Here is a 64,166-nt window from a genome sequence, read left to right as displayed (position 1 = left end):
TTTTGTGGGCACAACCCACTTCTTCAGGTGAATTGAGTTATTAATGATCCCCCCCAACACCTGTTTATTTACTAACTGGATCTTTAATAACTCCGGTCATCTGAAGAAGTGGGTAGTACCCACGAAAGCTCATGAGACCATCTACATGTTTTGGTGTTCTCTAAGATGCTGCAAGACAATAATGATTGAGTTGGGGTTGGTCCTGCTTTAAGCAGCGGGCTGGACTAGATGATCTCCTGAGGTCTCCTCCAACACTGGTCTTCTATGATGAATACCCTGTGGGACTGTATGTGCTGTCATGGTGTGTGACCTTATGAAGTTTTGCTATGTATTACTGAGGTACATTGTGATGTTGGAAACATCCACCCAGGCTTTCAGACCCAACAATGGAGGAGCCAGGCAGAACTAACAGCCCATCAAACGGAATCCACTCTCCCAAAAAGGCTCCTCGCAGAGGGCACATACACAATGGAGACTACTTAACCAATAGGGGCAGACCGCCCTATCACAAGCTTCAGTCCTTCCAGCAAGTGGGCAGAATCTATTCAAGGGTACGTCTAAACTACATGGCTCCATCGACGGAGCCATGTAGATTTGTTTGTTCGGCAAAGGGAAATGAAGCCGCGATTTAAATAACCGCGGCTTCATTTAAATTTCAATGGCTGACATGCTGAGCCGACAAACAGCTGATCAGCTGTTTGTCGGCTCAGCGCGCTAGTCTGGATGCTTCCCAGTCGACATGAAAGCCCTTTATCGACCTCCCCGGTAAACCACATCCTACGAGGCATAACGGGGAGGTCGATAAAGGGCTTTCAGGTCAGCGCGGGAGCGTCCAGACTAGCATGCTAAGCCGACAAAAAGCTGATCAGCTGTTTGTTGGCTCGGCACGGCAGCCATTTAAATTTAAATGAAGCCGCGATTATTTAAATCGCGGCTTCATTTCCCTTTGCCAATCAGCCTAATCTACATGGCTCCGTCGACAGAGCCATGTAGCTTAGACACACCCCAAGAGAAAAAGTTATTTGGCCTCTTCTGCCCCTCCCTCCCATTCAACATCTGGAAGAAATATCTGGAGATCAAAGGTTTTGAACTGGCAGGTGGCCCTGGACTGGAGAAAGTCCCAGCCTGTGCCTTGAGGAACTTCACTGTCTGTCAGGGAGAGACACTGCTTGAGTCAACTCCTGCTTAGTTTATAGAACTGGAGACCACAGTCTTCTCAGGGATTAGCAATATTTTTACATAAATTCCCAGAGCAGCCGACACCTCTGCCTCAGCCCAGAGCCCAGGAGATCTCCTCTCCCTTTGGGAAGAGCCTTTAATTGCTGTTTACTCCTTAAGCTGGATGAAGAGCGCAGAAGCCCAGCCGTGAAAAGGGTCCCTGGAGAGTCACTGCCTAGAAAGTCTCTGTTCTCCAGCCTGTTTGCTTCCAGAGGCTGCTTCCCGCTGGGACGGCCCAGAGCTGCGTTATAAGCAGTGCACAGCCCTGTGCCGGCTCTCGGCGTGGGATGCTGCAGCAGATGCTGGGCTGAGAGAGGTGCAGGACACAGCTAAGTGAGGGGGGTTCCCAGGGAAGACACGTCCCTCAGAGGACTCACAGGCACCAGCTCTTGGAGAGGAGCAAACCTGCTTCACTAACCCAGTGCACTGTGGGAATGGTGGGATAGAGGGTAAGTCTGGGTCCTTTCTGCTTTGCACAGACACTAAACATCCTCGGGCCCTTGCCCCAAGGGGGATGAGTTTTAATCCAGTGTTATTGGCCAAAGTGTCCCTCTTTGCGGACGGCCTCTCGCTCAAGGCAGCTGCTTTTCAGGTGCAAAGTGGATCCTGTTGGATGAATGATGCTAGTGGATGGACAAGGCAGGGCAATGTTCTCTGGCCATGACTTGTAGTTTACTCGACAACCCTGAGACAAAACTCCCCTGGCAGCAAGAACTGAGTGAAGCCTTCAGCAGACACTGCCCAGACACTGTCACCTCCTCCCCTGGCATCTCTGGCTGGTAGTGGGGGCTGTTGCCTGATTTGTATCTGCTGGGCAGCAGAACGGCTGCTCGGCCAGTCCCTCCCCAGCCGCTAGCAGGGCCTGGCGTTCTTCTGGCCTCAGGGCAGGACTCTGCACCTGGCCTTGTGGGACCGCCTCAGATTTCCTTTGTCTGCAGCCTGCACGTGACTGTATCAAACACTGTGTGTGCACGGGCCCTGCTCAGTCAGCACTCCGGATCCATCGGTGCCTGCCCCGGCCTCTTCCTCGTGACCCCTCTGGAGGCCTTTGGCTCAGGCACGGATTTTATCTCCAAGGATTTTCCATTTGCTTCCTGCTCATTGATGAAACTATCTAATGGTACGAGACGTACAAGTGATCACTGCAGGATCATTCTAGAAACAGTCCCATTGGCTGACAGGGGCCCATGGGCATCAGCTGTCTGGGATCTGGGAGTGATCAGATGTCAGTCCATTTTAGGGGTGCTCTACTGCTATTTCAGTGTGTGCATTTTTGACCTGTCAGTTTTCCCTCTTACATCAAATGCCTCAGAGAAATCGAAGTCTCTTCCATCTGTGCTGTTCCCTTCTCAGCCAGATGTGCACTTGCATTAGTGGATGAGTTTTCCATAAAGCATGTTGGTGACAGGCATTAACTAATCTCAGACCACCCTTTCAACTGTCTCCTAACCCAACCAGTTTTGTAAATGTTCTGTTCATTTTTAATAGTTTCTATTTAACACACTTCTGCCTTTTATTTCCCTTTAAAAACATACTGGGTGAGTCTAGACTGGCAAGATTTTGTGCAAAAGCGATTGCTTTTGCGCAAAAACTTGCCACCTGTCCACACTGGCCGCGAGTATTTGCGCAAGAACACTGACTTTGTACTGTACAAAATCAGTGCTTCATGCGCAAATTCTCCGACGCTGCTGCTCAGGGATAAGATAAGTATTCTTGCACAAGAGGGCCAGTGTAGACAGGCATGTTAATTTCTTGCGCAAGAAAAGCTGATGGCTAAAATGGCCATCGGAGCTTTCTTGCGCAAGAGAGCATCTGTGCCAGTGTAGACGCTCTTTTGCGCAAATACTTTTAACGGAAAAACTTTTCCGTTAAAAGTATTTGCGCAAAAACATGCCTGTCTAGACGCAGCCACTGGCTCTGATGCTACCTGATCACGTACTTCTGGATGCAAACAAGGTGTGTTATTGATCACTCTATTCACACCCCTGGTTTTGTGCTTCCAAGTTTCTATGTTGGATGCAGGTTAACAGCCTTGTTGACTGATAATAGACAGGAATTTATTTCATCATCTCATGTGACATAAGCCCCTCAGAGTGCTAGTATCCTGAAATAACTTTGCTGTGTAGACATAGCTTCAGACTATTTCTTTGTAAATGCAGAACAGAAATATTTCAGGAATATATCGACTTTTCCTGAAACTTCAACGACTTTTCCTTCTCCTTCTGGGAAGTGGCAAATCCTTTTTTAAGGCTTATTTTGTTCTTAATCTTATTTGGTTCTCCTCAGCTCTTCCAGGCAGGGATTTCTCACTGTCTTTGATATCCTTTAACAATTTCCACAATGTCCTATTGGGATTGCTCACTTTCCTTTTCTTCCTTTTTTCTTTTTTTTCTCTATTGCTTCCCTTTTCCAATTGCTACTGTGTTTTGGAACAAAAACTGTTTCTTATCCAAAGTTTTGTACTTCCTGGACTGTGGAATTGTGGCTCTTTAGCTGTCTCATAAATTATTCTTAAAGAACTAACCATTTGTGGTCCCACTTTAATCTATAATTTTTCCCGCCTAATCACTATTGGTGATAATTTTCCTTAGCTTTGGGGTGGCAGCCTTTTGACGCTCTAGGTGTATTTAGATGGTGTTGGTTGGGAATTAAAATTCTCAGGGGGGTATCCGTGTTAGTAACTGAAAAATAACTTTAATAAAACAACAAATGGTCTGGTAGCACTTTATAGACTAACAAAACATGTCGATGGGATCATGAGCTTTCGTGGGCACAGCCCACTTCTTCAGATGACTGGAGTTTTGAGTTTAGGATGTGCAGACCCAAAATAAATAGGAGAGAAGGGGGAAGAGAGGGAAGAAAGGAGGGGAGTGGGAAACAAGGAGTAGATTAAAGTTTTCTCCAACAGGTTCTCCTTTACATATATCTGATTTGTGTCCATTTATTCTTTCTCGTAGGGACTGTTCAGTTTGTCCACTATAGATAGCAGTGGGGCATTGCTGGCAATTGATGGCATAAATCAAATTACTAGATGTGCAGTCAAATGACCTTTTGATCATTTGTGGCTTATGTTGTTGGCTGCAGTGATGAATTCGCTAGTATAAATATGCGGGGCAGTGTTGGCATTGCATTTGGTTGCAGGGCTGGGTTCCTGGATGCTTATGATGTGGTTGTGCGGCATGGTTACCGGAAAGAATTTGTTTCAGGTTGGAGGGTCATCTATAAGCAAGAGTGGGATTTTTATCTACTTAGGTGTTAAACCTAAGCCTATAAAAATCAAAGTCAGTAGATAGATTGCATCGAGATACAGGATGGTGGGGACTCTATCAATGAAGGTGCTAACAGCTTCCTGAATGGTATCCTTCCTGCCTTAGCAATCTATCCACTGACTTTGAATTTTATCTGCTTAGGTTTAACACCCATTCTCCAGATACTTTAAGAAAAAAGGAGGGGGTGAAGGGGGGTGGGAGACAGAGCATCTTTCTCCCCCCCCTTCCTTTCTCCTATTTATCTAGAGTTTTCATATCCCCTACTCATAACTCCAGTCATCTGAAAGCACATGATCACATCAACATGTTTTGTTAATCTATAAAGTGCTACCAGACCATTTGTTGTTTTTTTTCTGATAGAGATCCTGTAGGTGTTTGTCTCTGTCTGTGGGACTGGAGAAAATTTGGTTGCATTTTGGGGCTTGGCTTTAAAGAAATGATTGGAAAACTGCTAGAGGCATGTAGGTGAGTGTAACTGTTGGTAGGTTTCCAGTATACGGTGGTGGAAATGTGGCCATTGTTTAATTGTACTGGAGTGTCAAGGAAGTGGATCTCTCTTGTGAACTGGTCCAGGCTAAGGTTGATGGTGGGGTGAAAGTTGTTGAAATCCCTGTGAAATTCTTCAAAAGCCTCCTACTTCAAGGTCCATATCATGAAGATATTGTCAATGCAGCATAAGTAGAGTAAAGGTGCTAGGGGAGGGAGCTGAGGAAATATTGTTCAAGATCAGCAATAAAAATATTTGCATATCGTGTGGCCATGCGGGTGCCCATAGCTGTGCTGCTGACTGAAAGACATAAATTGTCCCCAAATTGGAAATAGTTTTTGGTGAGGACAAAGTCACAGAGCTCATCGTCATCAAGGGTTGTATTCCTGATGACCAGTAATCCATCATCGTGTGGAGTGTTGGTGTAATGAGCTTCTACATCCATGGAGGCCGGGAAGGTGTTTTCAGGAAGATGACTGATGTTCTGTGGTTTCCTCCGGAAGACAGTGATGTGGTGAAGATAACTAGGAGTTCTGGCATCATAGGGTCTGAGGAGAGAGTCCATATAACCACGCAATTCTGTTGTAATGGTGCCAATCCCTGAGATGATGGAACATCGGGATTTCCAGGTTTGTGGATCTTGGGTAGCAGATAGAAGACTCCTGGTTGGGGATTTAGGGGTGTATTTGTGTAGATTTAATCCTAAGTTGTTGCAGGGAGATTCATGAGCAGGTGGTTTAGGTTTTTTTGGCATTCTTTGGTGGCATCAGAGGAGAGAAGCCTGTAGAATCTGGTGTTGGTGAGGTGTCTGGCAGCCTCCTTGTCATCATCTGTTCTGTTCATGATGGCTGCAGAATTTCCTTTGTCAGTCTCCTTGATTACAATGCTTGACTTGTTTTTGAGGCTGTGTACAGCATTGCACTCTGCATGAGTGAGGTTATGTGTCACATGTTGTTGTTTGCTGATAATGTCGGTCCGTGCGCATTACGGAAGGAATCGGTGTAGAAGTGAAGTCTCTCATTACGGCCATCAAGAGGGGTCCTAATAGAGACCTTCCTCTTCTGTGGTTAGCAGGGGGGATATTGAGGGTCAGTGTACTGTTCATTGGATGTGTTGGAAATACTCCTTTAGACTTAGGCTATGTCTACCCTGCGTGGCTATTTTGGAATGATGACAGTATCCCAAAATAGCTACCAGGCATTTTAAAAAACCACCCGTTGTTTCATTCTTTTTTTTCAAAATAACAGGAGTGCTATTTTGGCATACCTGTAACCCTCATTCCACAACAGTTAAAGGATGTCTCGAAATAGTGATTTATTTCTAAATTTGGCACTGTGCAGATGCACCATATTTCAAACTAAAATATATCAAAATAGAAACAAAATAAGATTCTCAGCTTGCATAGCACAAACAGCATATCTTATTTTGAGGTTAGAGGGCAGTGAACAGACACCTAGAGGCAGCAATTTCTTCTGCAAATGTGCACCGACTGACATTGCCAGCAAACAACATGTAAAAGGGAAACTCAGCTTTTGAGGGATAGCATTGCATTCTGCTACAACCTATCCTGGGAAATGATCCCTCAGTCTTACAGGCCTTGGGGGACAGGCCAGTCCTCACCTACAGACAGCCCCCTAACCTCAAAGACATTTTTTGCATGAACCACACAGCACACCTCCAGTATACTCAGCCAGGAACCCACCCCTGCTATCAATTCCGGTGCCAACTGTATCCACATATCTACATAAGTGATGTTATCACAGGACCTTACGACATCAAAGGATCATACAACTGCACATCCACCAATGTGATCTATGCCATCAAGTCCCAACCATGCTCCCCCTGCCATGCTTATTGGCCAAACTGGAGAGTCTCTACGAGAAAGGATTAATGGACACAAATCAGACATTCAAAATAGAAACACACCAAAACTTATTGAGGAACATTTTAACTTGCCTGGGTGCCCACTCATGGATCTAAAAGTGACTTTATTACAAAGCAATTTCTAAAACCAGCTGGAGAGAGAAGCTGCAGAACTTGGTTTCATTTCCAAGTTTGATACCGGGAATCAAGGTTTGAACAAAGATCTGACCTGGATCGGCTGCTACATGCCACACCCTAATGACGTCAAAAGCTAAGCACCGGGTACTTACAGCTCACTCTCTTAGCCTCATTTAGAACGGACACTGTAAGTCTCTGTCTACACTGTAAAGTTTTTGCGGAAGAGGAAATGCAAATGAAGCACTCATTAGCATTTCCAGTGCTCTCATTTGCATATTATCTTCCGATTCTTTTTGCAGAAGAGGTTTTGCAGAAAAAAATGTAGGGCTGTTGGATATTAATTGGGAAGGGTTTTTTCCCCCTTTTTTTCTTCCTCCTCTTTCTCTCCCCATCCCTTGTCTTTCTCTGCTATTTATTTCTACCCTGCACCCCTTATATACTAATCAGAAGAAGTGGGTTGTGCCCACGACAGCTACATATATACCATCTACATATTTGTTAGCCTCTAAAGTGCTGCAGATAAATTAACTGTTTTTTAAATTTTCTGTTATTTCGATTTAGTTGGGAATTGTCTGTTTCTCCATGGGAATGTAATCAACTCCATTGTTTTATTTTATTCTTCTCTACCATGTGCCTGCTCCTTTGTCTCTTCTCTAACAATTCCCAGACATTTCAATCTGTCTACATATGGACGATCCTGCCCTTTCTCATAGCCCATCTGGAAACCCTATTTCCATCTGCTCTGTCTTTCAGAGTGACTGGAGCTATGTCTAGACTACAGGCTTCTTTTAGAAGTTTTTCCAGAAGAGCTCTTCCAAAAAAACATCTTCGAAAAGACAGCATCCACACTGAAAGGATGCTCTCTCGCATGTAAGCTGTGATTACCAGGGCTCGATAAATTATACATAGCCCATGGCGAGTAGATTGTAACTGGGAAGAGCCGGGTTCAGGTGATCTGCGCATGCGTAGAATGATCTGCAGTTCGGCGAGCCCTGGTGATTACTATGGATGGGGTGGCCACCAGGGTACCTGTGCTTTTTCCTCTTTCCTCCTCTTTCTTTTCCCTGATCACACACGCCTTTTTGCAAAAGAGCTTTCTGAAAAAGGCTGCTTCTTCGTAGAAAGAGGTTAACCAATGTCAGAAAAAACCCTCAGTTATTTCGATTTTTTTTGAAAGACGTGATTGTAGCGTTGACATGAGTGATTTTTTTTACAGAAAAACGGCCCGTTTTTTCTTAAAAACTCTGTAGTATAGATATAGCCAGGGTGAGCAAAACTGAGGGAATGTCCAGGTTAGGTAATTCTCCAGCACGTTCCCTTAGCACCTGAATAGTGTTAGTATTGCACAAGATTTTGCATCACTAGCTGGTTCTATTGAGCTGCCAGCAATGACTCCCAGGCCTACCCTTGAGGGTTTTTCTGGTTAGGACGTTCACCTCGGTATGTGTCTTGGTTTGGTGTTTCCCCGCTCTCTGATTTTTAGAATCTGGAACTTACCAGAGCACGGACGCTGTAGCCTGGGCATTAAGCAACGAGTGTCTACACTTGTGTTTCCTGTTGGAGCCTATTCAGGTTTCCTGCATCACAACACATTAGCACTATTGACACATGGAGAATCTTAAATGTGGAATGGGCATTAGTAGGGTGTTCATACCTCACTTCTCTGAATAGTTAAAATGTCATTGTTCAGTGTGTGGAGAGTGACCAAAGCACACCACCCACGAGAACAGCCACCACCAGTGCATGTCATGTCTCACATGAACATTGTCTCTCCATCCAGGTGTTTCTACTTCAGCCATGACCTGAGACCCCGGGTACATACAAGAGATCAGAGGAATATACATGTGATACTATTCTGCATCTCAGTTGGACACGTTCTCTTTTTCTCCATGTCAGATTCCAGCAGGAACAACTTCACCAACCCCTCCACCTTCATCCTGCTGGGCATTCCTGGCCTGGAGACGGCCCATGTCTGGATCTCCATCCCCTTCTGTGTCATGTACGTCATAACCATCTTGGGGAACATCACCATCCTGTTCATAGTGAAGACAGAGCTGAGCCTCCATGAGCCCATGTACTATTTCTTCTGCATGCTGGCCATCACTGATCTGGTCTTGTCTACTGTCATTGTGCCTAAAATGCTGAGTATTTTCTGGTTCAATTCCAGAGAGATAGACTTCAGTGCCTGCCTCACCCAGCTGTACTTCATTCAGTGGTCTTTACTGATGGAATCTGGGATACTCATGGCCATGGCTTTCGATCGCTACGTCGCCATCTGTGATCCCCTCAGATATTCCACCATCCTGACAAACTCCATTATAGCCAAGATCGGCCTGACCGTTCTGCTGCGTGGTGCCATACTCCCATTACCTAGTCCCCTCCTGGCAAGGCAGGGGCCTTATTGTAGAACCAACGTCATTCCTGAGCCATACTGCTCACACATAGGTGTAGTGAGCCTGGCCTGCGCTGACATTCGTGTGAGCAGTTACTACGGCCTCTTTATGCTACTCTGTGTGATGGGGCTAGATGTGTTTTTTATTGCTCTATCCTATACTCAGATCCTCAGGGCCATCTTCAGACTCCCCGCAAAGGATGCCCGGCTCAAGACTTTTGGGACCTGCGGCTCCCACATCTGTACCATCTCAGCCTTCTACATCCCTGTTCTTTTCATCTCCTTCATGAACCGCTTTGGCCGGAATGTGCCCCAGCATTTCCACGTTCTCATTTCCAACTTGAATAGCTTGATGCCCCCCATGCTAAACCCCATCATCTATGGGATGAGGACCAAACAGATCCGGGACAGGTTGCTCTGGCTCTTTACTCAAAAGGGGACCTAAGGATTTCTCCTGTTGCTCTGAGACTGAGATCAGACAAGAGCTGGTTAGTGACATGATACTGGGCCCTCTTCTCTGAATTTCTGACTATAATGTGAAAGTGACATTTAATACTGGGCTGGCTTTGCCATACTGTGTCCGTGGGACAAACCGAGCAATCGGTCTGTATTTAACTGATTCACTCATGGGGCTTCCCACTTTCAAATTCCTGGTAACTTGAGCACTGAGGCCTCTTTCCCTGCCCATTTATTCCCTCCAGAGTCCCTTCACCTTTACCCCCATCCCTCAAAATGCCAACTCTCTTGCTCACTCTTCACTGCTGACCCCCATCTCTCATTGAACCACCTCCACGTCTGTATCCAGTCATCTTACTTCCGTCTGCTCCATGCCTGGGACAAGAGCTGCTGCAGTCTGACCAGGAGCCTGGCTTAAGGGCAGGGAGGATGCAGCGCTGGAGCCAACAGGCTGGGCTGGAGCAGAGAGGGAAGCCAGGAAGCATGTACAACCCCAGTTGAGGGTTGGGATCAGGGTTGCGTTGCAGAAAGGCAAGACTGTGCTTCATACAGCCTCTGAGTCCAGACACTATTACAAAGCCATGAAGAATGAGGGTTTTTTTCTTTCATTTTTCAGTATCTCCCTCCTGGAATCCATAACACTCTTTGGCCTGAGCCAGCTGTTGAGAGTCAGGACAGGGGATCAGCTTAGAAGCTGGGAGGACAACAGCTGGGAGAGGCAGAAGGAGAAGCAGGGAAGGAGAATGTCACATTGGAGCAACTGGGACACTCCTTTGAGACGGTGTCATGGGATCCTCTCATACTGAGACTACCTCTGCGGGGATGGAACTCCACTTAACATGAAAAAAAACAAAAAATGGGGTATTTGATCATCAGAAACCTGGATAGTTGGGTGTGTGATGATCAGGAGGACTAATGGTGACTTGTGTGCCAGTTGAAAAAATTGTGGATTTCCTGCAACATCTTGATAGACATATGCATTACTGGGGAAGAGCTGGTGGCCACGATACATCCAGAAATCAATGACATAGGGAGCACAGGAGGCCAGATTAAGGCTGCTAAGTAAGAGCTTGAAGTCTAGAACCTCTATAGCAGCATTCTCAGAAATGCTTCCCTCAGACATGAAGAATGAGATAGACAGGTGGAACTGCAATTTATCAATGTGTGTTCATGAGATAATAGTAGGGAGTGGTGCGGTTTAGATTTATTAGGAACATGGGAAGAATTTCGGAAATGAAAATAAAGGTCCCATTCAATATTATTGCATAAATAATCGAATGATCATATTCAATATTATCCCAATTCTACATTATTGCATTATTTCAGGTAAAAAAATGACAATTTTTAAAGTGCTTATACACAAATGCTAGAAGTTTAAACAAGGAGATGGATGAACTAGAGAACCCCCTATTCAGATATTGATAAAATAGGCAACACTGAACTTGGTGGACTGAGCATAATTAGAGGAATAACAGGGTAAAATATCCCTTGGAAGAACAGAAGAGGTTGTGAAGACAGGGAAATGGGACTAAAGGTGAGAGAAAGTTTTCAACTATACCAATATTGATAGAATTAAAAGAAGTAAAAATCTGAAAAGAGATAAACTGTCTAATAGAATCTGTGTGGGTAGTATAATAGACCAAGTGGCCAAGGTGGTGATCGGGATAGTGAAATTCTGTGGGAGATTAGAGAAGGTAGAAGGTAAAATATAAAAAAAAATACCAATGAGGGTTTTCAACGATCCCCACATTGACTGGGTCCATATCACCTCAGGTCGGGATGCAAAGATAGTTTCTTGACTCCTTGCATGACTGATTTCGGATCAGCTAGTCCCTGAACACACAAGAGGAAAGGTAATGCTGGATCGTATCCTAATTATGTGGCACTATTTCTCAAGAGGAAGAACACTTAAATTACATTGTCAATGACATTGCTAGAGAACTCCAAACTTGCCACTGTCACAGATCACCAAAATAAAAGAATCAGAGAGAGACAAAAATGCACCTCGCAAGAGTGGAAGTTAGATCCCAGGGAGGAAAAAGGAAAGACTTGGGAACTTGGGGAAATGAAGGATGAGGGTCACATGAGGGAGGCAAAAAGAGAATGTGAAGAACACTTAATCAGAGACCCAAAATATAACATCAAAAAGTCAGCAGGAGAAGGAACCGTGAGGATGAACCATCCAGGGACCTCTAGGAGGAATGTTGTGCTGAGTAGACCATTGGCTGAAGTGGAGTGACAGAGTCATTTCCTGGCCCTGGGGACAGATTGGAAATGTGAGAGTGGGCAGCAGATATAAGACTGTCCTTCCTCCCTGAAAGGGAAGATCCTTGATGAAGGCTTTAGGAACAGTAAAGCTTTGATACAATCTCCCACAGTATTGTTGCCGTCAAGTTACAGAAGTATGGCCTGGATGAATGGACTGTAAGGTGGATAGAAACCTCGGTCTCAGTGGGGAGCGGTGACCAATTGTTTGATGACTAGTTGGCAGGCAGGATCCAGCAGAGTGCCCGAGTAGTGGTCGGTATCTGGTTTTCATTCAATATCTTCAAACAGGATCCGGATGATGGGTCGGTTTGCACCTTCAGTAAGTTTGTAGATGACACAGATTTGGGGAGAGGTAGATCCGCTGGAGAACAGGGAGACAGTCTGGAGTGCACTACATGAATCTGATGCGATTCTACAAGGACCAGTGCACAGTCTTACACCTAGGACAGAAGAATGCCAGGTCCTGTTAGAGGCTGGGTATGGACAAGCTAAGCAGTAGATCTGTACAAAAGAACTTGAGAATTATAATAGATGAAAAACTGGGTATGAGTCAACACTGCTCTTGTCGCCAAGAAGGCTAATGATACATTGGGCTACATTAGGAGGAGCTTTGTCAGCGTATTGAGGGAAGGCAAAAATATGATGCTGGAAAACATGAATTATGAGGAGAGGGTGAGGGAACTGGACTCGTTTAATCTATGGAAGAGACCAATGAGGTGTATTTGACAGCAGCCTTTGGCGACCTGATGGAGGATGGAGAGCGGTTTTTCTCAGTGCTGGCAGATGACAGAACAAGAAGCAAGGGTCTCAAGTTGGAGTGGGGAAGGTCTAGCTTGGATACAGCCCAGGGAGGTGGTGGACTCTCCACCTTCAGGGGTTTCTAATCCCAAGTTTGAGAGAGCCCTGGCTGGGACGAGTTAGTTGGGGTTGGTTCTGCTTTGAGCAGGGGGTTGGCCTGGATGGCCCCTGAGTTCTCTTCTAACCTTAACTGTCCATGGTTCTACGATTCTATGCGAACTGATGAGTATCAGGAAACCCCTACTCTCTTCTAATCATAACCATCCATTTTTCTATGAATGTGTGTAAACCAACAAATGTCAGGAAACCCCAATGGATTCAAGTGCCTGTGGAGCCTACATCTGGGACAATCTACCATCTCCGAAACCTAGGTGCCAAGGCTGTAGGTTGCATTCTCGGCACAGAGGTACATCAGCCCGAAGGAGTGATTCTTTGGGAGAAGGTCACATTTGACTCAAGTAGATCAGGGGCCGGTGATAAGGAGGGAGAAGGGAGGACAACCTACCCTTCCTCTAGAAAGAGGGAGGCTGGAGACTGCCAGTTCCAGGTCAAGCTGTGTCCAAAAGGCTGGATTTGTTTGTTTGGTTGGTTCAGGTGGGTGATGTAAGGGCCTTTCCAGAGATGTGTCAGGAAGACGTTTCTAAGGAGCAGATGACTGTTTGGATAATTGGCTCATAGCGTGAATGACTGGCCAAGCCAACTGGCAAAGTTGCTCTCAGTACAGCTAATGACACTACCCGAGTTAGGACAAGGCTCATGATCACAGCTCCCGTGGGGCTTTCATCAGAGCTGGAAACCAGGTTCCTCTTCGTACCCAGAGATGCCGATGATGCAATAAAATACAGGACAAAACTGGAGTCAAATACCCATGGTGTTGTCACTCAAGATTCCCAAACTGGTGGTTTACACTGTGCCGAGAGAGGCACACTTAGGGGTCAGGTCCCGTCGTCTAACCAGGGTTTATAGCAGGCCCAGAGCAGCCTATTCTGTCTCATTCAGGATTTGCCCTCCCACTCGACTCCAGCTAGTTCTGGAAAGCTAAGATTGCCCTTGAAAGAAGGCTCAGGTTCCTTGCTCCAGCCACTCCTCGGCTTCCCACCAACACACAGCCCCTGCCAAAGCTGGGGTCAACTTCCCCCTTGGAGCCACAACAAGACTGTGGTTCAGGGAAGTGAGGATGCCTGGATCTGTCTGTCATCCTGCCACTCAATCTCTATGTGCCCCTGAACAAGTTGGTGGATCAGTTTCCCTGTTTTTATAAAGGGGAGAGGCTCATGGTGACTTTCCTTTGCTCCGTGATTTGAAGATCCTGCAGAGAAAGGTGCTGCTCAGTGTCATGCTGGTTACTGAGGAGAATCACTCTTCTCTGGTCACTTCCTGATGGCCCGTGTACCTACAGAATGTGGTTTTCATTCCCCACAGTGATCTGTCTCCAGATCTGTACGTTCACTCTCTACCTAGCCTGGCACTGCATTTACAGGGTACAAGGGCCTGTGGAGACTTATGTATTATCCACAGTTTTATTAGTGGTCAGCAATATTTTTACAAAGTACACAAACACACAGAAGCCAATTCCTCAGACTCAGCCCAGAGCCCAGGAGTTCTCCTCTCCCTTTGGGAAGGGCCCTTAATTGCTGTTTACTCCTTAAGCTGGATAAAGAGCCCAGACACGAAAGAGTCACGGCAGAGTCACTGGCCAGAAAGTCTCTGTTCTCCAGCCTGTTTGCATCCAGATGCCACTTCTCCCTTAGAGGCTGAGTGAACCCCACTGGGACGGCCCAGAGCTGAATTATAAACTGTGCACAGCCCTGTGCCGGCTCTCGGCGTGGGATGCCACTGCAGGTGCTGGGCTGAGAGAGGCATGTGACACGGCTGCCTGAGGGGAATTCCCAGGGAAGACCCTTCACTCTATGAACTCACAGGTACCATCTCTAAGAACATAAGAACGGCCAGACTGGGTCAGGCTAAAGGTCCATCCAGCCCAGCATCCTGTCTGCCGGCAGTGGCCAATACCAGATGCACCAGAGAGAGGGAACCCAACAGGTAATCCTCACGTAATCCCTCCCCTGTCACCGATTTCTAGACAAAGAGGCTAGGGACACCATTCCTACCCATCCTGGCTAACAACCATTGATGGGCCTAACCTCCATGAATCTATCTAGCTCTTTTTCAAACCCTGTTAAAGTCCTAGCCTTCATCACTTCCTCTGGAAAGGAGTTCCACAGGTTGACTGTGCATTGTGTGCCTTTTTCTGTTTTGTTTTAAACCTGCTGCCTATTAATTTCATTTGGTGAACTCTAGTTTTTATATTGTGGAAATAAATAAATAACTTTTCCTTAGTCACTCTTTCCACACCGGTCCTGATTTTATAGACCTCTATCATATCCCCCCTTAGTCTCCTCTTTTCTAATCTGAAAAGTCCGAGTCTTTTTAATCTCCCTTTGTATGGGACCCGTTCAAAACCCCTCCTCATTTCTGTTGCCCTTTTCTGAACCATTTCCAATGCCAATATGACTTTTTTGAGACAAGGCCACCACAACTGTATGCAGTATTCCAAATGTGGACGTACCATGGTTTTATATAGAGGCAATAAAATATTCTCTGTCTTATTCGCTCTCCCTTTTTTAATGATTCCTAACATTCTACTTTTCCGTTAAAAGCATTTGCGGAAAATCATGCCAGTCTAGACGTAGCCTCTAAGTTTTCCCTCCCAATCAGTATTGGTGATAATTTTCCTCAGCTTTGCGGTATCAGCCCTTTGACTCTCTAAATATACATGTTATTGGTTGGGAATTAAAAGTCGCAGACCGGTAAAAATGGTAGTTTGTAAGAGTGTGTCTACACTGCACCATAGGTCAAAATAAGATCTTCAATTTAAGATGCACAAACTGGCTACGTCTACACTGGCCCCTTTTCCGGAAGGGGCATGTAAATTTCATGAGTCATAGTAGGGAAATGCGCGGGGGATTTAAATATCCCCCGCGGCATTTAAATAAAAATGTCCGCCGCTTTTTTCCGGCTTTTAAAAAAGCCGGAAAAGAGCGTCTACACTGGCCCCGATCCTCCGGAAAAAGCGTCCTTTTCCGGAGGCTCTTATTCCTACTTTGAATAACTGGACTTTGAATTCCTACTTTGAATAACTTATTCCTACTTTGACTCACTGGATGCTTTCTTTCAAAAAAGCAAGCCGCTTTTTCGAAATTTCTCCGTGCAGTCTAGACGCTCTCTTTCGAAAGAGGCTCTTTCGAAAGAGGCTTGCAGTCTAGACATAGCCTTAGAGACTAACAGAGTGAGACTAACAGAGTGAAATGTAAGTACCCGGTGCTTAGCTATTGATGTCATGAGGGTGTGGAATGTACTGGCCCATTCAAGTCAGGTCTTTGTTCAAACCTTGATTCCAGGTGTCAGACTTGTAAATGAAACCGAGTTCTGCAGCTTCTCTCTCCACTTGGGTTTTGAAATTGCTTTGAAATAATATAGAGGAATGAGATCCAATAGTGAGTTCCTGGGCAAGTTAAAATGTTCCCCGACAGGTTTCTGTGTGTTTCTATTTCAAATATCGAATTTTTGTCCATTCATCCTTTGTCCTAGAGACTGACAGGGGTGGCGCCAGAGTTGATTGCGGGGGAGGGTTCCTGGGTGAATATGAAGGAGGTGTGCTCTGTGGTTGCTGGAAAGAATTTGTCTCAGGTTAGGGGGCTGTGTGTAGGTGAGGATTGGCCTGTCCCCCAAGGCCTGCAAGAGTGAGGAGTCATTTTCCAGGCTAGGTTGTAGATTGTTAACGATGCGCTGGACGGGTTTAAGTTGGGGGCCGGAGGTGATGATAAGTTGTGTTTGTTTTACAAGCACACGGGATCTTTTTCAGGGGAACGTACTGCATTTATTGACAATATAACAATGTAGCATATGCATTTACACCCACACGCACATACCCTGGTGATGGAATAGTTACCAGTCTGTTGCTCGGCCTCACCTATTAGCCAGATAGGTCAGGTGTGAGGAAGGAGCTGGGTTTGTGTCAGTCCAGACTGATGCTCTTCTTGGTCTTGATCTTAACAGGACAGAACCCGAAAAACGATACAAGACACCCCTTTCTTATAGGATTTTCCTTCCATGCAAGTCTATGCATTTTGCCTTCTCAGGCTGTTATCTGACATCAGTACGCTGATGACCCCTCCTGGGTGTTGTCTTTCCAGCAAAAGTTGTCATTGGTTCCCTATCTAGGGGTGCTTGCCACTAGGTTCAGGTTGCCCTGATAGTCTGTGTTTTCACTTAATTTATCATTATTGGGTGCTTCTGAGTCTCCAGGCCCTCCTGTGACCATTGGAGCATGCAGTAACTTTCACACTTATCTCTCCTCATATATTCTCTCTCTCATTCACACAAACAATACGTGTACAGAATTTCAACATGGAACAAAGGGGTACTTGTAGTCACTTTTACAAAGTTACAAAGTCTTTCAACATTAAACTTCTTCCTATCTAACGCTAACACCACTATGTATTACAATATTCCGTCCCATCTAGCCCAGTAGCCTGTCTGCCGACAGTGGCCAGCACCAGGTGCCCCAGAGAGGGTGGACCGAAGACAATGATCAAGCGATTTGTTTTCTTGACATCCCTCTCCAGCCTCTGACAAACAGAGGCCAAGGACACCATTTTATCCCCTGGCTAATAGCCTTTTATGGACCTAACCTCCATGAATTTATCCAGCTTCTCTTTAAACTCTGTTATAGTCCTAGCCTTCACAGCCTCCTCTGGCAAGGAGTTCCACAGGTTGACTACACGCTGTGTGAAGAAGAACTTTCTTTTATTAGTTTTAAACCTGCTACCCATTAATTTAATTAATTTCTCCTGCTAGCGGCTGGGGAGGACCATACTAGAAACAGCCCCATTGGCTGACAGGGGCCCATGGGCATCAGCTGTCTGGGATCTGGGAGTGATCAGATGTCAGTCCATTTTAGGGGTGCTCTACTGCTATTTCAGTGTGTGCATTTTTGACCTGTCAGTTTTCCCTCTTACATCAAATGCCTCAGAGAAATCGAAGTCTCTTCCATATGTTCTGTTCCCTTCTCAGCCAGATGTGCACTTGCATTAGTGGATGAGTTTTCCATAAAGCATGTCGGTGACAGGCATTAACTAATCTCAGACCATCCTTTCAACTATCTCCTAACCCAACCAGTTTTGTAAATGTTCTGTTCATTTTTAATAGTTTCTATTTAACACACTTCTGCCTTTTATTTCTCTTTAAAAACATACTGGGTGAGTCTAGACTGGCAAGATTTTGTGCAAAAGCGATTGCTTTTGCGCAAAAACTTGCCGCCTGTCCACACTGGCCGCGAGTATTTGCGCAAGAACACTGACTTTGTACTGTACAAAATCAGTGCTTCATGCGCAAATTCTCCGACGCTCCTGCTCAGGGATAAGATAAGTATTCTTGCACAAGAGGGCCAGTGTAGACAGGCATGTTAATTTCTTGCACAAGAAAGCCTGATGGCTAAAATGGCCATCGGAGCTTTCTTGCTCAAGAGAGCATCTGTGCCAGTGTAGACGCTCTTTTGCGCAAATACTTTTAACGGAAAAACTTTTCCGTTAAAAGTATTTGCGCAAAAGCATGCCTGTCTAGACGCAGCCACTGGCTCTGATGCTACCTGATCACGTACTTCCGGATGCAAACAAGGTGTGTTATTGATCACTCTATTCACACCCCTGGTTTTGTGCTTCCAAGTTTCTATGTTGGATGTAGGTTAACAGCCTTGTTGACTGATAATAGACAGGAATTTATTTCATCATCTCATGTGACATAAGCCCCTCAGAGTGCTAGTATCCTGAAATAACTTTGCTGTGTAGACATAGCTTCAGACTATTTCTTTGTGAATGCAGAACAGAAATATTTCAGGAATATATCGACTTTTCCTGAAACTTCAACGACTTTTCCTTCTCCTTCTAGGAAGTGGCAAATCCTTTTTTAAGGCTTATTTTGTTCTTAATCTTATTTGGTTCTCCTCAGCTCTGCCAGGCAGGGATTTCTCACTGTCTTTGATATCCTTTAACAATTTCCACAATGTCCTATTGGGATTGCTCACTTTCCTTTTCTCCCTTTTTTCTTTTTTTTCTCTATTGCTTCCCTTTTCCAATTGCTACTGTGTTTTGGAACAAAAACTGTTTCTTATCCAAAGTTTTGTACTTCCTGGACTGTGGAATTGTGGCTCTTTAGCTGTCTCATAAATTATTCTTAAAGAACTAATGATTTGTGGTCCCACTTTAATCTATAATTTTTCCCGCCTAATCACTATTGGTGATAATTTTCCTTAGCTTTGGGGTGGCAGCCTTTTGACGCTCTAAGTGTATTTAGATGGTGTTGGTTGGGAATTAAAATTCTCAGGGGGGTATCCGTGTTAGTCAGTAACTGAAAAATAACTTTAATAAAACAACAAATAGTCTGGTGGCACTTTATAGACTAACAAAACATGTCAATGGGATCATGAGCTTTCGTGGGCACAGCCCACTTCTTCAGATGACCGGAGTTTTGAGTTTAGGATGTGCAGACCCAAAATAAATAGGAGAGAAGGGGGGAGGGAGGGAAGAAAGGAGAGGAGTGGGAAACAAGGAGTAGATTAAAGTGTTCTCCAACAGGTTCTCCTTTACATATATCTGATTTGTGTCCATTTATTCTTTCTCGTAGGGACTGTCCAGTTTGTCCACTATAGATAGCAGTGGGGCATTGCTGGCAAATGATGGCATAAATCAAATTACTAGATGTGCAGTCAAATGACCTTTTGATCATTTGTGGCTTATGTTGTTGGCTGCAGTGATGAATTCGCTAGTATAAATATGCGGGGCAGTGTTGGCATTGCATTTGGTTGCAGGGCTGGGTTCCTGGATGCTTATGATGTGGTTGTGTGGCATGGTTACCGGAAAGAATTTGTTTCAGGTTGGGGGGTCATCTATAAGTAAGAGTGGACTTTTTATCTGCTTGGGTGTTAAACCTAAGCCTATAAAAATCAAAGTCAGTAGATAGAGTGCATCGAGATACAGGATGGTGGGGACTCGACCAATGAAGGTGCTAACAGCTTCCTGAATGGTATCCTTCCTGCCTTAGCAATCTATCCACTGACTTTGATTTTTATCTGCTTAGGTTTAACACCCATTCTCCAGATACTTTAAGAAAAAAGGAGGGGGTGAAGGAGGGTGGGAGACAGAGCATCTTTCTCCCACCCCCACCCTTCCCTTCTCCTATTTATCTAGAGTTTTCATATCCCCTACTCATAACTCCAGTCATCTGAAAGCACATGATCACATCAATATGTTTTGTTAATCTATAAAGTGCTACCAGACCATTTGTTGTTTTTTTCTGATAGAGATCCTGTAGGTGTTTGTCTCTGTGTGTGAGACTGGAGAAAATCCGGTTGCATTTTAGGGCTTGGCTTTAAAGAAATGATTGGAAAATTGCTAGAGGCATGTAGGTGAGTGTAACTGTTGGTAGGTTTCCAGTATACGGTGGTGGAAATGTGGTCATTGTTTAATTGTTCTGTAGTGTCAGGGAAGTGGATCTCTCTTGTGAACTGGTCCAGGCTAAGGTTGATGGTAGGGTGAAAGTTGTTGAAATCCCTGTGAAATTCTTCAAAAGCCTCCTACCTCAAGGTCCATATCATGAAGATATTGTCAATGTAGCATAAGTAGAGTAAAGGTGCTAGGGGAGGGAGCTGAGGAAATATTGTTCAAGATCAGCCATAAAAATATTTGCATATTGTGTGGCCATGCGGGTGCCCATAGCTGTGCTGCTGACTGAAAGACATAAATTGTCCTCAAATTGGAAATAGTTTTTGGTGAGGACAAAGTCACAGAGCTCATCGTCATCAAGGGTTGTATTCCAGATGACCAGTAATCCATCATCGTGTGGAGTGTTGGTGTAATGAGTTTCTACATCCATGGAGGCCGGGAAGGTGTTTTCTGGAAGATGACTGATGTTCTGTGGTTTCCTCTGGAAGACAGTGATGTGGTGAAGATAACTAGGAGTTCTGGCATCATAGGGTCTGAGGAGAGAGTCCATAAAACCACGCAATTCTGTTGTAATGGTGCCAATCCCTGAGATGATGGTAAGATGGATAGAAAGATGGCTAGAAGGCCGGGCCCAGCGGGTAGTGATCAACGGCTCGATGTCAGGATGGCGGTCGGTTTCTAGCGGAGTGCCCCAAGGTTCGGTTCTAGGACCGGTTTTGTTCAATATCTTTATTAATGACATGAATAAGGGGATGGATTGCACCCTCAGCAAGTTTGCAGATGACACTAAGCTGGGGAGAGAGATAGATACGCTTAAGGGCAGAGATAAGGTCCAGAATGACTTAGACAAATTGGAGGATTGGGCCACAAGAAATCTGATGAATCTCAACAAGGACACGTGTAGAGTCCTGCACTTGGGAGGGAAGAATCCCAAGCATAGTTACAAGCTGGGGACCAACCAGCTAAGTAGTAGTTCTGCAGAAAAGGACCTGGGGGTTACAGTGGATGAGAAGCTAGATATGAGTCAACAATGTGCCCTTGTAGCCAAGAAGGCTAATGGCATTTTAGGTTGCATTAAGAGGAGCACTGCCAGCAGATCCAGAGATGTCATTATTCCCCTTTATTTGGCTTTGGTGAGGCCACATCTGGAGTATTGTGTCCAGTTCTGGGGCCCCCACTACAAAAAGGATGTGGACGCATTGGAGAGGGTCCAGCGGAGGGCAACCAAAATGATTAGGGGGCTGGAGCATATGACTTATGAGGAGAGGCTGAGGGACTTGGGTCTGTTTAGTCTGGAGAAGTGAAGAGTGAGGGGGGATTTGAGAGCATCCTTCAACTTCCTGAAGGGAGGTTCCAAAGAGGATGGAGAGAGGCTGTTCTCAGTAGTGACAGATGGCAGAACAAGGAGCAATGGTCTCAAGTTGTGGTGGGAAAGGTTCAGGTTGGATATTACGAAAAACTATGTTACTAGGAGGGTGGTGAAGCACTGGAATGGGTTACCTAGGGAAGTAGTGGAGTCTCCATCCCTAGAGGTGTTTAAGTCTCGGCTTGACAAAGCCCTGGCTGGGTTGATTTAGTTGGAATTGGTCCTGCCTAGAGCAGGGGGCTGGACTTGATGACCTTCTGAGGTCTCTTCCAGTTCTATGGTTCTATGGTTCTATCATCGTGTGTAGTGTTGGTATAATGAGCTTCCACATCCATGGTGGCCGGGATGGTGTTTTCAAGAAGATGACTGATGTTCTGTGGTTTCCTCAGGAAGTCAGTGATGTGGTGAAGATAGCTAGGAGTGCTGGCATCATAGGGTCTGAGGAGAGAGTCCATATAACCATGCAATTCTGTTGTAATGGTGCCAATCCCTGAGATGATGGAACATTGGGATTTCAAGGTTTGTGGATCTTGGGTAGCAGAAAGAAGACTCCTGGCTAGGGATTTAGGGGTGTGTTTGTGTAGATTTCATCTTAAGTTCTTGCAGGGAGATTCATGAGCAGGTGCTTTAGGGTTTTTTTGGCATTCTTTGGTGGGATCAGAGGAGAGAAGCCTGTAGAATCTGGTGTTGGTGAGGTGTCTGTCAGCCTCCTGGTCATCATCTGTTCTGTTCATGATGGCTGCACAATTTCCTTTGCCAGTCTCCTTGATTACAATGCTTGACTTGTTTTTGAGGCTGTGTACAGCATTGCACTCTGCATGAGTGAGGTTATGTGTCACATGTTGTTGTTTGCTGATAATGTAGGTCCATGCACATTACGGAAGGAATCGGTGTAGAAGTGAAGTCTCTCATTACGGCCATCAAGAGGGGTCCTAATAGAGACCTTCCTCTTCTGTGGTTAGCAGGGGGGATATTGAGGGTCAGTGTACTGTTCATTGGATGTGTTGGCAATACTCCTTTAGACTTAGGCTATGTCTACCCTGCGTGGCTATTTTGGAATGATGACAGTATCCCAAAATAGCTACCAGGCCTTTTAAAAAGCCACCCGTTGTTTCATTCTTTTTTTTTTCAAAATAACAGGAGTGCTATTTTGGCATACCTGTAACCCTCATTCCACAACAGTTAAAGGATGTCTCGAAATAGTGATTTATTTCTAAATTTGGCACTGTGCAGATGCACCATATTTCAAACTAAAATATATCAAAATAGAAACAAAATAAGATTCTCAGCTTGCATAGCGCAAATAGCATATCTTATTTTGAGTTTAGAGGGCAGCGAACAGACACCTAGAGGCAGCAATTTCTTCTGCAAATGTGCACCGACTGACATTGCCAGCAAACAACATGTAAAATGGAAACTCAGCTTTTGAGGTATAGCATTGCATTCTGCTACAACCTATCCTGGGAAATGATCCCTCACTCTTACAGGCCTTGGGGGACAGGTCAGTCCTCACCTACAGACAGCCCCCTCACCTCAAAGACTTTTTTGCAGGAACCACACAGCACACCTCCAGTATACTCAGCCAGGAACCCACCCCTGCTCTCAATTCCGGTGCCAACTGTATCCACATATCTACATAAGTGACGTTATCACAGGACCTTACGACATCAGAGGAGCATACAACTGCACATCCACCAATGTGATCTATGCCATCAAGTCCCAACCATGCTTCCCCTGCCATGCTTATTGGCCAAACTGGAGAGTTTCTACGAGAAAGGATTAATGGACACAAATCAGACATTCAAAATAGAAACACACCAAAACTTATTGAGGAACATTTTAACTTGCCTGGGTACCCACTCATGGATCTAAAAGTGACTTTATTACAAAGCAATTTCTAAAACCAGCTGGAGAGAGAAGCTGCAGAACTTGGTTTCATTTCCAAGTTTGATACCGGGAATCAAGGTTTGAACAAAGATCTGACCTGGATAGTCTGCTACATGCCATACCCTAATGATGTCAAAAGCTAAGCACTGGGTACTTACAGCACACTCTCTTAGCCTCATTTACAACGGACTCTGTAAGACTCTGTCTACACTATCAAGTTTTTGCGGAAGAGGAAATGCAAATGAAGCAGTCATTAGTATTTCCAGTGCTCTCATTTGCATATTGTCTTCCGATTCTTTTTGCAGAAGAGGTTTTGCGGAAAACCATGTAGTGTTGTTGCATATTAATTGGGAAGGTTTTTTTCCCCCCTTTTTTGCTTCCTCCTCTTTCTCTCCCCTTCCCTTGTCTTTCTCTGCTATTTATTTCTACCCTGCACCCCTTATGTACTAATCAGAAGAAGTGGGTTGTGCCCATGACAGCTCATGATACCATCTACATATTTGTTAGCCTCTAAGGTGCTGCAGATAAATTAACTGTTTTTTAAATTTTCTGTTATTTCGATTTAGTTGGGAATTGTCTGTTTCTCCACGGGAATGTAATCAACTCCATTGTTTTATTTTATTCTTCTCTACCATGTGCCTGCTCCTTTGTCTCTTCTCTAACAATTCCCAGACATTTCAATCTGTCTACATATGGACAATCCTGCCCTTTCTCATAGCCCATCTGGAAACCCTATTTCCATCTGCTCTGTCTTTCAGAGTGACTGGAGCTATGTCTAGACTACAGGCTTCTTTTAGAAGTTTTTCCAGAAGAGCTCTTCCAAAAAAACATCTTCAAAAAGACAGCATCCACACTGAAAGGAAGCTCTCTCGCATGTAAGCTGTGATTACCAGGGCTCGATAAATTATACATGGCCCATGGCGAGTAGATTGTAACTGGGAAGAGCCGGGTTCGGGTGATCTGCGCATGCGTAGAATGATCTGCAGTTCGGCGAGCCCTGGTGATTGCTATGGATGGGGTGGCCACCAGGGTACCTGTGCTTTTTCCTCTTTCCTCCTCTTTCTTTTCCCTGATCACACACGCCTTTTTGCAAAAGAGCTTTCTGAAAAAGGCTGCTCCTTCGTAGAAAGAGGTTAACCAATGTCAGAAAAACCCCTTGGTTATTTCGATTTTTTTTTGAAAGACGTGATTGTAGCGTTGACATGAGTGATTTTTTTTACAGAAAAACGGCCCATTTTTTCTTAAAAACTCTGTAGTATAGACATAGCCAGGGTGAGCAAAACTGAGGGAATGTCCAGGTTAGGTAATTCTCCAGCACGTTCCCTTAGCACCTGAATAGTGTTAGTATTGCACAAGATTTTGCATCACTAGCTGGTACTATTGAGCTGCCAGCAATGACTCCCAGGCCTACCCTTGAGGGTTTTTCTGGTTAGGACGTTCACCTCGGTATGTGTCTTGGTTTGGTGTTTCCCCGCTCTCTGATTTTTAGAATTTGGAACTTACCAGACCACGGACGCTGTAGCCTGGGCATTAAGCAACGAGTGTCTACACTTGTGTTTCCTATTGGAGCCTATTCAGGTTTCCTGCATCACAACACATTAGCACTATTGACACATGGAGAATCTTAAATGTGGAATGGGCATTAGTAGGGTGTTCATACCTCACTTCTCTGAATAGTCAAAATGTCATTGTTCAGTGTGTGGAGAGTGACCAAAGCACACCACCCACGAGAACAGCCACCACCAGTACATGTCATGTCTCACATGAACATTGTCTCTCCATCCAGGTGTTTCTACTTCAGCCATGACCTGAGACCCCGGGTACATACAAGAGATCAGAGGAATATATATGTGATACTATTCTGCATCTCAGTTGGACACGTTCTCTTTTTCTCCATGTCAGATTCCAGCAGGAACAACTTCACCAACCCCTCCACCTTCATCCTGCTGGGCATTCCTGGCCTGGATACGGCCCATGTCTGGATCTCCATCCCCTTCTGTGTCATGTACGTCGTAGCCATCTTGGGGAACATCGCCATCCTGTTCATAGTGAAGACAGAGCTGAGCCTCCATGAGCCCATGTACTATTTCTTCTGCATGCTGGCCATCACTGATCTGGTCTTGTCTACTGTCATTGTGCCTAAAATGCTGAGTATTTTCTGGTTCAATTCCAGAGAGATAGACTTCAGTGCCTGCCTCACCCAGCTGTACTTCATTCAGTGGTCTTTACTGATGGAATCTGGGATACTCATGGCCATGGCGTTTGATCGCTACGTCGCCATCTGTGATCCCCTCAGATATTCCACCATCCTGACAAACTCCATTGTAGCCAAGATCGGCCTGACCGTTCTGCTGCGTGGTGCCATACTCCCATTACCCAGTCCCCTCCTGGCAAGGCAGGGGCCTTATTGTAGAACCAACGTCATTCCTGAGCCGTACTGCTCACACATAGGTGTAGTGAGCCTGGCCTGCGCTGACATTCGTGTGAGTAGTTACTACGGCCTCTTTGTGCTACTCTGTGTGATGGGGCTGGATGTGTTTTTTATTGCTCTATCCTATACTCAGATCCTCAGGGCCATCTTCAGACTCCCCGCAAAGAATGCACGGCTCAAGACTTTTGGAACCTGCGGCTCCCACATCTGTACCATCTCAGCCTTCTACATCCCTGTTCTTTTCATCTCCTTCATGAACCGCTTTGGCCGGAATGTGCCCCAGCATTTCCACGTTCTCATTTCCAACTTGAATATCTTGATGCCCCCCATGCTAAACCCCATCATCTATGGGATGAGGACCAAACAGATCCGGGACAGGTTGCTCTGGCTCTTTACTCAAAAGAGGACCTAAGGATTTCTCCTGTTGCTCTGAGACTGAGATCAGACAAGAGCTGGTTAGTGACATGATACTGGGCCCTCTTCTCTGAATTTCTGACTATAATGTGAAAGTGACATTTAATACTGGGCTGGCTTTGCCATGCTGTGTCCGTGGGACAGACCGAGCAATCGGTCTGTATTTAACTGATTCACTCATGGGGTTTCCCACTTTCAAATTCCTGGTAACTTGAGCACTGAGGCCTCTTTCCCTGCCCATTTATTCCCTCCAGAGTCCCTTCACCTTTACCCCCATCCCTCAAAATGCCAACTCTCTTGCTCACTCTTCACTGCTGACCCCCATCTCTCATTGAACCACCTCCACGTCTGTATCCAGTCATCTTACTTCCGTCTGCTCCATGCCTGGGACAAGAGCTGCTGCAGTCTGACCAGGAGCCTGGCTTAAGGGCAGGGAGGATGCAGCACTGGAGCCAACAGGCTGGGCTGGAGCAGAGAGGGAAGCCAGGAAGCATGTACAACCCCAGTTGAGGGTTGGGATCAGGGTTGTGTTAGAGAAAGGCAAGACTGTGCTTCATACAGCCTCTGAGCCCAGACACTATTACAAAGCCATGAAGAATGAGGGTTTTTTTCTTTCATTTTTCAGTATCTCCCTCCTGGAATCCATAACACCCTTTGGCCTGAGTCAGCTGTTGAGAGTCAGGACAGGGGATCAGCTTAGAAGCTGGGAGGACAACAGCTGGGAGAGGCAGAAGGAGAAGCAGGGAAGGAGAATGTCACATTGGAGCAACTGGGACACTCCTTTGAGATGGTGTCATGGGATCCTCTCATACTGAGACTACCTCTGCGGGGATGGAACTCCACTTAACATGAAAAAAAACAAAAAATGGGGTATTTGATCATCAGAAACCTGGATAGTTGGGTGTGTGATGATCAGGAGGACTAATGGTGACTTGTGTGCCAGTTGAAAAAATTGTGGATTTCCTGCAACATCTTGATAGACATATGCATTACTGGGGAAGAGCTGGTGGCCACGATACATCCAGAAATCAATGACATAGGGAGCACAGGAGGCCAGATTAAGGCTGCTAAGTAAGAGCTTGAAGTCTAGAACCTCTATAGCAGCATTCTCAGAAATGCTTCCCTCAGACATGAAGAATGAGATAGACAGGTGGAACTGCAATTTATCAATGTGTGTTCATGAGATAACAGTAGGGAGTGGTGCGGTTTAGATTCATTAGGAACATGGGAAGAATTTCAGAAATGAAAATAAAGGTCCCATTCAATATTATTGCATAAATAATCGAATGATCATATTCAATATTATCCCAATTAACATTATTGCATTATTTCAGGTAAAAAAATGACAGTTTTTAAAGTGCTTATATACAAATGCTAGAAGTTTAAACAAGGACATGGATGAACTAGAGAACCCCCTATTCAGATATTGATAAAATAGGCAACACTGAACTTGGTGGACTGAGCATAATTAGAGGAATAACAGGGTAAAATATCCCTTGGAAGAACAGAAGAGGTTGTGAAGACAGGGAAATGGGACTAAAGGTGAGAGAAAGTTTTCAACTATACCAATATTGATAGAATTAAAAGAAGTAAAAATCTGAAAAGAGATAAACTGTCTAATAGAATCTGTGTGGGTAGTATAATAGACCAAGTGGCCAAGGTGGTGATCGGGATAGTGAAATTCTGTGGGAGATTAGAGAAGGTAGAAGGTAAAATATAAAAAAAAATACCAATGAGGGTTTTCAACGATCCCCACATTGACTGGGTCCATATCACCTCAGGTCGGGATGCAAAGATAGTTTCTTGACTCCTTCCATGACTGATTTCGGATCAGCTAGTCCCTGAACACACAAGAGGAAAGGTAATGCTGGATCGTATCCTAATTATGTGGCACTATTTTTCAAGAGGAAGAACACTTAAATTACATTGTCATTGACATTGCTAGAGAACTCCAAACTTGCCACTGTCACAGATCACCAAAATAAAAGAATCAGAGAGAGACAAAAATGCACCTCGCAAGAGTGGAAGTTAGATCCCAGGGAGGAAAAAGGAAAGACTTGGGAACTTGGGGAAATGAAGGATGAGGGTCACATGAGGGAGGCAAAAAGAGAATGTGAAGAACACTTAATCAGAGACCCAAAATATAACATCAAAAAGTCAGCAGGAGAAGGAACCGTGAGGATGAACCATCCAGGGACCTCTAGGAGGAATGTTGTGCTGAGTAGACAATTGGCTGAAGTGGAGTGACAGAGTCATTTCCTGGCCCTGGGGACAGATTGGAAATGTGAGAGTGGGCAGCAGATATAAGACTGTCCTTCCTCCCTGAAAGGGAAGATCCTTGATGAAGGCTTTAGGAACAATAAAGCTTTGATACAATCTCCCACAGTATTGTTGCCGTCAAGTTACAGAAGTATGGCCTGGATGAATGGACTGTAAGGTGGATAGAAACCTTGGTCTCAGTGGGGAGCGGTGACCAATTGTTTGATGACTAGTTGGCAGGCAGGATCCAGCAGAGTGCCCGAGTGGTGGTCAGGATCTGGTTTTCATTCAAGATCTTCAATCAGGATCTGGATGATGTGTCGGTTTGCACCTTCAATAAGTTTGTAGATGACACAGATTTGGGGAGAGGTAGATACGCTGGAGAACAGGGAGACAGTCTGGAGTGCGCTACATGAATCTGATGCGATTCTACAAGGACCAGTGCACAGTCTTACACCTAGGACAGAAGAATGCCAGGTCCTGTTAGAGGCTGGGTATGGACAAGCTAAGCAGTAGATCTGTACAAAAGAACTTGAGAATTATAATAGATGAAAAACTGGGTATGAGTCAACACTGCTCTTGTCGCCAAGAAGGCTAATGATACATTGGGCTACATTAGGAGGAGCTTTGTCAGCGTATTGAGGGAAGGCAAAAATATGATGCTGGAAAACATGAATTATGAGGAGAGGGTGAGGGAACTGGACTCGTTTAATCTATGGAAGAGACCAATGAGGTGTATTTGACAGCAGCCTTTGGCGACCTGATGGAGGATGGAGAGCGGTTTTTCTCAGTGCTGGCAGATGACAGAACAAGAAGCAAGGGTCTCAAGTTGGAGTGGGGAAGGTCTAGCTTGGATTCAGCCCAGGGAGGTGGTGGACTCTCCACCTTCAGGGGTTTCTAATCCCAAGTTTGAGAGAGCCCTGGCTGGGATGAGTTAGTTGGGGTTGGTTCTGCTTTGAGCAGGGGGTTGGCCTGGATGGCCCCTGAGTTCTCTTCTCACCTTAACTGTCCATGGTTCTACGATTCTATGCGAACTGATGAGTATCAGGAAACCCCTGCTCTCTTCTAATCATAACCATCCATTTTTCTATGAATGTGTGTAAACCAACAAATGTCAGGAAACCCCAATGGATTCAAGTGCCTGTGGAGCCTACATCTGGGACAATCTACCATCTCTGAAACCTAGGTGCCAAGGCTGTAGGTTGCATTCTCGGCACAGAGGTACACCAGCCCGAAGGAGTGATTCTTTGGGAGAAGGTCACATTTGACTCAAGTAGATCAGGGGCCGGTGATAAGGAGGGAGAAGGGAGGACAACCTACCCTTCCTCTAGAAAGAGGGAGGCTGGAGACTGCCAGTTCCAGGTCAAGCTATGTCCAAAAGGCTGGATTTGTTTGTTTGGTTGGTTCAGGTGGGTGATGTAAGGGCCTTTCCAGAGATGTGTCAGGAAGATGTTTCTAAGGAGCAGATGACTGTTTGGATAATTGGCTCATAGCGTGAATGACTGGCCAAGCCAACTGGCAAAGTTGCTCTCAGTACAGCTAATGACACTACCCGAGTTAGGACAAGGCTCATGATCACAGCTCCCGTGGGGCTTTCATCAGAGCTGGAAACCAGGTTCCTCTTCGTACCCAGAGATGCCGATGATGCAATAAAATACAGGACAAAACTGGAGTCAAATACCCAAGGTGTTGTCACTCAAGATTCCCAAACTGGTGGTTTACACTGTGCCGAGAGAGGCACACTTAGGGGTCAGGTCCCGTCGTCTAACCAGGGTTTATAGCAGGCCCAGAGCAGCCTATTCTGTCTCATTCAGGATTTGCCCTCCCACTCGACTCCAGCTAGTTCTGGAAAGCTAAGATTGCCCTTGAAAGAAGGCTCAGGTTCCTTGCTCCAGCCACTCCTCGGCTTCCCACCAACACACAGCCCCTGCCAAAGCTGGGGTCAACTTCCCCCTTGGAGCCACAACAAGACTGTGGTTCAGGGAAGTGAGGACGCCTGGATCTGTCTGTCATCCTGCCACTCAATCTCTATGTGCCCCTGAACAAGTTGGTGGAGCAGTTTCCCTGTTTTTATAAAGGGGAGAGGCTCAGAGTGACTTTCCTTTGCTCCGTGATTTGAAGATCCTGCAGAGAAAGGTGATGCCCAGTGTCATGCTGGTTACTGAGGAGAGTCACTCTTCTCTGGTCACTTCCTGATGGCCCGTGTACCTACAGAATGTGGTTTTCATTCCCCACAGTGATCTGTCTCCAGATCTGTACGTTCACTTTCTACCTAGCCTGCCGCTGCAGGGTACAAGGGCCTGTGGAGACTTATGTATTATCCACAGTTTTATTAGTGGTCAGCAATATTTTTACAAAGTACACAAACACACAGAAGCCAATTCCTCAGACTCAGCCCAGAGCCCAGGAGTTCTCCTCTCCCTTTGGGAAGGGCCCTTAATTGCTGTTTACTCCTTAAGCTGGATAAAGAGCCCAGACACGAAAGAGTCACGGCAGAGTCACTGGCCAGAAAGTCTCTGTTCTCCAGCCTGTTTGCATCCAGATGCCACTTCTCCCTTAGAGGCTGAGTGAACCCCACTGGGACGGCCCAGAGCTGAATTATAAACTGTGCACAGCCCTGTGCCGGCTCTCGGCGTGGGATGCCACTGCAGGTGCTGGGCTGAGAGAGGCATGTGACACGGCTGCCTGAGGGGAATTCCCAGGGAAGACCCTTCACTCTATGAACTCACAGGTACCATCTCTAAGAACATAAGAACGGCCAGACTGGGTCAGGCTAAAGGTCCATCCAGCCCAGCATCCTGTCTGCCGGCAGTGGCCAATACCAGATGCACCAGAGAGAGGGAACCCAACAGGTAATCCTCACGTAATCCCTCCCCTGTCACCGATTTCTAGACAAAGAGGCTGGGGACACCATTCCTACCCATCCTGGCTAACAACCATTGATGGGCCTAACCTCCATGAATCTATCTAGCTCTTTTTCAAACCCTGTTAAAGTCCTAGCCTTCACCACTTCCTCTGGAAAGGAGTTCCACAGGTTGACTGTGCATTGTGCGCCTTTTTCTGTTTTGTTTTAAACCTGCTGCCTATTAATTTCATTTGGTGAACTCTAGTTTTTATATTGTGGAAATAAATAAATAACTTTTCCTTAGTCACTCTTTCCACACCGGTCCTGATTTTATAGACCTCTATCATATCCCCCCTTAGTCTCCTCTTTTCTAATCTGAAAAGTCCGAGTCTTTTTAATCTCCCTTTGTATGGGACCCGTTCAAAACCCCTCATCATTTCTGTTGCCCTTTTCTGAACCATTTCCAATGCCAATATGACTTTTTTGAGACAAGGCCACCACAACTGTATGCAGTATTCCAAATGTGGACGTACCATGGTTTTATATAGAGGCAATAAAATATTCTCTGTCTTATTCGCTCTCCCTTTTTTAATGATTCCTAACATTCTACTTTTCCGTTAAAAGCATTTGCAGAAAATCATGCCAGTCTAGATGTAGCCTCTAAGTTTTCCCTCCCAATCAGTATTGGTGATAATTTTCCTCAGCTTTGCGGTATCAGCCCTTTGACTCTCTAAATATATTTACATGTTATTGGTTGGGAATTAAAAGTCGCAGACCAGTAAAAATGGTAGTTTGTAAGAGTGTGTCTACACTGCACCATAGCTCAAAATAAGATCTTCAATTTAAGCTGCACAAACTGTGTATCTTATATCTATACTATTTCAAAATAGTTTATTTTGGTGCTGTCTATACAGTGCGAAGTTTTGAAATCAAGCGCTATTCCAAAACATCCCTTACTCCTCATAGAATGAGGTCTATCGGGATGTCAGAATAGCAAGCCTGAAATAAGAGGTTTGCTGCATAGAAATGGGATAGCTATTCAGGATATTCTGGTATTGCGAAATTGTCATGCAATGAAGACATACGTTAACTTAAGAAAACAATGAAAAATCCTGCAACTCCTAGGAGACTAACAAAAAATGTAGATGGTATCATGAGTTTTTGTGGGAACAACCCACAGCTGAATGTAGCAAGGGGTCCAGGGTACAGATAGCAGAGAAGAAAATGGGATGAAGAGAGAGCTGGGAAAAAATAGGAAAAAATATTGTCAGTTAGAGACTAACAGAGTGAGACTAAGGCTATGTCTAGACTGCAGGCTTTTTTTGAAAGAGGCTCTTTCGAAAGCATCTTTCGAAAGAGCCTCTTTCGAAAGATCGCGTCTAGACTGCAGGCGGATCTTTCGAAAGAGAAATCCACTTTTTCGAAAGAGAGCACCCAGCGAGTCTGGATGCTCTCTTTCGAAGACGGCCTCTTTACATTGAAGAACGCCTTCTTTCGAAAGAGGAACTTTTGAAAGAAGGCGTTCTTCCTCATGAAATGAGGTTTACCGCCATCGAAAGAAAAGCCACGTTCTTTCGAAATAATTTCGAAAGAACGCGGCTTGAGTCTGGACGCAGGGGAAGTTTTTTCGGGAAAAGGCTACTTTTCCCGAAAAAGCCCCTGAGTCTGGACACGGCCTAACAGAGTGAAATGTAAGTTCCCGGTGCTTAGCTATTGATGTCATGAGGGTGTGGAATGTACTGGCCCATTCAAGTCAGGTCTTTGTTCAGCCCTTGATTCCAGGTGTCAGACTTATAAATGAAACCAAGTTCTGCAACTTCTCTCTCCACTTCGGTTTTGAAATTGCTTTGAAATAATATAGAAGAATGAGATTCATTAGTGAGTTCCCGGACAAGTTAAAATGTTCCCCAACAGGTCTCTGTTTGTTACCATTTCAAATATCGGATTTGTGTGCATTAATCCTTTGTCTCAGGGCACATCAAGACTGCATTCTTCTCTCGAAAGAGGAATGCAAATGAAGCAGATCAAAAATTTAAATGAAGCGTGGATTTCCAAATCTCGTGTTTGATTTGCATAATGGTGTGTCAGCACTTTTTCAAAAAAGGATTTTTTTGAAAAAAAAAACCCAGTTTAGTTGGGGTTCTTTTGAAAAAAAATCCTTTATTGAAAGAATCCCTGCTCCTGAAAAAATGAGGTATATAGGTTCTTTCGAACAGCATTTTTTTTTTCAGAAGAACCCGGTCTAGTCTGTGGGGTTTTTTTAAAAAAAACCCCTTTTTCAAAAAAGGGCTTACACGCGATTGTGCAAATGAAGAGTGAGATTTGTAAATCTGCATTTCATTTGAATTTTTGATCTGCTTCATTTGCATTCCTCTTTTGAGAGAGGAATGAAGTCTAGGCATAGCTATGGAGACTGACAGATTTGGCAACTGAGTTGATGGCAGAGGCAAGTTCCTGGGTGAGTATGCTAGAGGTGTGCTGTGCGGTTACTGGAAAGAATTTGTTTCAGGTTCAAGGCTCTCTTTAAACAAGGATTGGCCTGTCCACCAAGACCCGTGAGAGTAAGTGGTCATTTTCCAGGCTAGGTTGTAGATTGTTAATGATTTACAGGTTTGTGGATCTTAGGTAGCAGATAGAAAACTCCTGGTGTGTGTTTGTGTAGATTGGGTCCTGAGTTGTAGTAGAGAATTTCATGAGCAAGTGCTTTAGGGTTTTTTGCCATTCTTTAGTGACATCAGAGGAGGGAAGCCTGTAGAATCTGGTGTTGCTGAGATGTCTGGCAGCCTCCTGTGCATCATCTGTTCTGATCACAAGGACAACAGCACCCACTTTGTCAGCCTCCTTGATTACAATGTAAGAATTGGTTTTGTGGCTGCGTATAGCATGGCGCTCTGCATGGCTGAAGTTATATGTAACATGTTGTTCACTAGTGTGTTGTAAATATTCCTTTAGACGGAGGCAGCAATTCCTTCTGCAAATGTGGAGGGGCTGACATTGTCAGCAAACAATTACATGCAACATAGAAACTCAGTTTTTGAGGTCTAGCATTGCCTTCTGCTACAGCCTAGGAAGAAAATGACCCCTCCCTCTCACAGCCTTTGGGGACAGGCCAATCCTCGCCTACAGACAACCTCCAAAACTGAAACAAATTCTTTCCGGGCACCACACAGCACACCTCCAGCATATTCAACCCAGGAAGCTATCCTTGCAATCAGCTCCAATGCCAACTCCATCCACACATCTACACAAGCGACACCCTCACAGGACCTAACCTGATAAGCCACCAAATCAGAAGCTCATACAACTATACATCCACCAATGTGATCTATGCCATCAAGAGCCAGCAGTGCCCCTCTGCCATGGATATTGGCTAAACTGGACAGCCTTTATGACAAAAGATTAATGGACACAAATCAGATATTCAAAGTGGTAACACACAGAAATCTGTTGGGGAACATTTTAACGTGCCCAGGGATGCAAATGCAACAATTCAAAATTGCAAATGAAGCCGGGATTTAAATATCCCATGTTTCATTTGCATAACCGCGTTATGGCTCTATTTCGAGTTAGCGTTATTTTGAATTAACAGACGCTGTGTAGACGCGGTTATTTCGAGAGATAACCCTTCTCTCGAAATAACTGTTAAACCTCATTGTATGAGCAAAAACGGTTATTTCAAGAGAAGGGTTTCCTCTTGAAATAACCACTTCTGCACAACACTGTTAATTCGAAATTGAGCTAACTCAAAATAGCGCCATAACACGATTATGCAAATGAAGAGTGGGATATTTAAATCCCGGCTTCATTTGCAATTTCGAAATGCTGCATTTGCATTCCTATTTCGAAATAGGGTACATGTGTAGACATACCCTAATTGACAATATTGTTTCCTGTTTTTCCCCTTCTCTTTAGCTACCCATATCCTCTCTCTCTGATATTTATTTCTATCCTAGATGCCTTCCTGCAGTTATCTGAAGAAGTGGGTTGTGTTCACGAAAACTCATGAAACCATCTACATGTTTTGTTATACTCCAAGTTGCGCAAAAACTATTTGTTGGTTTTTCGATTGGGAATTTTTCTCTGTTTCTCCATGGAATATAAGCAGTTCCATTCTTTTATTTTGTTCGTCTCTATCATATGTCTGCACTTTTGTCTCTTCTCTAAACATTCCCAGACATTTCAATCCATCTGCAAATGGCAGCCTCCTCTGTTCTCATAGCCCAACAAGGAAACCCATTTTCCATCTGTTCTGTCCTTCAGAGTGACTGGGTGATCAAAACAGAGGGAATGTGCTGACCATGTAATTCCTTTGGCAACTGAACAGTGTTTGTGTTGGGCACGGCTATACATTGAGCTGTTGCCACTGAGCTGCCAGCAATGATGTCAAAGCCTTTCCCTGAGGGATGTTATGGCTGGGACATTTGCCCCGGTGCGTGTCTTGGTTTGGCTTTTCCCAATTCTGAGATTTTTAGAAACTGGGTGAATTGGGAATATAGTAGAGCACAGACTCTGTAGCTTGGGCATTAAGGAACAAAAATGTATAATGAGTATCTGCACTTACGTTTCCTGCTGGAGTCTATTCAGGTTTCCTGAATCACAACACATGAGCTCTATTAACAAGTGGAGAATCATAAAATGTGGAACGGGCGTTAGTAGGTTGTTCATACCTCACCTCTCTGAACAGTCAAAATGTCATTGGTCAGTGTGTGGAGAGTGACCAATACACTCCACCCATGAGAACAGCCCCCAGCAGTGCATGTCATGTCTCATACGAACATTGTCTCTCCATCCAGGTATGCTGTGACCATCACCTGACATCCTGAGTACATACAAGAAATCAGAGGAAGATTCATGTGACACTATTCTGCATCCGAGTTGGACACTTTCTCCCTTTCTCCATGTCAGATTCCAGCAGAAACAACTTCACCAACCCCTCCACCTTCATCCTGCTGGGCATTCCTGGCCTGGAGACGGCCCATGTCTGGATCTCCATCCCCTTCTGCATCATATACGCTATAGCGATGTTGGGGAACTTCACCATCCTGTTCATTGTGAAGATGGAGCCGAGCCTCCATGAACCCATGTACTATTTCCTCTGCATGCTGGCTGTCGCCGACCTGGTCCTGTCCACCTCCATTGTGCCTAAAATGCTGAGTATTTTCTGGTTCAATTCCAGAGAGATAGACTTCAGTGCTTGTCTCACCCAGATGTTCTTCATTCAGTGGTCTTTACCGATGGAGTCTGGGACACTTATGGCCATGGCGTTTGATCGCTATGTGGCCATCTGTGATCCCCTCAGACATTCCACCATCCTGACAAACTCCATTGTAGCCAAGGTCAGCCTGGCTGTATTGCTGCGTGGTCTCATAATTCCATTACCCTGTCCTCTCCTGGCAAGTCAGAGGCCATATTGTAGAACCAACATCATTCCTGAGCCATACTGCTCACATATGGGCGTTGTGAGCCTGGCCTGTGCTGACATTCGTGTGAGTAATTACTACGGCCTCTTTGTGCTACTTTGTGTGATGGGACTGGATGTGTTTTTTATTGCTTTATCTTATACTCAGATCCTCAGGGCCATCTTCCGCCTCCCCACAAAGGACGCCCGGCTCAAGACTTTCGGGACTTGCGGCTCCCATATCTGTGCCATCTTAGCCTTCTATATCCCTGTTCTTTTAATATCCTTCATGAATCGCATTGGCTGGAACATTCCCCGGCATTTCCACATTCTCATTTCCAACTTATATCTCTTAATGCCCCCCATGCTAAACCCCATCATCTATGGAGTGAGGACCAAACAGATCCGGGACAGGCTGATGCGGCTTTTTACACAAAAGATTATCTAACGATTTCTCCTGTTGCTCTCGGTCTGAGACTAAGATCAGACAAGAGCTGGTTGGTGACATAGTGCTGGGCTCTCTTCTCTGAAATTCCAATTGGCGAGTGAAAGTGACATTAAAGTCTTTGCTGGCCTTACCGTGCTGAGTCAGTGGGACAAACCGAGCAATTGGTCTGTGTTCAACTCATTCACTTATGGGGTTTTTTCAGTTTCTAATTGCTGGTTACCTGAGTACCGAGCCCCCTTTCCGTGCCCCATTGCTTCCCTCTAGAATCCCTTTACCTCTTCCCCCGCAAATTTTCTGCCATTTTTATACTCTCATCCTCCAAACTGCCAATGCTGCAGTGGGTATGGGCTGGGTTCCCTTTGGCCTGAGCCAGATTTCAGGAGGCAGGGCAGGGGATCAGCTTAGAAGCTAGGAGGGCAACATCTGGGAGAGGCAGAAGGAAAATCAGAGAAGGAGAACGTCACATTGGAGCAGCTGGGACACTCTTTCGAGATGGTGTTATGGGATCCTCTCATGCTGAGTTTACCTCTGTGGGGGATGGAACTCCAAGTAATATGAAAAAATCAGGCAATGGGGGATTCGATCCTCAGAATCCTAGATAGTTGGGTTTGCAATGACCAGGAGAACCACTGGTGACTTGTGTGCCAGATGCAAAAATTGTGGATCTCTTACAACATCTAGACGGATATATGTGCATTACTGGGAAAGAGTTGGTGGCCATGATACACACGGATATCAGTGACAAGGAGGGGCACAGGAGGCCAGATTTAGGCTGCAAGGTAATAGATTAAAGTCCAGGACCTCCATAGCAGCATTCTCAGAAATGCTTCCCCTCAAACATGAAGAGCAAGCTAGACTGGCGGAACTGCAAAGTATCAGTATGTGTTTATGAGATAATAGTATAGAGTGGCAGTGTTTTGATTTATTAGGAACGTGGAAAGCATTTGGGAAAGAGAAAACGATCCCATTCAATATTATCACATAATGGCAGGCAGATAAAAAAGTCACTATTCTTAAAGTGCTTATATACAAATGCTAGAAGTTTAAAGAAGGAGATGGGTGAACTAGAGAATCACTTCTTCAATTATGGTATTGTTAAAATAGACAACACTGAGCTTGGTGGATTGAGGATAATCAATTAGACAGAGGAATACCAGGGTACAATATCTATTGGAAGGAGAGAAGAGGTTGTGATGGTGGGGAAATGGGCAAGAGGATAAAGAAAGTTTTCAACTATAATCATAGGCTGTGTCTAGACTGGCCAGTTTTTCCAGAAAATCAGACGCTTTTCCGGAAAAACTTGCCAGCTGTCTACACTGGCTGCCTGAATTTCCACAAAAGCACTGACTTCCTACTGTAAGAAATCAGTGCTTCTTGCGGAAATACTATGCTGCTCCCGTTTGGGCCAAAGTCCTTTAGCGCAAAACTTTTGCACAAAAGGGCCAGTGTAGACAGCTCGGATTTGTTTTGCGCAAAAAAGCCCTGATCGCAAAAATGGTGATCAGGGCTTTTTTGCAGAAAAGTGCATCTAGATTGGCATGGATGCTTTTCCATAAAAAGTGCTTTTGCGGAAAAGTGTCCATGCCAATCTAGACACTCTTTTCTGCAAATGCCTTTAACAGAAAACTTTTCCGTTAAAAGCATTTGCGGAAAATCATGCCAGTCTAGACGTAGCCATATTGAAAGAATTAATGGAAGTTAAAATCTGAAAAGAACTAAACCGTCCAACAGAATCTCTGTGGGTAGTAATTCCTTGCACCAATCATAAGATTTTAGTAGAGGGGGCTATATCATAGACTAAATGGCCAGGATGGTGATCAGGTTAGTGAAATTCTGTGGGAGATTAGAAAAGCTAAAAGATAACTTATAAAATAATAGTACTAATGTGCAGGGCTCGTCAAACCGCGGCGAGCCCCACTCACCAGCCGTGCTGTCGGGCAATCTGCGCATGTGCAGATCGTTCTGCGCATGCGCAGATCACCCGAACCCGGCTTTTCCAGGTTGCAAGCTACTCACCACAGACGAGTAGATTGCATTATTTGTTGAACCCTGTTAATGGGGGGTTTTCAACTATCCCCATATTGACTGGGTCCATGTCACCTCAGGTCGGGATGCAAAGATAACTTCTTGACTTGTTCCATGACATTAACATGGATCAGCTCATTTTTGAACATACAAGAGGAGCGACAATTCTCGATCATATCCTAATTATGTGAAAATATGTAATTTCTCCAAGGGGAACAACACTTAAATTCCATTCTCGTTGACTTTGTGAGGGAACCCCAAAAGGTGCCACTGTCACTGATCTCAGTGAGAGACAAAATGCACCTCTCAAGAGTGGAAGTTAGATCTCAGTGAGGAAAATGGAAAGAAGCATGGACTCCGGCAAACGAACGACGAGGATCACATGAGGGAAGCCAAAAGAGAATGTGAAGAAAACTTAGTCAAAGGCTCCAAATGTAATAGCAAAATAGTCAGCAGCAGAAGGAACCACGAGGATGAACCATCCAGGGACCTCTAGGAGGAATGTTGTGCTGAGTAGAGCATTGGCTGGAGTGGAGTGACAATGTTATTCCCTGGGCCCCGGGAGCAGATTGGAAATGTGAGTGTGGGCAGCCGATGTCATTCCTCCTTGGAAGGGAAGATCCTTGATGAAGGCTTTAGGGACAGTAATGTTTGGATACAATCTCCCTCAGTATTGTTGCTGGCAAGTTACAGAAGTATGACCTGGATGAAAGGACTGTAAGGTGGATAGAAACCTCAGTCTCGGTAGCGAGTGATCAACTGTTTCATGGCTAGCTGGCAGGCAGGATCCAGAGGACCACCACAGGAGTTGGTCTGGGATTGGTGTTATTCAACATCTTCGTTAAGGAGCCAGATGCTGGGTCGGTTTGCACCTTCAGCGCTTTCGTGGAAGAGGTAGATACGCTGGAGGGAAGGGAGATGGTCTGGAGAGAGCTACCGAAATCTGATGAGATTCAACCAGGATCAGTGACAGACACCCCCTCCCCCCATGCTTTTTGAAAATGGGCTCATGGACATTAATATACACAACTCAAAGGTGCTTTGAGCAAATTATTTCGTGTAACCCATCAATCTACATGCCATGATCCGCTGGTTCTGTTTATCTTACTCTAATGTATGCATAACCCTTCCTCTGGGTAGGCCCGGCAGCAACCAGGGGGCCCATCTAGGGGTCCATCTCACACAGAACCGGCTCGAGCTCCCACTCAGTAGCGTGGGAAATTCTCACACCCCTGGGTGCCTCTGAGAGGCAATGCTTCCCTGCTCGCAAGCAGAAAGTGTCAGAAAGAAACTTTTAATGAAAGAGAGTGAGAAGTCACATGACATTATCTTGGGAAAATACCACAAACAGAGTTCGTAGCCCCCTCCCCCAAGAGTAACTGTCCCAGCTCAAAAGGATTGAGCAGTGTCTTTTGCCTCTCAGGCTCACCAGTCCAACGAGGTAAGGGTTCCATTCACTTACCCAAACTTTCTCCGTATCCCACGTCAAACACTCCACTTACAGCTCTGTCCAGTCAGGGCAGACCCTGACACACCATCCTGATGACTCTACTCCTTGGCTACGTCTACACTGGTATGATTTTCCAGAAATGCTTAAAATGGACCAGTTTTCCGTTATAAGTATTTCCGGAAAAAGAGCATCTACATTGGCAGGATGCTTTTCTGGAAAAGCGTCCGTGGCCAATGTAGACGTGCTTTTCCGCAGAAAAGCCCCGATCGTCATTTTCGTGATCGGGGCTTTTTTTCCGGAAAACACTACTGTGCTGTCTACACTGGCCCTTTTCCCGAACAGTTTTCCGGAAAAAGGACTTTTGCCCGAGCGGGATCAGCATAGTTTTTCTGGAAAAGCAGCTGATTTCTTACAGTAGATCGTCAGTGCTTTTCCGGAAATTCAAGGGGCCAGTGTAGACAGCTCGCAGCTTATTCCAGAAAAGCGGCTGATTTTCCGGAATAAGTGGCCCAGTGTAGACACAGCCTTTGAGCCTGAGGCTATGCCACCTTCATGCCACGGCTCCTACTGGCCGCCCACCGGTCGTCCCCACCAGCTGCTCTGCTGGCTGCCTGCCGGTCGTCCCCACCAGCTGCCTGCCGCCGCTCCTACTGGGCACACCGCTGGCTGCAATGGGTCTGGCTGCCAGCCAAACCAGTGATTTCAGTTCATAGGTTATGTCTACACTGGCGCGATCTTGCGCCAGAGATATGCAAATGAGGCTAAGCGTGGAATATCGCCGAGCTTCATTTGCATATCTAATGAGCCACCATTTTGTGGAAGAGGCTCTTGCGCTAGAAGGAGCTGTCTACACTGCCCCTTCTTGCACAAGAAAAACCCTCTTCCTGAAAATAATCAGCGTAGCGGCATTGCACAAGAGGGTTTTTCTTGCGCAAGACAGGGCAGTGTAGACAGCTCCTTCGGGTGCAAGATCCTCTTCTGCAAAAATGGTGGCTCATTAGGTATGCAAATGAGACTCAGCAATATTCCATGCTTAGCCTCATTTGCATATCTCTGGCACAAGATCGCACCAGTGTAGACATAGCTTTAGTGTTTTCAACTCTTTAGCCACCACCTAGGCTGGGCAAAGATTCTAGCTTTCACTGGACTAGCAAAAAGACTCCTCCTTAAGTCTGGTTTAGGTCTGTCCTTAAAACCAAAGTGAAAGGGGCAGGTAGAGCCAGTCTTACAGCTCTCACCTGGCAAGCATGAAGCAGGCTGGCTCAAGCCCCTTCCCCCCCAACACAGTTCACACCACTCTGGCAGGGGGGGAGGCTTGTTCCTCTGAGACCTCTTACAACGATGGGGTCTCTCCTACAACCAATGATGGTGTCATATTTATAGTTCCCACATTTAGTGGTGGCATGATTTGTGATCCCCACAACAGCCAAAATTAGTTACAATACAGCACATTCCATTCCAACACTGATCCTCCATCAGCCCTGGCTGAATTGGATTTACATGACCACACCTCGGATTCCTTCCCCCACCTGGCATGAGCTGTATTTACATATCAACAGTTAACAGTTAATAATCTTGCAGAGCTAAACAACTGGGTTGTGTCTACACTGGTGGCTTCTTGCACAAGAACATCTTGTGCAAGAGTTCTTGTGCAAGAAGCCTTGTGCAAGAAAATGTCCACACTGCCATGTGCGAGCTGTGCTTTTGCACCCATGGCAGTGTGGATGCTCTCTTGTGCAAGAAAGCTCTGGTGGCCATTGTAGCCAGAGGGGTTTCTTGTGCAAGCCTTGCCGAGCATCCACACTGCCCTCTTATGCAAGAGAGCTTACCCCTGTTAAAAAGAGCGTAGCTCTCGTGTAAGAAGCCCTCTCTTTCCACGCCGTACTGTAAATTTCCTTGCGCAAGAGCAGGCGCGCAGGGTGGACGTTCTGCAGATTCTTGCGCAAGAACGGCTGTACTTGCGCAAGAAGCTGCGAGTGTAGACATAGCCTTGGAGTGAGTACACCCACCCCCAAAGCAGCTCTTTCCCTTTAGCTGGGTGATAGCACGCAGTAATTCAGCCCTGGCTTACATATGTATCATTTGTGTGTGTAAAATTAGACATATTGGCTACATCTAGATTGCATCCCTTTTTCGTAAAAGGGATGCAAATTAGACGTATCGCAATTGCTAACGAAGCAGGGATTTAAATCTCCTCCGCTTCATTAGCATAAAAATGGCTGCTGCTTTTTTTCGGCACGGAGCTTTTCCGGAAAAAAGCGCCAGTCTAGACGCGGATCTTTCGGAAGATAAAGCCTTTTCCGAAAGATCCCTTATCCCTTATTTTAAGGTGCAGCCTGTGCACCTTTGTTCAGTGCTATTAATACCTCCCTCCTCCCCCTTTGTGGTGCGTTACACACAGTGCGTTTGTCTTGTTTACATTTGCCCCTTGGCGACGAGGCTGGGTGTTTGCAAAGGGCCCAGCACATGGGACCCTGCACTGGAGCGGAGCGTCTGGAGGCTTCCACTATACAAGTAATGCTCAACTACGCAGCAGACTAACCCGGCCACGTCAGGTCCTAGCCCCGCCCCCTTCGCTTTGGCTACACACAAAGGTCAAACCGTGCTCGCTGCTGTTCACGGGTGCCCTGGTGGGCACAGCCCCCCTGTGGGACTGAGACGGGGGAATCTGTTCCGTCCCATTCCAGTGCTGACAGACCCAGAGCAATTAGCCACGTGTGCAGGCAGGGATACCAGCTCTGGGAAACCAAGCACCGTCCACCCGGGGCAGGGCTGGCAGGTCCCTGAGTGGGAGGGGAAGTGGGTTCCCAGGATTCCCCCTCCCAAGAGCAGGGAGCTCACACACTGCAGCTAGTTCTGGAACGCTAAGATTCTCCTTGAAATGCTCCGGCTCCTCTCTTCCCACCCAACACACAGCCCATGACAGAGCCGGCGTCAATTGCGCTCCTGGCGCGATGGTGAGACCGTGGTGGTTGCAGGGAAGCCAGGACACTCAGGCTACATCTAGACTGCAAGCCTCTTTCGAAAAAGAGCGTCTAGACTGCAAGCAGTACTTTCGAAAAAGCAAGCTGCTTTTTCGAAAGAGAGCACCCTGGCAGTCTGGATGCTCTCTTTCGAAAAAGCCCTGTTTGCATTCAAGAACGCCTTTTTTTGAAAGAGCACTTTCTAAAAAAGGCGTTCTTCCTCGTGAAATGAGGAGTACCGCCGTCAAAAGAAAAGCCGCATTCTTTCAATTTAATTTTGAAAGAACGCGGCTGTAGTTTAGACGCAGGTGAAGTTTTTTCGAAAAACTGGCATGATTTTCTGCAAATGCTTTTAACGGAAAAGTTTTTCCATTAAAAGCATTTGCGGAAAAGAGCATCTAGATTGGCACGGACACTTTTGCACAAAAGCACTTTTTGTGGAAAAGCATCCGTGCGAATCTAGACGCGGTTTTGCGCAAGAAAGCCCCGATCGCCATTTTCGCCATCGGGGCTTTTTTGTGCAAAACAGTTTTTAGCTGTTGACACTGGCCCTCTTGTGCAAAAGCATTTGTGCAAGAGGGCTTTTTCCTGAGTGGGAGCAGCATAGTATTTGCGCAAGAACACTGACAATCTTACATGAGCTCATCAGTGTTCTTGCGCAAATTCAAGAGGCCAGTGTAGACAGCGGGCAAGTTTTTCTGCAAAAGCTTTTTTTGAAAAAAAGTTTTTCTGAAAAAAAGTTTTTCTGAAAAAGTTGCCGGTCTAGACAAAGCCAGGGTGTGTCTACACAGCAAAGTTATACCGAAATAACTATGTGAGCATGTACACAGCAATTCCATTATTTCGAAATAACAGATGGTGTATTCCGACTTCTGTAAACCTCATTCTACAAAGAATAATGCCTATTGTGAAAGAAGGCGTGTGTAGACGCTCCACTGCCGCTGTTTCGAAACAGCCCCTCACCAGGGCCATTCTAAGTTATTCCTCCTGACACTCTAAATGGAGATAGCATGTCCACATTAGGGGCGCCTGCCTCGAATCTTAGGGCATCCTTGCAATGTAAATGTGCTATTTTGAAATAAGCTATTTCAGAATAACTATTCCAGAATAGCTTATTCTGAAATAACTGCTGTACAGACGTACCCTCTGTGTGACCCTGACCAAGTCTGTGCCTCAGTTTCCCGGTCTGTAGAAAGGGGAGAGGCTCAGAGTGACTTTCCTTTGCTTGGTGATTTGAAGATCCTGCAGGGAAAGGTGCTGCCCACGGTGATGCTAGTTACTGAGGAGAATCTCCAGCCCCTAAGTGACAGCCCATGCACCCGCAGAAAGGGGTTTTCATGCTCCACAGTCATCCAAATCCAGAGCTGTAGGTTGTCTCTCTGCCTATCCTGCCTGGGCATTTAAAGACCTACGGAGACCTAGTTATTATCTACAATTTTCTTAGTAGTCAGTAATATTTTACAATATTCACCAATCCGCAGAGCAGCCAACTCCTCTGAATCAGTCCAGAGCCCACAAGTTCTCCTCTCCCTGTGGGTAGGCTCTTTAATTGCTGTTTTCTCCTAACACGGGATAAATAGCCCAGAAGCCCCAGACATGGAGAGAGACACTGGCTAGAAAGTCTCTGTTCTCCACCCTGTTTACATCCAGATGCTGCTTCTCCCCTAGAGGATGAGCCAACCCCACTGGGATGGCCCAGAGCTGTGTTATAAACAGTGCGCAGCCCTGTGCCAGCTCTCGGCGTGGGAAACTGCTGCAGATGCTGGGCTGAGAGAGGCGTGTGATACGGCTACTGACGGGGAATTCTCAGGCAAGATATGTCCCTCTCGGCACTCACAGGTATCAGCTCTGAGAACTTAAGAACGTCCAGACCGGGTCAGACCAAAGATCCATCTAGCCCAGTGTGCTGTCTGCCAACAGTGGCCAATGCCAGATCATAGAATCATAGAATACTAGGACTGGAAGGGATCTCGAGAGGTTATCAAGTCCAGTCCCCTGCCCTCATGGCAGGACCAAATACTGTCTAGACCATCCCTGATAGACATTTATCTAACCTGCTCTTAAATATCTCCAGAGATGGGGATTCCACAACCTCCCTGGGCAATTTATTCCAGTGTTTGACCACCCTGACAGTTAGGAACTTTTTCCTGATGTCCAAACTAAACCTCCCTTGCTGCAGTTTAAGTCCATTGCTTCTTGTTCTATCCCCAGAGGCCAAGATGAACAAGTTTTCTCCCTCCTTCTTATGACACCCTTTTAGATACCTGAAAACGGCTCTCAAGTCCCCCCTCAATCTTCTCTTTTCTAAACTCAACAAACCCAATTCTTTCAGCCTTCCCTCATAGGTCATGTTCTCTAGACCTTTCAGCATTCTCGTTTCTCTTCTCTGGACCCTCTCCAATTTCTCCACATCCTTCTTGAAATGCGGTGCCCAGAACTGGACACAATACTCCAACTGAGGCCTAACCAGTGCAGAGGGAGGGAACGCAACAAATAATCCTTACGTAATCCCTCCCCTGTCACCCATTTCCAGACAGAGGCCGTGCAGTGTAGCTATACCCTAACTGAACATTTTTTTTAAAAAACAACAATGAAAAATCCTGCAGCACCTAGGAGACTCACAAAAAATTTAGATGGTATCGTGAACTTGTTACCACTTGTCCACTTGTTCAGATGAATGGAGCAAGGAGTCCAGGGTACAAATAAAGAGGAGAGAAAGAGAGGGGATGGGAGGGAGATGGAAAAAATGGGGAAAAGAACTTTGTGAGTTGGAATGTCCATTCTAAATGAAGCTAACAGAGAGGGCTGTCGGTACCCAGTGCTTAGCTTTCAATGTCATTGGAGTGTGGAATGTACTGGCCTATTCAGGTCAGGTCTTTGTTCCGACCTTGATTCCAAGTGTCAGACTTGTAAATGAAACCAAGTTCTGCAGCTTCTCTCTCCACTTGGGTTTTGAAATTGCTTTGAAATAATGTAGAGGAATGAGATCCAATAGCGAGTTCCCGGGCAAGTTAAAATGTTCCCCAACAGTTTCTGTGTGTTACTATTTCAAATATCGAATTTTTGTCCATTCATCCTTTGTCCTAGAGACTGACAGGGGTGGCGCCAGAGTTGATTGCGGGGGAGGGTTCCTGGGTGAATATGAAGGAGGTGTGCTCTGTGGTTGCTGGAAAGAATTTGTCTCAGGTTAGGGGGCTGTGTGTAGGTGAGGATTGGCCTGTCCCCCACGGCCTGCGAGAGTGAGGAGTCATTTTCCAGGCTAAGTTGTAGATTGTTAACGATGCGCTGGATGTGTTTAAGTTGGGGGCTGGAGGTGATGATAAGTTGTGATTATTTTACAAGCACACGGGATCTTTTTCAGGGGAACGCACTGCATTTATTGACAATATAACAATGTAGCATATGCATTTACACCCACACACACATACCCTGGTGATGGAATAGTTACCAGTCTGTTGCTTGGCCTCACCTATTAGCCAGATAGGTCAGGTGTGAGGAAGGAGCTGGGTTTGTGTCAGTCCAGACTGATGCTCTTCTTGGTCTTGATCTTAACAGGACAGAACCCGAAAAACGATACAAGACACCCCTTTCAATACGTGTACAGAATTGCAACATGGAACAAAGGGGTACTTGTAGTCACTTTTACAAAGTGACAAAGTCTTTCAACATTAAACTTCTTCCTATCTAACGCTAACACCACTATGTATTACAATATTCCGTCCCTTCACTTTAACATGCTAAGATCAAAGAGATCTAGAAGTTAACAAAGCTGCCTGGGCTGTCTGAGACCTACATCTTGTATTTAAGTTTAATCCAAACCTCTTGCTATAACATCCATTTATTACAACTGATTTATTAGTTACAAAATTCCAATTTCAGTGCTACATCTTCACTTCCCTGGGTTTCTATTTAATTTTTAAGAACACCTGATAGAGATCCTGTAGGTGTTTGTCTCTGCGACAGCAAGTTTGTGGATAACACTAAGCTAGGGGGAGAGGTAGATATGCTGGAGGGCAGGGATAGGTCCCAGAATGGCCTAGGCAAGTTGGAGGACTGGACCAAAAGAAATCTGATGAGGTTCAACAAGGACAAGTACAGAGTCCTGCCCTTGGGACAAAAGAATCCCAGACATTGTTACAAGCTGGAGACTAACTGGCTGAGAAGCAATTCAACAGAAAAAGACCTGAGGATTACCATGGGTGAGAAGCTGGATATGAGCCAACAGGGGGCCCTTGTACTCAAGAAGGCTAATGGCATATTAGGATGCATTAGGAGGAGCATTGCCAGCAGATCTAGAAAAATTATTATTCCCCTTTATTTGGCACATCTGGGTTACGTACAGAGTGGCATGATTTTCCGGAAATGCTTTAAATGGAAAAGTTTTCCGTTAAAAGCATTTTCGGAAAAGAGCATCTAGATTGGCACGGACGCTTTTCCGCAAAAGCACTTTTTGCGGAAAAGCGGCTGTGACCAATCTAGACGCACTTTTGCGCAAAAAAGCCCCGATTGCCATTTTCACGATTGGGGCTTTTTTGCACAAAACAAATCTCAGCTGTCTACACTGGCCCTTTTGCGCAAAAGGGACTTTTGCCAAAACGGGAGCAGCATAGTATTTCCGCAAGAATCACTGATTTCTTACAGCAGGAAGTCAGTGCTTTTGTGGAAATTCAAGTGGCCAGTGTAGATAGCTGGCAAGTTTTTCCAGAAAAGTGGCTGATTTTCCGAAAAAACTGGCCAGTCTAGACACAGCCCTGGAGTATTGTGTCCAGTATTGTAGGCCCCACTACAGAAAGGACATGGATTTATTGGAGAGGGTAAAGTAGAGGGCAACCAAAATGATTAGGGAGTTGGAGCACATGATCTGTGAGGAGAGGCTGAGGGATTTGGTCTTGTTCAGTCTGCAGAAGAGCAGAGTGAGGGGGGATTTGAGAGCAGCCTTCAACTTCCTGAAGGGAGGTTCCAAAGAGGATGGAGAGAGGCTGTTCTCAGTAGTGACGGATGGCAGAACGAGGAACAATGGTCTCAGGTTACAGCTGGGAAGACCTACGTTGGATGTTAGGAAAAATTATTTCCCTATGAGGAAAGCGCTGGAATGGGTTACCTCACGATGTGGTGGAATCTCCATCCCTAGAGGTTTTTAAGTCTCGGCTTGACAAAGCCCTGGCTGGGTTGATTTAGTTGGAGTCAGTTGTGCTTTAGGCAGGGGACTGGACTTGATGACTCCTGAGGCCTCTGCCAGCCCTAGGAATTTGTGATTCTATGTTGGTATATTGTGGGGCCATGCGGGTTCCCATAGCACATGAATAGTGTTTGTGCTGCACATGGTTTTGCATCACCAGTTGGTTCCTTGAGCTGCCAGCAATGATGCCCAGGCCTAGCCCTGAGCGGTGTTCCGGTTGGGACAGTCGACCCTGGATCGTGTCTTGGGTTGGTATTTCCCCACTGTCAAATTTTTAGAAACTGGGTGAATTGGGAACTTACAAGAGCAGGGAATCTGTAGCCTGGGCATGAATGAACAAAGACGTATAATGAGTATCCCTACTTGTGTTTCCTGCTGGAGCCTGTTCAGGTTCACAACATGCAGGAACTACTGACACATGGAGAATCATAAAATGGGGATCGGGCGTTAGTAGCTTGTTCCTACCTCTCCTCTCTGAACAGTCAAAATGTCATTGGTCAGTGTGTGGAGAGTGACCAATACGTCCCACCCATGAGAACAGCCCCCAGCAGTGCATGTCGTGTCTCATACAAACATTGTCCCTCCATCCAGGCATTTCTGCAGTGACCATCACCTGAGACCCTGGGCACATACAAGACATCAGAGGAATATTCATGTGATACTATTCTGCATCCGAGTTGGACACTTTCCACCTTTCTCCATGTCAGATTCCAGCAGAAACAACTTCACCAACCCCTCCACCTTCATCCTGCTGGGTATTCCTGGCCTGGAGATGGCCCATGTCTGGATCGCCATCCCCTTCTGCACCATATACGCCATAGTGATGTTGGGGAACTTTAGCATCCTGTTTATTGTGAAGATGGAGCCGAGCCTCCATGAGCCCATGTACTATTTCCTCTGCATGCTGGCTGTCGCCGACCTGGTCCTGTCCACCTCCATTGTGCCTAAAATGCTCAATATTTTCTGGTTCAATTCCAGAGAGATAGACTTCAGTGCTTGTCTCACCCAGATGTTCTTCATTCAATTCTCTTTACCGATGGAGTCTGGGACACTTATGGCCATGGCCTATGATCGCTACGTGGCCATCTGTGAACCCCTCAGACATTCCACCATCCTGACAAATTCCATTGTAGCCAAGATCAGCCTGGCTGTGCTGCTGCGTGGTGCCATACTCGCCTTGCCCTGTCCCGTCCTGGCAAGTCAGAGGCCATATTGTAGAACCAACGTCATTTCTGAGCCGTACTGCTCACACATGGCCGTGGTGAGCCTGGCCTGCGCTGACATTCGTGCGAGTAGTTACTACGGCCTCTTTGTGCTACTCTGTGTGATGGGACTGGATGTCATTTTTATCGCTCTGTCCTATACTCAGATCCTCAGGGCCATCTTCCGCCTCCCCACAAAGGACGCCCGGCTAAAGACTTTTGGGACTTGTGGCTCCCATATCTGTGCCATCTTAACTTTTTACATCCCTGTTCTTTTCATCTCCTTCATGAACCGCTTTGGCCGGAACGTTCCCCTGCATTTCCACGTTCTCATTTCCAACTTGTATGTCTTACTGCCCCCCATGCTGAACCCCATCATCTATGGGGTGAGGACAAAGCAGATCCGGGGCAGGCTGCTCCGGCTCTTTACTCAAAAGGGTACCTAAGGCTTTCTCCTGTTGCTCTTGGTCTGAGATTGAGATCAGAGAAGAGCTGGTTGGTGACGTGGTACTGGGCCCTCTTCTTCTAACTGGAGAGTAAAAGTGACATTAAATTCTGTGCTGGCCTTACCGTGCTGTGTACGTGGAACAAACCGAGCAATCGGTCCGTGTTCAACTCATTCACTTATGAGGTTTCTCAGTTTCTTATTGATGGTAACTTAAGCACTGAGACTCCTTTCCCTGCCCCATTTCTTCCCTCCAGATTCCCTTCACCTCTTCCCCCCAACGTTTGTACATGAATCATGTACAAACCCAGTTGAGGATTCGGGGCAGGGCTGTGTTGCAGAAAGGCAAGATTGTGCTTAATATAGTCTTTGGGCTCTATTGGTCTGCTACAAAGTCATGAAAAATGAGTTCAGTGTGTAATTCGGAGCTAATCTCCATGAATCTATCTAGCTCTTTTTAGAACCCTGTTAAAGTCCTGGTCTTCTCATCATCCTCTGGCCAGGAGTTCCACAGATTGACTGTGCACTGTGCGTGGTTTTAAGCCTGCTGCCTATTAATTTCATTTAGAGACCCTTCATTCTTATATTATGGGAAGAAGTAGATACATTTCCCTTATTCACTTTTTACACATCAGTCATGATTTTATGGACCTCTATGTTATCCCGGCTTGGTCTCCTCTTTTCTAAGCTGAAAAGTTCCAATCTTATCAATCTCCAGTGACTGCCATTCCAAACCCCTACTCATTTCTGTTGCCCTTTTCTGAACCTTCGGAGGTGTAGCTGAGTTAGCCTGTAACTGGAAAAAATGTAAAAAACAACAAATAGTCTAGCAGCACCTTAAAGACTAACAAAACATGTAGATGGTGTCACGAGCTTTTGTGGGCACAACCCGCATCTTCAAATGAAGTATGAAAAGTCCAGATCCAAGAATAAATAAGGGAAGGGAGAGGACGAAAGAGGGAGAAAATAATTTTAAAAAATAGTTAATTCGATTGTTGAAATTACAAGAAGCTGATAACAATTTGAACCTCTTTAAGCACCCATTATTTGGTTGGTTAAGTCATTAGGTTGTGGAAGGTAGTGTGCTACCCATCCAATATCTTTATTCATTCTTATCTGATAGGAATCAACCTTGTAAATTTAGTTAAGATCCAACCTTTCCCTGTGTATTTGGCTTGCGGAATTGGCTTGAAACAACTTGGTGATGTTAAGATCCATTAATGAGTGCCCAGGCAGGTCAAAGTGTTCTCCAGTAGGTTTCTGTGTGTTGCCTTTTGGATATCTGATTTGTGTCCATTAATTCTTTCCCATAGAGACTGTCCAGTTTGGCCAATATACAGGGCAGAGGGGCATCACTGGCATAGATCACATTGGTGGATATGCAGTTAAATGAGATCCTGAATTGGTGGCTGATGTGGTTGGGCCACAGTGATGAAAATGCTTGTGTAGACACGTGGAGAGAATTGGCACTGGGGCTGATTGAAGGGGTGGGTTCCTGGATGATTGTGATGGAAGTGTGTTGCGTGGTTACTGGAAAAAATTTGTTTGGGATTAGGGGGTTGAGTGTAGATGAGGCGTGGCCTTTCTCCCAAGGCTTGCAAGGTTTTTTTTCCAGGATAGGTTGTAGATCATTGTTAATGTATTGGAGGGGTTTAAGTTGTGGGCTATAGCTGATGACAAGTGGAATTCAGTTGTTTTCTCTACTTGGCCTGTCTAGAAGTAGTTCATCTCTGAGTACTCTTCTAGCTCTGTTGATCTGTTTTTTCACTTCTCTGGGTGGGTATTTCAGTTTTAAGAATGCTCTGTATAGATCCTTTTTTTCTGAACATTTTCCCATGCCAATATATCTTTTCGAGACGAGGAGACCAATTCTATACTCAGTATTCAAGATATGGGCATACCATACATTTACACAGAGGCAATATGATATTCTCCGTTTTATTCTCTATCCCTTTTTTAATGAGTCCTACCATTCTATTTGCTTTTCTGACTGCCGTCGCACATTGAGTGGATGTTTTCAGAGAACTATCCACAATAACCCCAAGATCTCTCCCTTGAGTAATTGCAGCTAAATTAGCCCCCGTCATTTTGAATGTATAGTTGGGAATATTTTTCCAATGTGCATTACTGTATAGTTACTTTACATTTAAGAACATTACATTTCATTTCCCATTTTCTTGCCCAGTCACTCAGTTTGGTGAGGTCTTTTTGAAGCTCTTCACAGTCTGCTTTGGTCTTAACTATCTTAGGCAGTTTGGTATCATCTGCAAATTTTGCCACCTCACTGTTCACCCCTTTCTCCGGGTCATTTATAAATAGGTTGAATAGGATTGGTCCCAGTATGGACTCCTGGAGGACAATAGAATCTATTAATGAAGCCAGAAAACTTTATTAATGAAGATTCTCTAAGTCTTAGTAAGAAGAGTATGGAAGATGACAAAATACAGTTATGATTTCTGGAATAACAATCATGTGAAAAAGATCTAATTCAATATTATCGCATAAGGGCCTGCAGATGAAAAAAATGTTAAAGTCCATATATACAAATGCTAGACGTTTATACAAGACGATAGGTGAATGAGAGAATCTTTTATTCAATGATGCTGTTGATAAAATAGGGAACATAGATTTTGGTGGATTGAGGATAATCAAATAGGGCATTTCTACACTACAGCACTAATTCGAACTAAGCTAATTCGAACTAACGCATCCAGACTTAAAAACTAGTTCGAATTAGTGTTTTGCTAATTCGAACTAGCATGTCCACACTGAGTGGACCCTGAACCAAGGTTAAGGCTGGCTGGAAGCAGTGCCGGCAGGGCATCAGGTTAGGTCTTAGAGCGTGGAGCTGCTGTCTCAGGCTAGCCGAGGGCTGTGCTTAAAGGGACCCGACCCCCACCCCGGATAGACAGTTCTCAGGGGTGCCCCGCTTGCAAAGCAGTCCTGGCTTGGCGTGCCCTGAGTGCCCAGACTGGGCACATCACACCACTCGGCCATCAGCCCGGCTGCACTTGCCACAGGCTGCCATCCAGATGGGGGATCAATCGAGGGGCTTCAGGAGAGCTTCCACCCCCAGAAGCCCACAGAGCCAGCCCAGTCCTCCCCATCGGGGGCTCGTGCCCCATTCCTCCCTCACCTCCTTCCACTTACCCCTCCCTAGACCTCCTTCCTGATGTACAAAATAAAGGACACGTATGTTCAAAAATAGAAACTCTCTTTATTTCACAAAACTGGGGGGGGGGAATAAAACTGTGGGGAGACGGGGGAGAGGAGGCGGGAAAGGGCAGGGGAGAGTGTGGGAGAGGGGAGGGGGAAAACTGGGAGCAGGGAGCTGGAAGGGGGAGGCAAGGGAAAGGAGGGGGTGGGAAAACTCAAGGATCGGGGTGGGGGTCTTGCCGGGCCAACCGCCTCCCAGCACGGCGAGGGAGGGCACCTCGACGTCCCTGGGGGGATGGGGTGGAGGGTGCGGAGGTTGAGGTGGGGCGTGTGGCCATTGAGGAAGAGGTTGTGGGGGTTGAGGAGGAAGAGGTGGGAGGGGGGGCAGGAGTGGGAGGAGGGACAGTAGTTGGGGGGGCAGCAGGCGCAGGACCAGCACGGGGCACCATGCTCTGCAGCAGGGCCTGCAGGTTTGAGTTCAGCCCTCGGACCTCAGCCAGCTGCTCCTGGTGGAGCTGGAGGTCTGCCCGCATCCAGGCCTCCACGGTGCGGTGCACAGCTGGGTCCTGCCCCGGGGTCGGGAGCATGTCATGTCTCTTTGCACAAGCATGTGCCTATTGGGCAATGGCCCCTGGGTGTCACGCAGCCGGAGCCACCTGCCCAAGGGTGGCATGGCATGTGCTCTCACGTGCACAGGTGTCTGCGTGATCCATGGAAGGCATGGCCCACGCGCGCGGTTCCTGGTCTCCCTGCCACCTCCCCCCCCCCAAACTACTTAATTCGAACTCCTTACCCAGTACGGTCTCCCTGGAAGACCCTGCCGACTCTGGTGCTGGAACTCCTTGTGGTGGCCCCTCCGGTGTTCCCGGGTCAGGGCCCTCCGGTCCCGGCTCGCTGTCCCCCAGGCTGGCACGGACCGCCCCGCCCCCCAAGAGTCGGTCGAGGGCGGGGAAGTAGGGGCAGGTGGCAGCCCCTGCTGCGGCGCTGCCCCTGGTGGCCCTGGCGTACGCCTGCTGCAGCTGTTTTACTTTCAGGTGCACCTGCTCCTGGGTGGCCTGTGTCCCTTTCAGGCCATGGCAGCCGCTATGCGGCCGTAGACAGCTGCGTTCCTCCTCCTAGTGCGGAGATCATGGACGCTGGGGGCCTGCCCCCAAACCTCAATGAGGTCCATGACCTCCGCACTAGTCCAGGAGGGTGCGTGCCATCTCCGGCCCCTGGATGGCCCCTGGGTGCTGGGGGACTGGGCGGGGGACAGCTCGCTGGCACTGGCTGCCTGGCTCATCCTGGGGCCACTGGTTCAGGGCACAGACTGCTGGCAGGGCTGGCTGTGTCAAGTGCCGTCTGGCCACAGTCTATCCCTTTAAGGGCCCAGGGCTGGGGGAGAGGAGGGGAGTTTCCCTGGTGGTGCCCAGAGTGGCCACCAGTGCAAGCTGGGGAGGGCTAGCCTCCCACTAGTTCGAATTAAGTGGCTACACAGCCCTTAATTCGAACTACTTAATTCGAACTAGGCATTAGTCCTCGTAGAATGAGGATTACCTAGTTCGAATTAAGCGCTCCGCTAGTTCGAATTAAGTTCGAACTAGCAGTTTGCATGTGTAGCGCCTATCAAAGTTAATTCGAACTAACGGCTGTAGTGTAGACATACCCATAATCAGAGGAATAACAGGGTACACTATCCCTTGGAAGGTCATGCTGGTGAGGGAATGGGACTATAAATAAATAAATAAATAAACAAAAAAGAACACACACCAACCCTCACTCACAAACACAAGCTCAGCACACAGCAAGAAAGCCCCAAACACAACACCCACTTCCCTCAAGACTCCTGTATCTGCTTCTCCTCTACCTGGAGAACTCCCTCTCTAAAGCCTCACTCAAACAGGGAAAGAAAGAAAAAACTCACTCTCAAACTAAGCTAATTCGAACTAGTGCATCTAGACCTAAAAACTAATTCGAATTAGCATTTTGTTTTTCGAACTAGCATGTCCACATTGAGTGGACCCTGAACCGAAGTTAAGGCTGGCCGGAAGCAGTGCCGGCAGGGCATCAGGTTAGGACTTAGAGTGTGGAGCTGCTGCCTCAGGCTAGCCGAGGGCTGTGCTTAAAGGGACCCGACCCTCACCCCGGACAGACAGTTCTCAGGGTTCCCCGCTCGCTTGTCTAACTCGATGAGGGACAGCAAAGCAGTCCTGGCTTGGAGTGCCCTGAATGCCCACACTCGGCACATCACAGCATTCGGCCATCAGACCAGGTGGGGGGGTCAATCGGGGGGCTGTCAGAATCCAGGAGGCCCTGCAGGAGAACTTCTACCCCGCGGATCCTGCAGAGCCACCCCAGTCCATCAGTGGCTCTTACCCCATTCCTCCCTCACCTCCTTCCACTTACCCCTCCCTAGCCCCCCTTCCTGATGTAAAAAACAAAGGACACGTGTGTTCAAAAATAGAAACTCTCTTTATTTAACAAAACTGGGAGGGGGGATTAACCTCTGGGGAGACTGGGAAAAGGAGGTGGGAGAGGGGAAGAGAGAGGGTGGGAAAGGGGTGGGGGAAACCTGGAAGGAGGGAGCTGGAAGGGGGAAGCCAGAGGAAGAAGGAGGAGGGGAAGTATAAAACTATGGTACACCATATCTTCAGTACTGTGTACAGATGTGGTCTCCTCACCCCAGAAAAGATATTTTGGCCTTGGAAAGGGTTCAGAAATGGGCAACTAAAATGATTAGGGGTTTGGAACAGGTCCCATATGAAGAGAGGCTAAAGAGACTGGGACTTTTCAGTTTAGAAAAGAGGAGACTGAGGGGGGATATGATAGAGGTCTATAAAATCATGAGTGGTGTGGAGAGGGCCGATAAAGAAAAGTTATTTATTAGTTCCCATAATAGAAGGACTAGAGGACACCAAATGAAATGAATGGACAGCAGGTTTAAAACTAGTAAAAGAAAGTTCTTCTTCACACAGCTCATAGTCAGCCTGTGGCACGAGACAAATCGCTTGATCATTGTCTTTGGTCCATCCCCTCTGGGGTACGTGGTAGTGGCCGCTGTCGGCAGACAGGCTACTGGTCTAGATGGACCATTGGTCTGACCCAGTACGGCCGTTCTTATGTTCTTATGTTCTAAGCTCAGGGCTCAGGGTCGGGGGTCTCACTGGACCAACTTGATTTTCATGCAAACCTGCTCCTGGGTTCGCATGTGGCCTTTGGTGGCCAGGTTGGCAGCTCTCCTGCCCTAGACAGCCACTTTCCTGTGTCTAGTGCAGAGGTCGTGGACGTTGGAGGCCTCCCCCCAAACCTCGATGAGGTCCATGATCTCCGCACTAGACCAGGCGGGCGCCCACCTCTTGTGGCCCCGGGCAGGCTCTTGGGAGCCACCAACCTCATCCTGGGAAGAGGCGGAGGGCTGGGTGGCAGCGGGTGGCTGGCTCATCTTGTGCCAGGTGCAGAGTCTGCTGGCTGGGTGCTGTCAGTCTTGCAACTGGCACAGGCACCGTAGCCAGACCGTGCCCCTTTAAGAGCTCCAGGGCTGGGAGGGGGGCAGAAAAGTTTCCCTGGTGGTGCCCAGAGTGGCCACCAGGGCAAGCTGGGAAGGGCTAGCCTCCCACTAGTTCAAATTAAGTGGCTACACAGCCCTTAATTCGAACTAGTTAATTCGAACTAGGCGTTAGTCCTCGCAGAATGAGGTTTCCCTAGTTCGAATTAAGCGCTCCGCTAGTTCGATTTAAATTTGAACTAGCGGTTTGTATGTGTAGACGCCATTAAAGTTAATTCGAACTAACGACTGTTAGTTCAAATTAACTTTGTAATGTAGACGTACCCCTGGTTTCTAATTCCAGGTTTGACAAAGCGCTGGCTGGGACAAGTTAGTTGGGGTTGGATCTTCTTTGAGCAGGGGGTTGGCCTGGATGGCCCCTGAGCTCTCTTCTAACCTTAACCATCCATGGTTCTACGATTCTCTGCGAACTGATGAGTATTCAAGTGCTCGTCATTCCCTCCCAACATACAGCCCCTGCCAGAGCTGGGGTCAGTTTCCCTCTTTGCAAGCTGAAGAGGCTGTGGTCACAGGGAAATCAGCTCTCCTGGTTCTGTCCGTTATACTGACCCTCAATCTCTGTGTGACCCTGCACCAGCCTCTGCCTCAGTTTCCCTGTCTGTAGAAAGGGGAGAGGCTCAAAGAGACTTTCCTTTGCTAGGTGATGTGAAGACCCTGCAGGGAAAGGTGCTGCCCGGAGGGATGATAATTCCCAATGAGAGTCACTGATACCTGGCCCTTTAGTGACAACCCATTGTCCTCCGGAAGGTGGTTTTGACACCTCACGGATATCTGTGTCCAGATCTGTAGGTTCAGTCTCTGCGTGTCTTGCCTGGGCATTGACAAGGAACAAGCACCTATGGAGACCTACGAGTTATCCCTGGTTTTCTTAGTAGGCAACATTACTTTTACAATACACACAAGTGCCCAGAGCAGCCAAGTCCTCTGACTCAGCCCAGAGCCCAGGAGTTCTCCTCGCCCTGTGGGAAAGGCCTTAATTGCTGTTTACTCCTGAAGCTGGAGAAATAGCCCAGAAGCCCAAACAAGGAAAGAGTCACGGGAGAGTCACTGCCTAGAAAGTCCCTGTTCCCCAGCCTGTTTGCATCCAGACGCCGCTTCTCCCCAGAGGCCGAGTGAACCCCAGTGGGATGGCCCAGAGCTGGGTTATAACCATGCCCAGCCCTGTGCCGGCTCTCGGTGCGGGACGCTGCTGCAGACGCTGGGCTGAGAGAGGTGCAGGATGCAGCTGCCTGAGGGGGATTCGCAGGAGAGACCCGTCCCTCTCAGCACTCACAGGTACCAGCTCTAGCTGAGGAGCTCCCCTGCTCCACACACCCACTGCAATGGGGTCTCGATGGCATAGACAGTGAGTCTGTGCACAGACACTGAACGTTCTGGGGCCCTTGCCGCAGGGGAGGAAGTGTTAGGTCCAGAGTTACTGGCTAAAATGGCCCTCTTTGCGGGTGGCCTCTAGCCCAAGGCAGCTGCTTTTCGGGTGCAAAGTGGATCCTGTCGGATGAAAGGTGCCAGCAGATGGACAAGGCAGGAGAATATTCTGTGGCCATGGCTCAGAGCTGACTCAGACCCACAGAGTCAAATCTCCCCTGGGAGCAATAATTGAGCAAGGGCCAGAGAAGCCGGCTAGGTGTCACTGTCCAGACACTGTCACCTCCCCCCCCCCCCCCCCCGGCATCTCAGGGCTCTGGCGGGTAGCGGGAGGCTGTTACGTGATTTGTATCTGCTGGGAAGGGGAACGGCTGCTCGGCCAGTCCCTCCCCAGCCGCTAGCAGGGCCTGGCGTTCTTCTGGCCTCGGGGCAGGACTCTGCACCTGGCCTTGTGGAACCACCTCAGATTTCCTTTGTCTGCAGCCTGCACGTGACTGTATCAAACCCTGTGCGTGCACGGGCCCGCTCAGCCAGGGCTCCGGATCCATCGGCGCCTGCCCCGGGCTCCTCGTTTTAACCCTCTGCTGGCCTTGGGCTCAGGCACGGCTTTTCTCTCCAAATATTTTCCATTTGCTTCTGCCCACTGACAAAACGATGTGAGGGCACGAGACCTACAAGTGATCACTGCAGAGCCCAGCTGGAAACAGCCCCATTGGCTGACAGGCCCATGGACATCGGCTGCTTGTGATCTGGGAGTGACCAGATGTCAGTCCATTGTGTCCACACTCTGCTGTTGCAGAATGTGCATTTTTGGTCTGTCAGGTTTCCCTCTTACATCAAACGCCTCAGGGAAATCAAAGTCTCTTCCATCTGCACAGTTCCCTTCTCAGCCAGATGTGCACTCGTATTAGTGGAGTTTTCCAGACTTTATGCTGGTGACTGGCACTAACTAATCCCAGACCAGATTCTCAACTGTCTCCTAACCTGGCCAGTTCTGCCCATGGTCTGTTTATTTTTAATAGTTTCTGTTTAACACTCGTCTGCCTGATAATAGACGGGAATGTATTTCATTACCTCATGCTACAATAGTCCCGTACAGTGCTTCTTTGTGAATGCAGAACAGAAATATTTTGTGAGTACATCGATCTTTTCTGCAACATCAGTGGCTTTTCTTTCCCCTTCTCGAAAGTGGCAAATCCTTGTTAAGGTGCATTTTGTACTTAATATACTTAATGCTCTTATTTTGGTCCTTCTGAGCTCTGCCAGGCATGGATTTCTCAGGGTATATCTACACTACCCTCCTAGTTCGCACTAGGAGGGTAATGTAGGCATACCGCACTTGCAAATGAAGCCCGGGATTTGAATTTCCCGGGCTTCATTTGCATAAGCCGGGCGCCGCCATTTTTAAATTCCCGCTGCTTCGAACCCCGTGTAGCGCGGCTACACGGGGCTCGAACTAGGTAGTTCGGAATAGGAACCTAGTCCCATTTTACTGTCTAAATGTCTCCTCCCGATCATTATTTGTGATAATTTCCCTTTGCTTTGAAGTGGCAGCCTTTTGATATTTAGATATTATTGGTTGGGAAAGAAAAAGGCTCAATGTCTGTAACTAAAACTTTTTTCAAAAAAGTCGCTATGGTGCTGAAGGACTATTCTAACAAGAAATGTCAGTGGTATCATGAGCTTTCATGGGCACAACCCACTTCTTCAGATGACTGGAGCAAGGTGTTTAGGGCTCAAATAAATAGCAGAGAAAAACAGGGGTAGGGTAGAAAAAAGAGAAGAAAAAACAGGAAAAAAATCTTGTCAATTATAGAGGGCATGTCTACACTACATCTTTTTTTCGATAAAGGGATGTAAATTAGACATAGCAATATTGCAAACGAAGCGGGGATTTGAATTTCTTGTGCTTCATTTGCCTATTGGCGGCCACCACTTTTTTCTGAAATTGGGCTTTTTAGGAAAAAAACGGCAGTTTAGACGTGAATCTTTCGAAAATAAAAGCGTTTTTCGAAAGATCCTGTATTCCTCGAAAAATGCCTGTTAGACATCCTGTAGCTGTTCAGTGGAGAAAACCTGGTTGTATCTTAGGACCTGGCTGTAAACAATTGATTGTGAAATGTGTATTGGATGGAAGCTAGAGGCATGAAAGTAAGTGTAACAGTATGTAGGTGTCTGGTATAACGTGATGGAAATGTGACCATTGTTTAATTGTACTGTAATGTCAAGGAGGAGGATCTCTCTTGTGGACTGGTCCAGGCCGAGGTTGATGGTGGGGTGGAAGTTGTTGAAATCCCTGTGGAATTCTTCAAGTGCTTCCTTCCTGTGGGTCCATATGAGGAAGATGTCATCAGTGTAGTGTAGGTAGAATAACCTCCCATGCTGTAACCTCTCCCCTTAGCTTAGGGTCATCCACAAACTTGCTGAGGGTGCAATCCATCCCCTCATTCACATCATTAATAAAGATGTTGAACAAAATTGGCCCCAGAATCGACTCTTGGTGAACTCCTCTTGAAACCGACCGCCAACCAGACATTGAGCTGTTCATCACTACCCTTTGGGCTCGACAATCTAGCCAGCTTTCTACCTACCTTACAGTCCATTTAGGCAATCCTTATTTCCATAACTTGCTGGCAAGAATATTGTGGGAGACCGCATGAAAAGCTTTGCTAAAGTCAAGGTCTATCACATCCACTGACTTCCCCATGTCCACAGAACCAGTTACCTTAGCTAATCAGATTGGACAGGCATGACTTGCCCTTGGTGAATCCACGTTGACTATTCCTGATCACTTTCCCTTCTTTGAAATACTTTAAAATGGATTCCTTGAGGATCCCCTCCATGCTTTTTCTGGGGACTGAGGTAAGGCTGACTGGTCTGTAGTTCCCTGAATTGTCCATCTTCCCTTTTTTAAAGATGGGCACGACATTTGCCTTTTCCAGTCATCCAGAACCTTTCCCGATCTCCATGAGTTTTCAAAGTTAACTGCCAAAGGTTCTGCAATGACATTTGCCAACTCCCTCAGTACCTTCGGGTGCATTAAATCCAGACCCATGGATTTGTGTATGTCTAGCTTTTCTAAATGGTTCTTCACCTGTTCTTTCTCCGCCGAGGGCTGGCCAACTTCTTCCCATACTGCTCTGCCTCGTGCAATAATCTGGGAGCTAACCTTGTCTGTGAAGAAAGAGGCAAAAATAGCATTGAGTACTTCACCTTTTTCCACAACTTTTGTCACTAGGGGTGTGTCTAAACGACATGGCTCCGTCAATGGAGCCATGTAGATGAGGCTGATCGGCAGGGGGAAATGAAGCCGCTATTTAAATAATCACGGCTTTGTTTAAATTTAAATTGCTGCCATGCTCTGCCGACCAACTGCTGATCAGCTGTTTGTTGGCAGATCTGGGCAGTCTGGATGCACCACGGTCGACAAAGAATCCTTTGTCAACCGGCACAGGTAAACCTGGTTTCCCGAGGCATACCTGTGCCAGTCGACAAAGGCTTCCTTGTTGACTGCAGCGCGTCCAGACTGCCCCAATGTGCCGGCAAACAGCTGATCATCAGCTGGTCTGCAGAGTGCGGCAGCCATTTAAATTTAAATGAAGCCACGATTATTTAAATCGCGGCGTCATTTCCCTCTGCCAATCAGCCTCCTCTACATGGCTCCATCGATGGAGCCATGTAGTTTAGACACACCCTAAGTTACCTCCCTCATCCAGTAAAGGCCCCACACCATCTCTAATTACCCACTTATTGCTAATATGCCTGTAGACGCCTTTCTTGTTACCCTTCATATCCCTTGCTAGCTGTAATTCCTTTTGCCTTCCTAATTACTCCCCTGCATTCTCGAGCAATACATGTATACTCCTCCCTAGTCATCTGTCCAAGTTTTCACTTCTTATAAGCTTCCTTTTTGTGCTTAAACTCGCCAAGGATTTCACTGCTAACCCAAACTGGTCACCTACCATATTTGCTTTTACTACTGAGCATCAGGATGGTTTCTTCCTGAGCTGCCAGCTCTCCTGAACTCCTTTCCACTTCATGTTAGCATCCCAGGGGATCCTTCCCAGCAGTTCCCTGAGGGAGTCAGTCGGCTTTTCTAAAGTCCAGGGTTCTCTGTCATATGCCTCCTCTTTTGTCTCGTCTCTAAACATTCCCAGACATTTCCGTCTGTCTGCAAAGGGCAGCTTCCTCCATTCTCATAGCCTGTCTGGAAAACCCTATCGCCATCTGCTCTGTCCTTCAGAGTGACTGGGTGACCAAACCTGAGCGAATGTCCAGACCAAGTAATTCTCCACCCCGTTCCTTTGGCACCTGAACAGTGTTTGTGTTGGGCACGCTTCTGCATCAAAAGCTGTTTCCACTGAGCTGCCAGTGATGATGCTCAAGTCTTTCCCTGAGGGATGTTCCAGTTGGGACGTTTGCCCCGGTACGTGTCTTGGTTTGGCATTTCCCAACTCCGAGATTTTTAGAAACTGGGTGAATTGGGAATATAGTAGGGCAGAGACTCTGTAGCTTGGGCATTAAGGAACAAAGACGTATAACGAGTATCTGCACTTATGTTTCCTGCTAGAGTCTATTCAGGTTTCCTGCATCACAACACATGGGCTCTATTAAGACGTGGAGAATCATAAAATGTGGAATGGGCGTTAGTAGGTTGTTCATACCTCAATACTCTGAATAGTCAAATGTCATTGTTCAGTGTGTGGAGAGTGACCAATACACTCCACCCATGAGAACAGCCCCCAGCAGTGCATGTCGTGCCTCATATGAACATTGTCTCTCCATCCAGGTATGCTGTGACCATCACCTGACATCCTGAGTACATACAAGAAATTGAAGGAATATTCATGTGACACTATTCTGCATCCGAGTTGGACACGTTCTCCCTTTCTCCATGTCAGATTCCATCAAAAACAACTTCACCAACCCCTCCACCTTCATCCTGCAGGGCATCCCTGGCCTGGAGACAGCCCATGTCTGGATCGCCATCCCCTTCTGTGCCATTTACGCCATAGTGATGTTGGGGAACTTTACCATCCTATTCATTGTGAAGATGGAGCTGAGCCTCCATGAGCCCATGTACTATTTCCTCTGCATGCTGGCTGTCACCGACGTGGTGGTATGTACGTCCATCCAGCCCAAGATGCTGAGCATCTTTTGGTTTAATTCCAGGGAGATACAGTTCAGTGCCTGCCTCACCCAGCTGTACTTTATTCAGTGGTCTTTACTGATGGAGTCTGGGATACTCACGGCCATGGCGTTTGATCGCTACGTGGCCATCTGTGATCCCCTGCGACATTCCACCATCCTGACAAACTCCATTGTAGCCAAGATTGGCCTGGCCGTGTTTCTGCGTGGTGTTATACTCCCATTCCCCTATCCCATCCTAGCAAGTCAG

The 64,166-nt window shown here is 46.4% G+C and overlaps 4 protein-coding genes across 4 annotated transcripts; all 4 read left to right on the top strand.

Moving 5' to 3' along the window:
• The first annotated feature begins 8,864 nt into the window (after nt 1-8,864).
• LOC142830785 (olfactory receptor 52E2-like) lies at nt 8,865-9,812 on the top strand. Its single transcript, XM_075937847.1, has one exon. It carries the CDS (start codon nt 8,865-8,867, stop codon nt 9,810-9,812), a length of 948 nt encoding a protein of 315 aa, XP_075793962.1.
• Nucleotides 9,813-25,539: 15,727 nt separating this feature from the next.
• On the top strand, nt 25,540-26,603 carry LOC142827575 (olfactory receptor 52E2-like). Its single transcript, XM_075923150.1, has one exon. It carries the CDS (start codon nt 25,540-25,542, stop codon nt 26,485-26,487), a length of 948 nt encoding a protein of 315 aa, XP_075779265.1. The 3' UTR covers nt 26,488-26,603.
• Nucleotides 26,604-36,424: 9,821 nt separating this feature from the next.
• LOC142827565 (olfactory receptor 52E2-like) lies at nt 36,425-37,497 on the top strand. Its single transcript, XM_075923148.1, has one exon. The coding sequence runs from the start codon at nt 36,492-36,494 to the stop codon at nt 37,437-37,439; it is 948 nt and encodes a 315-aa protein (XP_075779263.1). The 5' UTR covers nt 36,425-36,491; the 3' UTR covers nt 37,440-37,497.
• A 12,259-nt stretch (nt 37,498-49,756) lies between these two features.
• Nucleotides 49,757-50,704, top strand: LOC142830773 (olfactory receptor 52E2-like). Its single transcript, XM_075937755.1, has one exon. It carries the CDS (start codon nt 49,757-49,759, stop codon nt 50,702-50,704), a length of 948 nt encoding a protein of 315 aa, XP_075793870.1.
• Nucleotides 50,705-64,166: the final 13,462 nt, after the last annotated feature.

Source organism: Pelodiscus sinensis, chromosome 1 (genome assembly GCF_049634645.1).
Source record: "Pelodiscus sinensis isolate JC-2024 chromosome 1, ASM4963464v1, whole genome shotgun sequence".
Lineage (NCBI taxonomy): Eukaryota > Metazoa > Chordata > Testudines > Trionychidae > Pelodiscus > Pelodiscus sinensis.
Note: the sequence above shows the minus strand (reverse complement) of the source record. Positions and strands in the feature narration are given on the sequence as shown.

Bases quoted from the DNA above. Each gene is read 5' to 3' on its own strand.
- LOC142830785 (XM_075937847.1), top strand. From the start codon at position 8,865: ATGTCAGATTCCAGCAGGAACAACTTCACCAACCCCTCCACCTTCATC.
- LOC142827565 (XM_075923148.1), top strand. From the start codon at position 36,492: ATGTCAGATTCCAGCAGAAACAACTTCACCAACCCCTCCACCTTCATC.
- LOC142830773 (XM_075937755.1), top strand. From the start codon at position 49,757: ATGTCAGATTCCAGCAGAAACAACTTCACCAACCCCTCCACCTTCATC.
- LOC142827575 (XM_075923150.1), top strand. From the start codon at position 25,540: ATGTCAGATTCCAGCAGGAACAACTTCACCAACCCCTCCACCTTCATC.